This window comes from Brienomyrus brachyistius, chromosome 10, assembly GCF_023856365.1.
Source record: "Brienomyrus brachyistius isolate T26 chromosome 10, BBRACH_0.4, whole genome shotgun sequence".
Lineage (NCBI taxonomy): Eukaryota > Metazoa > Chordata > Actinopteri > Osteoglossiformes > Mormyridae > Brienomyrus > Brienomyrus brachyistius.
Window position 1 is genome coordinate 24,906,101 of NC_064542.1, and position 72,089 is coordinate 24,978,189.

General features: G+C 40.0%; 1 long non-coding RNA gene across 3 annotated transcripts; it reads right to left on the bottom strand.

Moving 5' to 3' along the window:
• Positions 1-12,668: 12,668 nt before the first annotated feature.
• On the bottom strand, positions 12,669-48,347 carry LOC125751242 (uncharacterized). 3 transcript variants are annotated; one of them, XR_007400563.1, is made up of 4 exons: positions 46,848-48,347; positions 46,615-46,683; positions 35,414-35,587; positions 12,669-14,158 (listed from the first exon to the last, which is right to left on the bottom strand). It is a non-coding gene; the product is annotated as an uncharacterized LOC125751242 (long non-coding RNA). The 3 variants fall into 3 exon arrangements; XR_007400565.1 differs by lacking the exon at positions 12,669-14,158 and adding an exon at positions 24,360-24,539; XR_007400564.1 differs by lacking the exons at positions 12,669-14,158; positions 35,414-35,587 and adding an exon at positions 45,007-45,982.
• Positions 48,348-72,089: the final 23,742 nt, after the last annotated feature.

The following is a 72,089-nucleotide window of genomic DNA, read 5'->3' on the forward strand; positions in this document are numbered from 1 at the left end:
AGAGACGGCCTGTTAGTATGGACCTCTGAACCTGCTGTGGAATATGGGGTATTGGGGCTGCTACTGAATACTATGGGCTCCCTGTATTAATGCAGTTGTGACCACATTCTTATGTTGGGTTTTAGCTTCCATTGAAGATGCATTTTATTCCACTCATGTTCCTGTTCCTTTTCCCGATTTTCAAGAGGGAACACAAGATTTCCGGAAGGATGAGTTTGGTTCTTGCAGTTTTGCGGGAACTGGGGAGGTTTATGGTGGTAATGTAGGAGTTGTGAGATACAGTAAGACTCATGGTTTACTGATCAACCGATGTCATGATATTCACCTGTGATCATGAGTTGTGGGTTATGACCATGTGAACAAGGTCACAAGTACAAAACACCAAAATGAGGCCTCTCTGCACGGTTCCTGAACCCACTCTCCATGACATTGTGAGAAATTCAGTGATCCAAGGAACCGTGAAATAGATCTGGTGCTCCTTCTGATCAAGGTGAGCTTAGGTTGTTTGGGAACCTGTATGGCTCCTAAGGGAGTTGTTATGAGCATATCCTACTGTGTGGAAGCCCTGGGGCAAACCCACTACATGTTGGAGGGATTATGTCTCTCAGCTGACTTGGGAACATTCAAGTAATACCCCAGAACGAGGTAGAATATGTGCTTACGGAGAAAGATGCTGGGCCTGACCTGCTCGGGAGGCAGCCACAACAACTCTCACCAGGAGAAGCAGGGAGAAGGTAACACAGCATTGTTATATTAGCCTAACAGAGTCCTGTTTTGGTATGTTAAGGTAAATCGACAGATCACGCAATATGCATTTATTATTGTATTGCAATATAGTTATATTAACATATTGTTTACAACAATGCATTCACTACCAAGTATTTCATAACATCAGACATTGTGTATACTGGCATCAAAATTTTCTTATAATACAAAAATTATAATATTAAATATCAGAATCCCTTACAGTTCTTTCAATAGTGATGATTGCCAAGAAATCACCAAAGGCTTCCTTTCCTAAAAACTCCAAACTTTGACATTGTACCGTGTCCTTTGCCTTTTACCAAGGTCGAACTTACACAAACTAGGCATCACATACCATTTCTGAATTCCTACAAGTAAAACATTGTGTTTTATAAGATAAAAGCAGCAGAGGCTGCCAAAAGGTGGATCCATATTCCCAAAGGTATCTTGAAGGTAGGATTAATGTTTTGCAAATGGGATTAATTAGTTATATGGAGGAAAAAAAACATGGTATTTAGTGCATGTAATTATTTTAAAATTATTTCCGTTACAAAAAAGCATGGACACAAGGTTTAATTGAATTAATCGAATACTGCATGGTGTGTCTGTTCAGAAGAGATTTCAGGTTGAAAAAATATTAAATGTGTGCCATTTATTATCCACTTTTGGGATTCGCAGTGAAGCTTTTCAGGTATTTTTAAAGTATTTGTCATTATGACAATGGCAAAGAGGCTTATGCTTTGGGAGCAGACGGTGCAAACTATCTATGAAAGTCACCTTTAGTTTGTAGATGTAATCCAGCATATCAAAAGGTAATAAAGAGATTAATAATTAAAAATTCTTTGAAACAGCTTTTGTTTTTAATTTGATTACACACATTATCTAGAAGGCAAATGTGCAAGGCATTTTCAGATTTGGGAAGTGAAAAATGTATGAAAAAAGCAAAAATATCTGGTTTGCATAAATTTGCAAAGATTATGCAAAGGAGGAAGCTGAAACTAGTACATAAAGCAGCGCTTTACATCTACTGCAAGTATCTCATCTTGAGGGAAGCATTAAAACTGTGGTGGAAATATGGATGGATCACAACCATATAATATTTTTTCCTCAAAGACAACAGCAGCAATAGCATAAAAGTAAAAAGCATAGATAAGATGTTTGCTTGTGTTTTTCTTAAGAAATCATACCTCAGAATCATTTTGTGTTACATTTAAATCGCTTACCATCTGAACAGTATCAGATCGTGGGGATGGTGATTTTTGATCATTATTATTATTTTTATGTATTTATTTATCAGTTCATCACCCAAGAAGTAATTATTCCAGACAGCGTTTCTTTTGGGCCAAATTCATTCATTCTTTGGAATGGAATTAAATGATCGTTTTATTGTATTTTCATGTCTTATAAAAGACTGTATAAGAGAATGTAGTGTTTACATCTACCTATATATATATATATATATATATATACACACACACACACAGACACACACACACATTCCTGCATATGTACAACAATAACTTACAAAGGTAAGTTTAAAGTGACTATAGTTCCAAAACTACAGGAACAGAGAGTTCAGGGCGGGGGATGGGGGTGCAAAGTATTCAGTGTTTCAGCATTAACAACACTGGGGGAGGCACAACATAAAGGGCTGTGAGGGATGAAAAAACAATGGTAAAAGAAGAGTGGACTACAAGAAATACAGTGATGCGACAAGGGAAGAGGACAGCACTGGGAACAGGGAGCAGGCAGTGGAACAGAGAAACAGGCAGTTACTGGACACAGTGACTGGCTAACAAATTGAGTGAGGGCAGGCACTTAAGTACACACTGAGAATCAGGGCAAACTGGTGTAAATCATAATCAAATTAACCAATCAAAAGGACTCGGTGAAGAAGGAACGGGAAGGCTGGATTACAATTAATATGCACTGGAACTGAGAAACATTAACAAACACTAAAGTCTCAGGCCTTTAAGGGCTACAAAATGGAGGTGGGAACAGGATGGTCAGCACCACCTGCTGGGCAAACAGGACAAAACACACAGGACAGGGACAGACAGGCGCCGAACCAAAGAAAATGCCTTTAAAGCTTAGGCACAATATTTTAAACTAAAAGATGTGAGGTGTGATAAATTGTTTCTGAATATATCACTGGGCAGTACAGAAATTGTCTGAATTTGGGGCAGCTGATTGGAAGAAAAACTCCAGCATGAAGTTTACAAAACAGACTAAGTGGGGACACCAGGAACAGGAATAAGAAAACTGAAAAAGAGGATGAAGTATTAATGATACTGACAATCTCTCCAGTGACTAAAGTTAACAGTCAAGTAAATGACAGACTTACATATTCATGTTCACTCTATAGCCTTTAGCTTGTTTTTGCTCTGGCTGGAGTGCTGGCAGTCTGTGACTCTGAGATCGGTTCTCTGTGGCAGTAATTGAAAGTTTGCCAGTTCAAATCCTGTGGCTGGCAGAGTGATGCCAATGTTTGACTCTTGAACAAGGCCCTTTACCTTAACTTCTCCAAGGGGACTGGACGCTGGCCAGTCCTGTGCTGTGACCCTCAAGCTTCCTCTAACCTGTATCTGTGTCTGTGTTGAAAGCAAGATGAAATAGGTGAAAATACAATTTTCCCTCAGGAATGAATAAGGTATCATTATTATATTGTGCTATTCACAAATGCATCTTCCAAAGGTTGCCAAGATAACAAAATAGAACATCCTGGAATACAGTGTTCATAACTGTTGCAGTATTTCAGGGCTAAATCCCTATATAATCAACTACAGAGATTTTTCTGAATAGGGGATAGTGAGCGAGTGAATGACTATTAAATTTGTGATACGGCCAAGAAGACTAAGAAGCTAAGAATTTACTCCAGCAGCCCGACACCACAGCTGCGGAATTCTGGCCAACAAAGACTACAGACGAAGAAACAAGGTGACAATAATCAGAATCAGAGAGATGGAGACGAGTTGCAGGCATCCAGGACCACCAAGTTGAAGGCATGATGCCAGCAAAACGAAAAACAAACAAACAAATAAATAAAATGTACAGAGGTGAGCGGGTTAATAACAGCCTTCAGACCCAGAAACAAAACTCCAAAATGAACCGAGTTCTTTGCTGCTGGTGCAATCATGGCCGGAAGGCTGTCCAATACAGAGGGTTAGAGGTGGGATCCATTCTGCTTTAAGATGATGCCACGCTTCATTCAACTGGGACCTCCTACATTTACCGTTACGTATGTGATGCAGCTGGAATGAGTATCAGCGCTTTCAAATTTGAGGCGGAGTTGGAAGGGTCCGTTCTTAAAGGATAAGTTTAAATACATCAGGTTCAAGAGTGACGGTAAAAAGACTTACAGACGCTCCCTGTAGATTAGAGAGCAAAAACAGGTCTATGGTAATTAAATGGGAGCTCTGTCATTAGATAAAACTTGTGGTTCACAAGTCAATGCATGTCCCTATCCTTAACTATAGCCATAAACTGTGGGTAGTGAGCGAAAGAACAATTTGCATGTACAAGCAGTCAGAATACAGGTTTCCTGTAGCGTTGTTGGGCTTACTCTTTGCAACGTGGTGATGATTTCGGAGACCTCAAAAGCGGGCTGCCCTTCCTTTGGATTGAGAAGAACCAACTGAGGTTTAGGCATCTTATAAGGCTACCATCTGGTCAGGTCCCAAAGGAGCTTTTCTAGGCATGTCCCACTGGACAGAGGCGCCAGGGTAGATCCAGGATGTACTGGAGGACCTGCAACTTAGTAAAGTCTGGACATTCCCCAGAACAAGCTGAAGTCTGAGGCCTTGGTAGGAGAAGTGTGATCTGATTGAAGTCTGATTTAGCACACTGCCATTGTAACCGTCGACAGGGAAAGCAGTGCTCAAAGAGTTAAAGACAGACGAGTTATCCATCCATCCATCCATTTTCCAAACCGCTTATCCTACTGGGTCGCGGGGTCCGGAGCCTATCCCGGAAGCAATGGGCACGAGGCAGGGACAACCCAGGATGGGGGGCCAGCCCATCACAGGGCACACTCACACACCATTCACTCACACATGCACACCTACGGGCAATTTAGCAACTCCAATTAGCCTCAGCATGTTTTCTGACTGTGGGGGGAAACCGGAGTACCCGGAGGAAACCCCACGACGACATGGGGAGAACATGCAAACTCCACACACATGTGACCCAGGCGGAGACTCGAACCCGGGTCCCAGAGGTGTGAGGTAACAGTGCTAACCACTGCACCACCATGCCGCCCCTACAGACGAGTTATTTAATTAATAATTAGTTCTATTGTTGAAATCAAAGAAAATGGGAAAACTACAAGATTATATCACCACAATTGAGTTATTATTGAATTTACCTTTATCTGAGATTTACTGACTCCTACAACAATACTCACCACAAGACAGTCGTTTTCATGAGATACACATAACTGTGGTAATACCATCAAATTATAAAATATAGACAAAGAAATTATAGGGTGGCGCAGTGCATAGCACTGTTGCATCACACCCCCGGTTCACTGTGAGACCTCTGTCAAATTTTTCTATATGCTTAGCAGAGTTGCGTTGATAGCATGCTGTCAGCTGTTTAATGAGCATGGATGGTCATTTCAAAATGAATACATTAATATATTATTATTATTTGTATTATTGTTGTTGTCATTGATACTGCCGTTGTTGTTACAGATAGTGTTTATTCCTATGCATTTTCAGGACTACGGCTGTTACGAAGACAGTGACCAGTGCTGAAGGAGAAGACCCTTCCTCATTTTGCTGTAGGGAAGAGAGCCCAGCTGACATGGCGCTGGATTCAGAGTGGCAGCTCTGACAGAATAAAAATAATAACCCACTCAGCAGGAGCCTCAGATCTGACAAACATTTAAATGCTATCACACAGTAACAGGGATAACTGGAGTGCAACTGGGATTGGGCCAAACCCATCAGCGGCAGCGATGGCCTGACATCTCATCTCATTGGACAGCAGCTCCGCATATCAAGTCTGACTCTGAGATTTAAGTAATTGATAAAAGGTAAAGCTAAGAAATTTGAGTAACATACCAGGCTTACCAGAGATCGCTCTGAAGCATTGGTGTTTAACTTCTTAAAGTTCAATATTATGGGGGACAATATACAGCGACATACTGTGCATACCTGTTATTTTCTTCTTATTATTTTATTATTATTATTATTATTATTATTATTATTATTATTATTATTATTATTGTTGTTGTTGCTGTTGCTATCAATTAACTAATAGTTCTACATTTATTTCAATAACAGTAAATTTGAAATGAGCTTTAAAAAAAAAAATCAAAAGTTCGTAAAGAATTGCCAGTGTTTACCCCATATTCCATCTCACACAATGACTGTTAACTTTGGTTATATTTAACTTTGTCAGCTCCAGTTTCTGAGATAACGTCCAGAGTACTATTCTCCCTTCATTCACATTCAAAGAGAGATTTCCCCTGTTTGTCAACACAGAGATTACCAGTGAGCAGAGGAAAACTAAAGGCTCTGAACCTTATTGAGGAGAAGGTGATCTCACTCTCTTGGTTGAAGATGATGTTAGGAGGCAGAGTTTTCCATATAGACACTAATTGTGGGACATCAATTTAGTACCTCAAACTAAACTCTGGTTTCTCATTATACACTGGCCATGAACAATCATAAAAACACGCTTTGATGTCTCAAAAGCCCTAACCTTTCTAACCCTAACCTTTCTAAGCCTAACCCTAACCCTAACCCTAACCTTTCTAACCATAACCCTAACCCTAACCCTAGTTACAGTTGGGCAAACCTAATTTGTGGACTTAGGGTGACGGATCAGAAATAATGAAATATGCTATGCTACAAAAAGTGCTAAAATATGCAAAAAATTTTGTGCATGACAGCCAAATTACTGTGGGGTGGAAAAACCGCAGGTTAGCTAATGTGTGATATTTTTAGAGGTTAACCTCAGAGGGTTAAAACGCTGCTGAGCATTTTGAAGCAACCATTTAGTTAAGGCTTCTCATCCTGCTTTGTTTAGTCACTTATCGCACTCCAAGGGCCCTCCTAACTGTCAGAGTTAGTTGGAAACCACCTTCTTACAGTTTTTAAACAAGGTGAAATGATTACCTTATAGAGATTGCATCCGTTTCCCTTTATACACTCATATATATTTAGATCACCCTATGATACTGGAACAGAGGAATGGTACGTAAACCTGGTTCCTCTTCCGCATGAGAAAAACACAAAGGGTTCAAGCAATGTGGTCCAGGTGATATTTTTTGATACATTGCTTTTACAGATGGATATATGGAGCCAGATTAAAGACACTTATGCTATGTCTGATCTCGACATTTTAATGTATTGCATATAAAAATAAACCACTGTACACTATATACTGCACCCCAGAGGGGAGACCTGTAATAATATTTCAAGTTAAGTTGTAGCAATTCATCACAGTAATCTAATTTAATAATGCAAATATTCCTACTCTCCCTTTCACAGCTCAGACACATTTTTATTTAAAAGATTAGGAACAGAGGTGTGAAATCTGTTTTCTTTTTCAACAAGTTACTATAGTGTGGAAAATTAATGTGTTGTGTGACACTTAGTTTATGTTGATACTGCACAGGAGAATCATCCACCTCGACGTCCTTGTCTCCTTTGCTCTATTCTATTTTATACATGCAACAGGTTGACTCCCCATGCTGTATTAATTCATCATATATGACCGTAAATATATTAGAATGGTGACTGTTTTCCAAAAACGTGTGGTGTCTTCTAGAGGAAACATAGAGGAATCTAGGGAGAGATAGATAGTTTGGTTAGTGGTTCTCATAGAGTTTAATGACAATATGTTTAAGCCTTTACATGATACAAAAGCTTAAAAATTTTGATTGGATTTGAACAACTGATACAATATTCTACTCCAGCCTCTGAAATCTGTAATCATTAACATCTGGTCTGTCTTTCTTTATTGAACTCTTTTGGTCCTGTGAGACCCACTTATCCGACTTAACTCCCCTTCTGCTAAGTCAGCAGCGTGGACATGAGCAAAAAGAAGCTCCTCTTAAGCCCACTGAAAGGCCTTTCTTACATCCTGCCGTCATTGAATCGAGGACATGCAGAATTGTTGAATGTGGAAGTAAAGGATACATGGAATTAAAAAAAAAAAATAGGAAGAAACAATCTAAATCGATCTGTAGTGACAACGGAATTCATTTGATTCCTATTTGTATTGTTTTCATGTTTTGTATTTAATATATTTCTAATATATTGACAAAACGACTCAGGAAAAGCAAAATTAAAAAAAAACTTCATTAAGGAAAGAGAACTGAAAATACTGATCTTGCAGTAATGAGCCTTGAGTGTCATATCTGATTTGTATTTTTTAATGCATTAATTATTGCATTAATTGATTTTGTTTTTAATTTATGATTAAAATATTACCTGCCAGCTGCTCCCATATATCTCATCTAAAATGTCAGCTTGATATCACCTTGAACTGAACTTAAACGTCCTCTTTAAATACCTTTTACCAGGAAAGTTTTACTACTTTTAATTACTATAAATCCCCCAATATTCCAAGGTATGGTCATTTTAATTGGTGAAAATCTACCATAATTCATTATCTCTTGTTTGATATTGTTTGTAATTTATTTATTTACAAACGGGTGCTGTGATTTTGGTGCACTATTTTAATGTAGTGAGCTTGTAACTGAGTAATATCGTAATGGAGTAATATTATTTCTGATGCTTAAAGTAATACATCTGTATTTCAATTGGAGTAATGTGGCCACTTGCTCAATATATGATTCTATTAACACACGTTACTCGCTATTTAACGCACTTAGTAGTTGCACTGACCTAAAAGTTGCTTTGGTGAAAACCATGAAATAAATACATATAAATCCAAATATATTTGTGCTGCTCAAGTAATGCAAATGAACTCTGCATAATATGACTATATTAACCTACTCTAACCTGTTAATGTGAAAATTTAGAGTAAAATTTTCGCTATAAGATATTTGGATAAACTTAAGTGTATATTTAGTTCCAGAAGACGTTGTGTCCACTGTGGAGGATTTGGGTGACAGCATTGATACTGACATATGATGTCATCCTCTTGGTCTAATCTGACGAAGGCCTTTTGTGTCCACACAATTAACCTGCTAAATGAGTAAATATTTGAGGCTGAGTGTGAAGCAACTAAGAATGGAATTAGTGTTCTACATAGAAGGCCACTGTTTTCTACTGAAAGAAATGGGGTACTCACTTGTAATGGGGGAATGGGGGGGAATGGGGGGGGGGACTTATCTACCTTTAAGAGTTTAAGTATGTTGGGGTTTCATTCGAATATTGGGGAAGGATTTCATCAACAGTGACAACTCTGTGGGTTCTGTACTTGTCTGGTTATGCTGAACCTAAATTTGTGGATGAAGGTGCTGGTTTATCCGTAAATCTACATCCTTAATCTCCTCTATGGTAATGAGCTTTGTGTAGTGACAGAAAGGACAAGGTCACAGATGCGAGTGCTTGAGATGAGGTTTCTCTGGAGGATTTTTCGGTTAGGGTAAGGAGTTCAGGGATCTTAGGCAGGACTGATGTAGAACTGCTACTCCTCAACATCTAGACGAGATGGTTGAGGTGACCCGGGCATTTTTATAAGAATGTCTCCTTGTCGGGCTCGACTGGATTTGTGCCAGACATGTCCCGTTGGGAGGATATCCCCTGGGCAGACTAAGGACACACTATAAGGATTTCATTTGGCAGCTGCCCTGGAAAAGCCTGGGTTTGTGCACGAAGGACCTGGGATACGTTGCTGGGATAAAGGAAGTCTGGGCTGACGTCCTCAGCCTGCTGACATCATGAATCTCACCATATAAAATCAAGTGAAAATGAAGGGATGATTATGATTAAGACTTTACAAAAAATAAACCATGGCAATAGTTTGTACCCCCAGAATGTACTGTAGCACCCTCTCCAGTAAATAGACCTTTGATTTTTAAATTAAATAAGTGCTCTCTTCCTCCCCTGCCCCCATATCAAACTTCCTCCGATGCCTTTGGCTTTCATTAGTGATATCCGATGGTATGTGTGAACGTTAATGCAGTTAAATATGATATGTGGTGTTGAAACAAACGTGATTACTGATATTATTATGTGGAACAAGGAAAGCATGACTATTAATTATCACATTCATAAATAAAAGGACACATGCATTTACCTACAACAGTTATGACAAACCATCAGCTAATTTAAAAGGCAGATATAACAAAGTTAAAAGTAAAGAAAATATAAACAGAGATCTAAATCCAAGTCCAAAAACACAATTCTTTGCATATGTTTCATGTTGTGCACCATGCCATAAAATAAACAGGGGGGTGGGGGGTGTGAAGGGATGGATACTAATGGAAAGAGGAAAATAACACATAATATGGGGGCCATATTGTGCCAATGAACCATGAAAAAAATGAAGTGAAGAAAAAAAGTCAACATTTCAGTGCTGCTCCATCCTCTCTCATTTGCTGCAGCTATCATGCATGTCTGATTAGGACAAAAATCCCATATATACTGTACACCTGGCTTCATTCAGTATGCATACTGTCTACTGGTACGTATACTGCTGTACGCTAAGTAAGCATGTTTGTGATAAATGCTCAAGAGTGAGCATATCTATGTTTTAGGAAGTTTTGCTTGTTACAATTCACATCTGATTTTGGCCTTTCCTGTGTGTATAACATCACGTTTCATCCCTCAGCAGTGGGAATGCTGTTTTATAAGATTTCCACAGCATAAATGCTTTTCCTCTTGTAGTCCTACATTTTCTATAGTGTGTCAATGTGGTTGCGCTCCCTGCAGTTGACCATGATCCCATCCAGGATGTTCCCTTGCAGTTGTAGGCTTCCTGTAAACTGGACTTGATAACATAAACAAACATTTTAAATATAGAATACACATATTCTATGCAAATACCCATAATGACTGGACACCAGGTAGTCACTTGCAGGTGAGAGATTCAAAGAGGACGGTGCTGATTTATGTGCTCACCATGCCGTCATCTTGCCATTTCCCTCTTTGTTCTCTCAGATGTTGAATTTTAATAAGTATCTTATTTTTAGCCACTGTTTATTGGTGGCACGCCTCCCTTCAGGATATCAGAAGGTATTCTGTCTCAAGAAATGAGCCTGAATTGCCTGTGCATAAACAATAAATTGAGTTTCCTCAAGCCTGAGAATGTACTTTCGAATTATCAGTGCCCAAATTGCATAGCCTTTAATTAAGATATTAACACGTACAATTCTCCAAACATGTCCCAGAACAAAATGTCATTTAACCAAAATGGGTTCTTTTCCATTGATAGTCATACCTCTAAATTGAATATCAGAGCTTGGTTTTAAAATTAATGTAGCAATTATTCAATTTATTTAGATGGTTTTCAGCTTTACAGTGACTTTTCTTGTTACTATATGAGTGCTTTAGCAGCTCAGAAGATTTACAGAAGAAGGTTATTTAAAAAATTACCCTTGAATAATCTTTTGGTTTTTTGGGTTTGTGGTATATTTATTCCCTGCACCCTGAATAGGAGAAGCGGTTGCAGAAAATCGATGGATGGATATATTTATTACTTTTATCTTAGTAGCAAAGTGGCAAACAATGTTTATGAATGAATCTCTCATGCATTGTGTATATCTGATAGTGTGCTACCACTCCACAAGGTGCCACAAAGTGTATTCGCATGTTGTTTTCGGAAGTTAAAATATCTCCCAAAGTAGCTGTCAGCAAAGCAAATTAAGGGCAACTAACGTTTATGGGCGACGTTCAAATTCATCTTGCTATTCTGATGCCAGAAAAAAAACAGACTCTGCACCAGTACAAGGCACAAAAGTTTGTCCTAATATCTCTCATAATTATTTAGAGGCGTGTTTTGGCCATAACAAGCAATCACCCAATCAGAATTGCACGTCAGCTCACTTTTAAAAGGCTATGGAGGATTACTATTACAATGGCGTGTTTGCCTGGCAAGTCAGACCGCTTTTCGCCCGAGGAGATGGACGTGCACCTTCCTAAAGCATTCGTGTGTACATAAGCTAACATTCTATTTACGAAATGCTTAGAAGTTTTAAACTAATGTTACGTTCACCAAATGGTGAGAATTTTCCATATGTTTTAATTGCACTGGCACCAATTATGGCTGTAGTTTATTCCATACACTGCAGGCAATTTACCTACATCAATGATGTCTTCAATCAGGAATTTTAACTGGGCAAGTGGGTGCATTAATAATGGATCTAGAGACATTATAATGTAGTGTTTTTGCAAAGTCACTGTCGAGAATTGCGATTTGTTGCAATTTCAGCAATGTACGCTACCTTTCCTTCGAGAAACAACGCTAACCCCGCTGAAGCCCAGCCTTAGCTTTCCTGCCTTTGGCCAACTAGTGCACAGTGTCCTAGAATTTTTGGTAGAAACCCCTTGAGGTTTTCCTGGAGATTCCATGGCCCTTGAGCTCTGCAGCCAGTACTACTTGACTTTCATTGCCTCCATCTTTCTGTTGATTGGCAACATTCGTGGTACCTAACAAATCAGATGGTCTGGTGGGCGGGGCATTACTCTAGACCACAAAGTGGCAAGTACAGGAAGTGGGAGGTGCATTACAGACAAAGCTGCGCTTTTAAAAAAAACATTTATCGGTAAAAAAAATGACCAATACCAATAACCATAAAAATGCTAAATATCGGCGCCGATAATCGGCCAAGCTGATAATCGATGGACCCTTAAGCAAAACTACTTTGCGTCCATCATGCTTTGTACTGGTGGAAAATGGGGCCCTGAGAGTTTTTTTTTCTTATGACATGACAACAGTGCTCCATTTGTAAATATGTAAATATATAAATATATATATATACAGTAATGTCCTCACTCTTATGCCGGAACTCTTCTATAAACAGGCTATTCAGTGTGTTTCATCTTGCTGCAAGCCAGAGGTGCTTGGCTCAGTGAGCTTCACTATGCATGGCTCAGTGCTCGGTCATCAAGGCTCACTGAGGCTATGGCTCAGCACTTGCTTTGGAGCCCAGCTTCTGATTTTGTGGGGGTTAGTTTGTTTGCATTTCATCTTCCGGTGCATCATCATCACATGTGTGGTTCTGGTTGCCAGGATCTTTTTACAGCTTTGGTTTACTGGCATCTTATTTTCATGGTCATGGTTAGCTAGAATTCCTCAGCTGGTGTGCAGTGCGGCTTGCATCTCGTTTAAATTTTGCTGTAGGGGTGAGCAAGCACAGGAGTATCTGTACTGTATCTGTGTCTGTTCAACTAACAAAATGACCTGAATCCATATCCATAATGAATGGGGCTTAATACTGGATGTGGGTGTAGTTTAAATGGGAAATTTACAATTTTGTGAATATTCTCATATAAAAACATCTTGTAAGAATGCATGTGACCCTTATTTGTTTTGTACTGACCATCTATATTGAGTATGTTGCATGAAGAATGCATATACAATCCATGTTTGGCCATATATAAATGTGACCACCAGTATCATGTAAGATCATGTATCATACATATATAATCTATATATAAAAGAGGCCGAAATGGTACATCCTACACAGTACCCATAATACAAATACCATTGAAATACCATATTATACTGCAGTATAATGTCGTAACATTATAAATAAATACTGCCCAAGCATACAGGTATGTGCATCTAAATGTGCATTTATGTTTAGTTTATGAATGCAATATCCATTCATCCATCCATTCATCCATACATTTTCTGTAACCAAATTGTCCTATTAAGGAGCCTATCCTGGGGACTACAGGAGGAAGGCAGATCTGTGCAACAAACCAAGAGATTTTAAAATTGATAAAATAAGACACACAAGAGAATTTACATATGCAATTGGGTGTTTCTGTATGTAATTTAGATAAATCACAAAATGATCACACAGGGATTTTGGAGCCCTCAGACATACACTGGTATCTGGAAAGGAGAACTTTGTGTAGTTAATGTTTATGTAGGAGGGGCAGTAAACAGTCCAATGAGCATTATGGCTTCCCTGCAAACAGAAGGAAACAGCACAGATAATGTCAGTAATGATCTGATGGCAATTGGCTTCTGAAAGATCAAATTATATGTGCCGGATACTTGTTTCAACCAGATATTAAGCTCACCTTTAGTCCTTTTTGTATTGTTCCCAGGTTGAAGTGCCAGTTCCTGCTTTTCCAGTGTTCTGCACTCGAGTCAACCTCCTATACAAGTCATCCTAAAGTCAAGCAGCCATTCAGCATCCCAAAGCCCCTTTGATTACCTGTTTCCTGCAATATGCTGCCCAGTAGTCTCAGGAACCAGCAGGCAGAAATCCTGGCTTGCGGGATGGACAGCCAGGTTCTAGGCTCTCTGTCTGGGGTCTCTGTCGGTTGTGAAAGTTGATAAGCATGTTTTAACTGAGTGCTCTGGGTCTTGGCTGTCACATTTCATTTTAACCTTGGTGTTTGTACAGTAACGTGTTGAATTTTTGCAGGGTCTAATGAAAAATGATAAAAGAATATTCTCATATTCCATTGCAAGGACTACACAGGTATTAGATAGATAATCAAAGAAAGAAAGAACAATATAGATTCAAAATCTCTGCTACCTGGAGCAGAATAAGTGATTGGAGGATGGATGAATTGATGAATGGATGGATGGATATCTGATAAGAATAAGCTTTTGGAAGGTATATTAAATTCAAGATAAGGTAAGGTAAACTCCATCCATCCTTCCATACATTTTCCTAACCGCTTATCCTACAGGGTCGCGGGGGGTCCGGAGCCTATTTTGGAAGCAATGGGCATGAGGTAGGGAACAACCCAGGATGGGGGGCCAGCCCATCGCAGGGCACACTCACACACCATTCACTCACACATGCACACCTACGGGCAATTTAGTAACTCCAAATAGCCTCAGCATGTTTTTGGATGCATGCACATGCAAACTCCACACACATGTGACCCAGGCGGAGACTCGAACCTGGGTGCCAGAGGTGTGAGGCAACAGTGCTAACCACTGCACCACCATGCCGCCCCTACGGGGAGCTCTGTACTACTATTATTCAATTGTTATTTCTTAATTATTATTATGTCTTCATATATATTCTTTTTACTGTATTTGAGTTTCTGATGCATCACTGTTTGTAAAATATAGATTTAAAGGAAACCTTATGCTTCCAGGCAGATCCTGAACCCTGTGCATGTACTTCATGATTTGAATTATATTCAGCTTTGTATATGATATCCCCATGAATGTGTCATAGAAAACGACAGAACATTAAAATAAATAGAAAAACTGATTTGGAAAGCACAGCACGGCATTTTCATCTCTTGGAAATAAGTGTGAAATCCATAATTTTATCACATCGGGCTGTTTTATGAAAGCATGCTCCAGTTGTTCTTCTGCCTTATGCAGGACTCCAAGCTAATCTTATTTTGGATTAACATCATCAAGACATACATGAGCCACTCTTACAGCTTTCACTAATGCATTTGTCTCAGACTCCCTGAGCACCAGATGTTAGCTGAGGAATGAAACTGGTTGTGTCAACTGGATGCCTGTTATCTACAGATTAATTTACCTAAGATGACAGGTATGCGATCAGGCATTTTAATGATGGCTTTCATTTTGCAAATACATTTTCACCATCTTGAGGTATAACTGCAAAGGAAGATTTCTGAGCAAGCAACCATCGAAACATGTGCATAAACAATACTAAGATGTTAAACTCACTGACGATATAAAGTTCTGTACAAGTAAACAAATGTAAGTTGCTTTAGTTTGATCTTTTGTAAAGGCATTACCGTTTATTTTTTTCATTACTTTGCAACCAGTTAACAATGGGCGTTATACATGTGTAGCAGCTTTCAACATATTTTCATGTTAGTATATGATTTGGTAACATTTGAATGACAGTGACTGTCAGCAGGATAGCGGACAATTATATGTGAAACCATAAGTGTAATACAATTCTTAAATTAAAAAAAAATATGCAAGAGCAGATGGTGTGCAGTATCAAGAAACACTCCATAGGAGAGCCAAATATATTATTAAGGCTGGCTGAACAACTGTTTGCACGGATTCTGTGGGATTACTTCTTTTATTACTCCAAACTGTGCTAATCTACTCTCTGACTTCCCTGTCATATTCAGCAGCTGGAACCCAGTCAAACCAGATGCAGCCTGCGCTACCTTTATGCTTCAGTAATAATGGTGGAAATCACTAAGCCCCATATCAATGCAGAGATAAGCAACACACCATCTTTTGTTCTGTAGCGGTTGCCAGGTACCCGGATTGTTTATTGAGTTCTCTTTGTTCCTGATTCTTAGTTTTGAAATATTAGACATACGAAAATACAAAAAAGGTACAAAGGAATCTGCACCTTAAGTTGCTCTTTCAAATGGATTGAAGTATTTTAATAGCGCTGGTAAAAAGGTAAGGAACAGAAAATTCTAACAATATTCATCTTAAAAAGACCTAAGATACAAATTCATTAAATGTTGTCTGTATTACAATGTGAGCAGTCTTATATTAAAGAGGTTATTCAGATCATTTAAAAATGATTATGGCTACAACATATTGATAAATGAAGATCTTTGTGTTTTATGTCTGGAATGGTATCAAATAAAAGCAATAGGACACATATAGCTTAGAGCAAAGACGTGAATCTGTCTAGATGCGAACATCAGACACTAATAATACAAACCTACAGCCAATTTCTGTCAATGGCATAATGACAATATCTTGCACCACGCCGTGTATAATTTGAATGTGCAGTGCATGCACAGTGGGTGTGGTGTGTATTTTACCATCCTGTATGCATGTTTATGAATAAGTCTCTTACTTGGGAAAATCTTGTTGTTTGTGATGGTGAGCTTGGAGATTTGCAGAACGAACGATACCCAGCACCGGTGTTTCTAGCTATTGAAATAAATCAGGGACAAAGTCAAGTTTACATGGGGTTGGACTTTTGTTTGTTTTTTTTTAAAGGAAAATGGGCATTAGGGTTAAAATACTTGCTGCTATAGCCCTGAGTCATCGATGCCCATGCTTTCCTGCCATTAGCGTTATTTTTTATGTTCAGGGCCTGATTGTGGGCCAAACGAGCGATTGCTTGATGGAAAGACTGATTTATTGATTGGTTTGTCAATGTACTTATTCTTTTGTCTGTTCCTTTAGAACTTGCCTGTACCTTTGCAAGGTAAATTAATAAAAAGCTGGATATTTTTAGTGGCGTAATTCTGGTTGGCATCCCTGTTGGCGGTTGTAACAGCAGAGCTTAACCCTGAGATTTGCACTGGATTGCTGAGCTTTCCTTCTGTCCTTTCGCCATCGTTTCTTCATATGCATATTTAGAAAATATTTTTGTTCACTAATATCCAACACTGATATGCCCCCTCTTTCCTTAATGATTGACATCGGATGATAATATATCAAGAGAAGTGCCAGTTTTGTGTTTTGAGGAAATGTGTTTTTTATACGAGAGGAAGAGTATGGTAGACTGTGACGGAGACAAGCACATGAGAAAAAAGATGTAGGTAAATTATACTTGTTGCATGTGAATTTAAGCTGAAATTCTCTTGAGGGGGTAGGTAGATCATGGATGTTTGGACAGAGAAATTCCACATGTCCAGCTAGGTAGGTTTTGGATGCCTTTGGCAGCTGACCAGTAATAGCTCTGTAAGAGGTGCTGGTGAAGGTAACTGGCAGCACTGGTAATCTGGAGGAAGAGCAACACACTTTGGCAAAATGCCACACGTTCACACTGCCGTCATCTAAGGTTAATGGGGAGGATGTTCCAAAGATAGCAAGCAGTGGATAAATTGGAGCGTTACAGATACAGCTGCTGATAATACATCATCCATCAATCCCCACTTCATATGTGCTTCACTTCAAGGTTTTCAACTTAAGTGCTTTCGATAAATCTGTAGAGTGTGATGAGGCCCAGGAGCGCGACGCAACACACACTCACATTCCTGCCAGTATTTCTTTACTCATGTATACTCAGCTCACTACGTGTTCTAGTAACATGTCGTAATAATAATAATAATAATAATAATCAATCCTTTATTGTCCCTGTGGGGAAATTCTTTTTACGCCTCCCTCAACTTGCTCTTTGTGAAGTAAGCTGTCCGTGAAGGGCAGCCACCTGTTGGGGCGCCCAGGGAGCTGGGGGTTAAGGGCCTCGCTCAAAGACCCGCAGACATACTGAGGCTGGGTTTGAACCGGCAACCTTCTGATTACCAGTACACAGGCTTAGCCCACTGAGCCACATGATTAAAAAATAATAATAATAAAGACTAAGCTCTGTTTGCCAATAAAGAGATGGTCCACTGCAAGTTAACAGACTAAGGTCTCCGTGTTTCATCTGCCATCTCCACTGCACCACTTAGTACCAGCCAGGGAGTTCAAACCTGGGTTTTCCAGATGCGTTAGCCATCTGACGACAATGCGTACATAAAAGCCATTACAATGTCATTGTGTATGTTGTCATAAATATACCATAAAAATCCTGACTGTATGCATTTAATAGGATTTGATGAGACATGTGCTAATGATGTTAATAAAATTGTACTGAGCAGCGTGTACTTATACTTACAGAATGACTGAAGTACTGGCAGTTTCAAGTGTTTTCATTATGTTTCAGCCTTATCCATCCATTTTTCTAATCACTTATCCTTCTGAATCATGGGGGGTCCGGAGCCTATCCCAGAAGCAATGGGCACGGGGCAGAGAACAACCCAGGATGGGGGGCCAGCCCATCGCAGGGCACACTCATACACCATTCACTCACACACGCACACCTACGGGCAATTTAGAAACTCAAATTAGCCTCAGCATGTCTTTGGACTGTGGGGGGAAACCGGAGTACCCGGAGGAAACCCCATGACGACATGGGGAGAACATGCAAACTCCGCACACATGTGACCCAGGCGGAGACTCGAACCTGGGTCCCAGAGGTGTGAGGCAACAGTGCTAACCACTGCACCACCATGCCACCTCAATGAACAGCTTTAAATATAACAATTGTTTCACAAATATGGGCAGAAGCTGTTTAGTGGCAGGGTAATGAGGCAGCTCAGTGGGTGGCGCTGTTGTCCTCCCCTCCCAGATTGAGGGTTCAATCCCAACTCTGCTTTGTGGGGGGGTTGCATGTTCTCCCCATATCAAGTGGGCTTGCTCTGGGTGCTCCAGTTTCCTCCTGTAGTCCAGAGACATGCAGCAAAGCTAATTAGTATTTCTAAATTTGTCACAGTGTGTGTACCCACCCAGGGTGCGCCCCGATCTTAGGCTGTGTGGAAGAGGGTGCAGGTCTCCCTGATCAGGATAAGGACTTGGAATCTGCATAGAGTTATTCAGTACTGCAACAGATATTTCTGACTTGGAGAGTCTTCCTATATTGGCACTAAAAAGAATTGATGACTCATTTCTAGACATAATTAGCAAGCCAATGTTGCTGGTTCTTAAATGAAATATTGTTATAATCACAGCTTTGTGTTACTGGACTAAACATACAAAACTATGAAGTTTGTGAGATGCAAGATATGACATTAACCGTTTTATATTCGGATCAGACGTGGAATACAATAGCAAAAGAGACCCTTGGAGTTTTCTTCACTTTAAAGTATTAGTAATGATTTGGAATAATATTTCAACTGGAAAGAAGGTGCCCAGCTTAGCACGCCAGTGTCAGCAGCTTTTTCTGAAACTGCAAACAATTCTAAAATTTACAGAGACTTGAAAGGCCTGGAAGTGGTCAGGGTGAGTGTAGGGGTGGAGTGCTGAGCTCCATATAGCAGAAATTTACCACCATCCTCATTAAATCCGTTGAAATCTGTATCCCTACAGCTCTCTAAACTTTCACCTGCTGGGAGCTGTCAAAAGCACTTAGACTGCCAGGCTTCACACTTCACAGAGAATTAAACATGGAGTTCCCATCAAAGAATGCAGGCAGACCTAACACTTCCCTGTTAAACATTTGTAGACATTAAAACTATAGAATATTTTACTATCTTGCCTACTGGGGAAACAAGTGTGCTATGGAAGAAAATGAAACGATGAAAATAAATAAACAATAGGTCACCATTTCTGCAAATGGGGAAAACACTGTGAATGCAGTGATGGCCTGAGTATCTCCTAACTCCAGTGTTACTACAATAACCATTTTTAAATTTTCGCCTTGCTCTTTGCTTTTTAACTCTGCTGGGAAGGAGCGTGTTGCTGATACCTGGTCACCCCTGTTTCTGAGTGTAATCTGTGGGGGGGGAAATCATATATTGATGAATGTTAGTAGTTAGCACACTTATAAAATGTAAATGAAATGGGGTTAGGTGTCTAGTCTACAATCTTGCTGGATTTTTAGTCGAGAAATTACAAAACAGAACAAGAAAGCATTTAAGTTTTTGATACACTTAATATACCAACTGTACATTTGGCCATTGTTATTAATTGTGCTTTTAAAGTGACCGAATAGTCAAATCAGTTGTCAACTGTCTGTGTAGTGTGTTCCAATTACATACATCTGCTTTTTGAGTTGTGCAGACAGTCTGTATTTATAGACTTAGAGTAACATTTTGATGATCATTGTGTCATTGTGTTAATAATTAGATTTTTATGGCATCACTAAAACCTAATATAAGCTTCTCCTCATGTGATAAAATGCTCGTTATTAAATGTTTTTAAAAGATTTCTAGCTAATAATATGGTATTAAGCAGCAATTCTTATCTCATTCCGCTACTTTTTTTGAATTCTCAAGTAATGTCCAGTAGCATTTTCAGAATGCCGGTACCACTGGACATGCAGTAGATGCAGTGTAGCATATAAGATACCGCTGGAGTCTTCAGTGTAATGCATACATGTTCTGTGGGGGAAAAGAAATCCTGGAGATTGTTCCAAAACCACAACAATCTAGCAAGACTCAGCATGGGGATATTCAGCGGTGGTTAATCCTTTGGCCTTGGCGATTTTCACATTTGCATTTGTTTACTTAACTTTTGTCACAAACAATGTGCAAATGACGCAGATAATGCTTCACAAGTGTGAAGTACAAGCGCAGTAGAAGTACAAGTACAAGCGCAGTAGAAGTACAAGTACAAACGCAGTAGAAGTACAAGTACAAATGCAGTAGAAGTACAAGTACAAGCGCAGTAGAAGTACAAGTACAAGCGCAGTAGAAGTACAAGTAAAAGCGCAGTAGAAGTACAAGTACAAATGCAATAGAAGTACAAGTAAAAGCGCAGTAGAAGTACAAGTACAAATGCAGTAGAAGTACAAGTAAAAGCGCAGTAGAAGTACAAGTACAAACGCAGCTGTTTTCCTATAAATCCCACGATACATTTATGGTTCGTAATAAACACCCAAACATACACACATATTTTCTAGTCATTTATACATGTAAATGTTTGCCCTGTGTGGTTCATAATTTGTGGATTGTAAAATCATATGCCTTAGAGAGCAAACCTTATTAATGATTTGTAAATGTGCTCAATATAAATGTGCTTATTGTGTGAAACCTATAATTTTTAAGCTGTGAATACAGCAATCTCTCGCTCCCATCCAATTCATATACTGCACTGACAGCTGTCTGAATTACAGTTTCAATATAAACTGATGAAAGGAATCCACATGCACTCACATACTATTTAGTATAATGATTTACAAAGCTTACAATCTGGCACTGTAACCCTTTGCACAGATGAATATTTACTGAAGAGGTCAGAGTTCACTGCCACATTAACCATAATTATAAGGGTAGATTAACACCTGGGAGTTGAACCTGCGTGTTTCCTGCATAAAGTCCAGCTCCTTAGTCAATATACAGCTAAATTCATGACAGTCAGGAAGGACAAGTGTCAGTAGGCGGCATGGCCACTTGAAAGATTTGATAATGTATGTCAATTGCTATGCCACCCCATGACATCCTTCGTATTTTCATAAAATCCCTTTAATTGGGGGATTAATTGGCCTAAGGGCCAATTAGGATAAGGATGGTGTGTGTGTGTATGTTTGTATATGCCATATATATATATATATATATATATATATATATATATATATATATATATATATACAGATTTTTAGATTTATATGCAGTACTGTGCAAAAGTGTACAAAAGTGACTTAGAACAAAACACACTATTTAACATTAGAACATGTGCAAATTAAGAGTAACACAACAAAATCTAGTAATAATTTCTTCTGTTTTCTAAAAGGTTACTGATATCTAGTTGGATGGCTAGATGAACACCGCTTCAGTTCCTTCTGTCCTTTCGCCATCGCTTCTCCTCAGGGGCACCTCAGCCGTTCCATGATTTTGTTAAATTTCACCAACAGCTCATTCAAATAATTAAATATATTGTTTGAAAAAGTCAGTGACAGATTGACTAGCTGTGTGAGATGTGCTAGTGGCCAAGTCAAAAAATACATGGCTGCACTGGACGGTCGCTGCAAATACTAGGATGATTTTAGCAGAGGTTCTGAAATGGCTAAGCTGACACACTTTGACAGGCATAATATCATAGTTTTACACCAACACAAGGCTAATCTAAGCATCATTTTCTTTGCCTGCCTAAGACTTTTGCACAGTACTGTGTATATATCCATCCATCCATCCATTATCCAAACCGCTTATCCTATTGGGTCGCGGGGGGTCCGGAGCCTATCCCGGAATCAATGGGCACGAGGCAGGGAACAACCCAGGATGGGGGGCCAGCCCATCGCAGGGCACACTCACACACCATTCACTCACACATGCACACCTACGGGCAATTCAGCAACTCCAATTAGCCTCAGCATGTTTTTGGACTGTGGGGGGAAACCGGAGTACCCGGAGGAAACCCCACGACGACACGGGGAGAACATGCAAACTCCGCACACATGTGACCCAGGCGGAGACTCGAACCCGGGTCCCAGAGGTGTGAGGCGACAGTGCTAACCACTGCACCACCATGCCGCCCCTCTGTGTGTGTGTATGTATATATATATATATATATATATATATATATATATATATATATATATATATATATATATATATATATATATATATATATACTGTATATGAGAGAGAGATTTTCGAAAGGCAGAAGTTGATGCTTGTGTATACAACTGCTTGTGTATGCTGTTTAAAATTATGTAAATAAGATGGATGGAAATTCATTATAAATGGTCTGTTTACAGCCAATAATCTGACAGCAAAATGTAAGGTTTAGAATCAAAGATGTAATGTTTAGAATCAGCCCACATTTATATGTTAGAATCAATGATGTAAACATATATGACTAATGGTCTAGATCACAGATATGACACATTGAGCAGAGGAGGACATGTGTATCTCAGAAGACAAAACTTCCACATGAAGACTTATGGTAGCAAGATATTTATAGATTGCTTGCATTTGTTCAAAAGTTCAAAAGTACAGCCTAAGTTTGAGGATAAGGAGCAGCAGAGTGACTGTCTGACTAAACATGCAAAAGATGGGTGAATGAGAAAAGTTGCCCCTACTGAACATCCCCATGGAGGAATATCTTGCGTCTGATCAACAGATAATCAACCACACGCCCTCATCACAACGGGGCATCTTCATGTTACATACAATCACTGTACATTGCAAAACAGTCACAGTGAATAAAAAGATTAATAGCCTTAAAATTATTAAAGATCTTTAAACCAAAGATATCCAAGACATGCTCAGGGACTATGCCAGAACTTCCATGCCGGAGCTTCCAGAGGACCGGTGGTACCAAGACATGCTATTATGGTGGGTCATGAGAGAAAAGACACCCCACATTGAAAGACACCCCACATTGAAAGACACCCCACATTAAAAGACACCCCACATTGAAAGACACCCCACATTGAAAGACACCCCACATTGAAAGACACCCCACATTGTGGTTCTCAGGCAAAAGGCTTCTTTTTTAAATTTAGCAAATCAAACACAAAAGAGAAACCAAAAAAGGAGCAGCAACTCAGACCACACAGAAATACCAAGACAGCAATATGGGAATGTAATGCCGCAATGCAGGAATCAAACACAAAGAATGGCTGGGGAATAGAGTAAGGGTAGGCGCTTATAAACACTTATAAATGTTAAGGAGAGAATTATCAGAAGACAGATCTGGGCTATAACTAATCTGCCACAAAACAAACAACTAGGGGCAACAAGGAACAGGTGAGAGTAATTACAATCAAACACTAGGGACTAGGGCAACACAGGAGATACAGGGAACATAGGTAAAATACCAAAACTAGGTACACACAATGATAACCAGAAACAGATACAAACAGAGGGATCAAAAGAGAAGCAACATGAATCGAAGAACTAGCAATGGAGAAAAGCAAAACTCAACCATCGACCATGATGGATTGAAGGCAACTTTAAAAAAAGGTAACCCAGACAAGGTTTGTATGGCATCCAACGCCTCACCACCTACACAAGTGAGAACCCTCCCTCCCCAAGCAGTAATATTCAACTTGCAAATGACCATAGCACCTTCTGTGGATTTTTTGACAGTAGGTCCTGAGAGCCCCCACCCTCACCCCCACTGTCTGGAAAGAACTCAGCTCTTGCTTGTAGTCTCACAATGTAATAGCACTTTTCCACTGCCACCAAGAACCGCATATCAGAGACATACCACAAGCTGACTTTCCTTTTCCGTACCTCAGCCATACTCACACTGACATGGCTGAGAGCGTGATCAGTCTCAGCTGGTTGCCTCACGGCCATCTGATTGATTCTGTGTCTTTATGCATGGATTATCTAGGGATAAAAGGACATGTTCTATATATTATTTACCATTAGTAGCATCACACTTTGTGATATATTGATGCGTTCCCCATAATACGGAACTTAAAAATTTCCAGCCACCTACTTAAAAAAGTGCTATAGAACAGCTGAATGGAATGGATTCATAATGCAAATTTACACAAGTGAATGCTAATCCGACTAGCATTTAACCCTAACGCTAAACGCTGTTTCTCACAGACTTCCAAGCAGAAATTATGATGTACACTGTGTGAACAGTAAATACGTGTCTGTTCGGATTTATGTCACTGTTGCTCTGTACAGAACCTGGCAGCATCTTTACCCAGCCGACCCTTCTGCAGAAGAATACTCAATCGAGCCATAGCTGCACTGTAACTAGTTTCTTTTCATGGTACAGCTAGTGGAAAAGAGCCGCAAGATACATGTTTCGGGTTTAACCTTACTGTCGTGTTGGGGTCGGCACCGACCCACTTGTAAGTTTACATAAAAGCACCACATAAATTCATGTACTGCATCAAGCATCAAGGCGTTTTGACTTTGTCAGGAGTCTTTATTTAAACAAAATATATTAAAACAAAATCAAGACAAGGTAAGACTAATTCTGTTTATTTATATAATTCTCTTGAGGTTTATTTTGCCATTATTTATTTGTTGAAAACGAGAGGTATGCTGTCAAAGAAAGGTCCAGAAAGCCTCACCAAATATATTAAAACCAATCGAATCATGGATAAGGAAGCCTAACAAGGTAACCAAGAGGTAAGAAACAAATTGGATGATAAGTATCTTATGACTGATTTAAGACACGGGTCAGCACCTGTACCTTTCCTGTAAGGAAAGTTCTGGACCTGACATGAGATCTCGGGGACTGGGCAGACCAACAACAGCAGTATTCAAATTGATCTTCAACCTCTCCCTATGACTGAGAATTGTACCCTCATCTCCTATCTGTCATTATCATTCCAGTGCCCAAACACCCAACTGCCATTGAAGTGAAAGACTTCTGACCAGGTGACCTCACTCCCATTATTACCAAATGCTTGGAGAGGCTGATAGTCTCACACATCATATCCAAAGCTCCAAACGCCCAGGACAAGCGCCAATATGCCTACAGACTTAACGCATCCACCATCATTCTACATGCGGCTCTCACCCACCATAAACACCCAGGGTCAAACAACAAGTTAGTTGGGTTGGGTCTTAGCCAACTCATACTGTATGTGCATGGGTGTCTGATTTCCTATCCGACCTCCCCCCAGACAATGAAACTGGGCCTCCATCATTCATCCAGCCTTACGCTCAGCACCAGTGCACCCTCGGGCTCTGCCCTCAGCCCACCCTATTGTACCCTCTACACCCACCACTATGTTCCATTACAATGCATCACACCCTAGACATCATTTGTTTACACTGCTGCCATCCGATAGAAGGTGCAAGGCAGTAAAAGCCCAAACTACCAGACTTACAGTATAAACAGTGTTTACCCCAGTTTGGTTACCATGGTGAACCAGGCACTATAGGACTCACACAAAGCACCGACACCCTACACCCCCACCAGTTGTCGTATACTACCTATCCATCGTACTTTGCACATTGTCATTGATTTGCACATATTTCCTGACTATTCCGTATTTTGTACATGTTGTTAAATTCCATATGTCTTGTCCTGCCTTGTGTTTTGTTTGTCCCACTCAGGAGCTGCAATCCCAAAATCATTGTACTGTCATGCATAACAACAATAAAGAATTGAATCTTGAATCTCGAAAATCAAGTTTGGATTTCTGTACGAAATTTACAAACCATTAAGAAAGCTTTAAGAAATTTTAGACTGAAAAAGTGAATCAACTGACTTATTTGCATCAGAAATTCACTAGAGATGTGCTGGTGAAGAGCTATGTGAAGCAGATTATGTCTCAAATGACAAGATATAATGCTGACTCCAAGGAGCAATATCCCATTCCTTCTCTTAAAGGATTTATTGGTGGGGAATGTAGAAATTTACTACAAGCTCTTGCTGTGATTCCATTTCACAGAACTTTAAAGTCTACAATGTGGTACCGTCAATCCTACCATAGTGCTGATATCTCTCTACACTTGAAGCTTATATTCATGCACATGCTATTTTGGGAGCCCTGAAAACTTAAATCCCTTCATAATCATATGTATTTATAAGTGCTCATTGGTGTATTGGAAGGCTTTCAAAGTAAATACAATTCCTGTCAAAATAAATGGTCTACAGACATTAATTGCAAAGCCATTTAAGTAAACGGGCTCTTCAGAAATGAACACCCCCTGGTGGTTCTGTCCACATCGATGCCGCATTTTCTTCTTTATTTGACATCTTCTCAGAGACCTGTGTGTCTCGTGTGTCCAAGAAATCTAACGACAGCAAAAAACATAATTGCAAACCCAGTGGTGTTAGATATTTTTGGAAGCTCTTTTATTTTCTAGGGAGATAATTCGATATTTGGCCAGTGCCTTTAAATGATAAGTTAAAATCAAATGGATAAATAAACAGAATATGTGACAAATGTTTATTTTAAAATATATGCTGCTTAAGACAAATCCGTATAATTATTTATTATTGAAAAGAAATACAATGTCTCAAGAATGTATAATTTAACAGACTGGGGCTCCTTCAGGGACGTGTCCTCTCCGAAATGCATCGATACCAAATCTCACCTACTTAATGGTCTTTAATGAATTCCTCCCTAGAGGCACTCATGCTTTTCAGGTCATAGGTCAGGAAGAAACCCCGAGGATATAAAAAGAACAAAGATAGGAATCCGCATTACAAAAAAAAGCAAAGTATAAGATGGATGGATACAGGAATACAACAGACTTTCAAATAGACTGTTATTTCACAAACCGTAGGGTTGCAACCAAAACCCAACAAAAACAACAACAAACAACAAGGACAATAATAATAATAATAATAATAATAATAATAATAATAATAATAGTGATTCATCTTCTTCTTATAATTATTATATTAATAATAATTATTATTATTATAGTTTTCCAAGGTCTCTCTGACTTTAAATCACTTACAGTACTACTACCTCTTGCCTTAATTCCTGTCTTGGAGGACCACTGATTCAGTAATTGAACTCATCTATAGCATCTACATTGCGTGTCCTGTCTTCACCATGCTCATTTTCATTCAAATGTCTCTAATTCACAACTCACTAGTCCTTATCTTTCCATTTGTAAAATCTTAAATGTATAGACCTCTGTTCTCTTTACCTCTCCATTAAAGCTCAATTTTCATCTTTTCCCTTTTCTTGATGTATTGACCCTAGCAGTACGAATTCAATCAGAACCATCTTTATGACGCATTAGTAATGATAGGTAGACAATAATATGGAAATAAATCACATTTGAAACTTGATCAGTGCAGAGTGCGTGCCCATACCACCTTGAGTCAATTACTCATTACACAAAGCTATTGACCTTTCTTCTCACAGGAAATGCAATGACTTCCTTTACAAGGATTGTAATTGACAAGATGTCACTTTTAATAGAAAAATGCCTGCATTTAATCAGGGGGTTATTATAAATTCAATGGTTAAATATGCTGTCTCTGGAAAAGGTTAGCTGTGAAAGAACATTTGTCCAGGTCTGGGTTGGACATACAGCAAATCTGTATTTATCCCTAATAAACGCTTCAGTGACCTGCCCCCATCCTGTCCCATAAGTTATATAAGAAACCTTGAAGCATCCTTGGAAAAATCAGTATTGCCAGTGTACTAAATAAAGCAGACAGTTACATATTACAAGCAAATTAATACAGAAATTAAAATTGTCACGACTCCATTTCATAGCTCCGCATTACATTGCTTTAGGAGAAACTACAATCAAAATTATTCTACAGAGTGCATATGGTAACTGTATCTTACACACAGATATGTTTCATATCTGTTCCATTTTCATGCAAATGATTAGGCCCCTAACACAGGATGTTTCTGGAGATGACAGAACATTTGTCATGGTAATGAACACATGACAAGCCCCTCTGCATGCATGCACGCTGGGGCCCCTTCCCCCGTCACACCCCTCCTTTAACTGCATAAGTGAAGGCATGATAAACCGGCACCCCCCTTGCTTGTCCCCTTCACCTGCCCTCCTTCATCCTCCCCAGCTTGATGTGATTTACATTCCAATCCTGAAGCAGTGGATTAACTTTCGGCTCCTGACCCAAGGGCCTGCCTGTGTTATACCCTTAGCTTTGCGTGTCCTATTTTACTTAATTACCTTTCCTTATGGCTTTTATATCCCTTTCTTGACTATCTATCTATCTGTCTGCCTGTCATTTTGTCTGTCTGTCTGCACTATATGGACAAAAGTACTGGGGCACCTGGCCATTACACTTACAGGAGTTTTCCTGAGATCCTGCTCACGTCCTCCGTATGGAATTGATTCCCGCTTTGCAGCTGCAGCTATAACAGCTGCCACTCTTCTAGGGAGGTTTTTGAATGTATCTGTAGGAATTCTATTCATCCAGAAGAGCATTTGTGAGGTCAGGCACAGTTGTTGGATGTGAAGACCTGACTCATGATCTCCGTTCTAGTTCATCCCAAAGGTGTTCGATGGGGTTGAGGTCAGGGCTCTGTGTGAACCAGGCAGGTTCTTCCACACCAAAGTCACCCAACCATGTCTTTATGGACCTTGCTTTGTAGACTGGGACACAGTCATGCTGGAACAGAACAGGACCTTCCTTCCCCAAACTGTTCCCAACAAGTTGGAAGCATACAATTGTCCCAGAATGTTGTGCTATGCTGAAGCATAGCGTTCCCTTCACTGGACCCAAAGCCCTGAAAAACAACCCCATACCATTATCCCTCCTCCACTACACTTTACAGTTGACACAATGCAGTCAGTCAGATAATGTTCTCCCCGCATCTGACAAACCCAGACTCATCCACCAGACTGCCAGACAGAGAAGTGTGATTGAGAACATGTTTCCTGTACTGTAAAGGCCAGTGGCGGGTGCTTCTCACCACTCCATCCGACGATTGCCATTGCGCTTGGCGATGAGAGGCTTGCATGCAGCTGTCCGGCCATGGAAGCCCATTCCATAAAGCTCCTGGGACACAGTTTTTGTGCTGGGGTTGATGCCAGAGAAAGTTTGGATCGCCGCAGTTATTGAGTCAACAGAGCGTTGGCCACATTTCTGCACTCAGCCCCTTTTCCTTACTTTATGAAGTCCTGCCACTTTCAGTTTCTGTTCCCATGCTTCCACTTTGCAGTACTACCAAAGGACCGTCAAACATCCAGCTGGGAAGACATTTCACAAACTGACTTACTACGAAGGTGGCATCCTATGACAGTAACACACTTGAATTCACTGAGCTCTTCAGAGCGACCCATTTTGTCATAAATGTTTGTAAACCTCACCACATGGCTAGGTGCTTGATTTTATACACTTGTGGCAATGGATCTAAATGAAAGACCTGAATTTAATAAGAGGTCTGTTCCAATACATTTGCCCATATAGTCTGTCTTTCTGTCTGCCAGTCATAGATATATCTACAGTACCTGTTACTGCTCGCACAGTTCAGAGGGAGCAGTCATCTAGGTAGTGGTCAACCCATAGTGGTTTGGGAGCGGTCAACCCATAGTGCTTTGGGAGTTGTCAACCCATAGTGCTTAGGGAGCGGTCAACCCATAGTGCTTTGGGAGCGGTCAACCCATAGTACTTAGGGAGTGGTCAACCCATAGTGCTTTGGGAGTTGTCAACCCATAGTGCTTTGGGAGTTGTCAACCCATAGTGCTTAGGGAGCGGTCAACCCATAGTGCTTTGGGAGCGGTCAACCCATAGTACTTATGGAGTGGTCAACCCATAGTGCTTTGGGAGTTGTCAACCCATAGTGCTTAGGGAGCGGTCAACCCATAGTGCTTTGGGAGCGGTCAACCCATAGTGCTTAGGGAGTGGTCAACCCATAGTGCTTTGGGAGTTGTCAACCCATAGTGCTTAGGGAGCGGTCAACCCATAGTGCTTTGGGAGCGGTCAACCCATAGTGCTTTGGGAGTTGTCAACCCATAGTGCTTAGGGAGCGGTCAACCCATAGTGCTTTGGGAGTTGTCAACCCATAGTGCTTAGGGAGCGGTCAACCCATAGTGCTTTGGGAGCAGTCAACCCATAGTGCTTAGGGAGCGGTCAACCCATAGTGCTTTGGGAGCGGTCAACCCATAGTGCTTTGGGAGTTGTCAACCCATAGTGCTTAGGGAGCGGTCAACCCATAGTGGTTTGGGAGCGGTCAACCCATAGTGCTTTGGGAGTTGTCAACCCATAGTGCTTAGGGAGCGGTCAACCCATAGTGCTTTGGGAGTTGTCAACCCATAGTGCTTAGGGAGCGGTCAACCCATAGTGCTTTGGGAGCAGTCAACCCATAGTGCTTAGGGAGCGGTCAACCCATAGTGCTTTGGGAGCGGTCAACCCATAGTGCTTTGGAAGCGGTCAACCCATAGTGCTTTGGGAGCGGTCAACCCATAGTGCTTTGGGAGCGGTCAACCCATAGTGCTTTGGAAGCGGTCAACCCATAGTGCTTTGGGAGCGATCAACCTATAGTGCTCAGTGCTCAGTCTTTCTAACCATCATGGATCACCAAATTTTGGCATTTGCTTCAGTTGAGAGTTTGCAAGTGAACCTTTGACAATTTTCCCTGTTCCTGTTTCCATGTGTCTGTCTTTACTTTTTCCTCATGTGTAATTTTCTTGCTTTGGTTCTCTTAGGTCCCTTTTGTGGATTTTTGACCCACCATATGTGACACACCCACATCTTTTGGGTTTAAGTTTGTAACTCATACTTTCAGATTTTAATGTCCAGCCTGCAGCTCAAGAAAAACTCCCCATGTAAGTGTCTTGTCGATGAATGTCACACGGGCAGAGTCAGGTCTCTTAGTAAAGTTTTCAGTATTCGATAAGCAAGCCAGAAGTTTCTGTGATTTTATAAATGCAGTGTGGACTGTTATGTAAGCATTTCATAAACCTTGTGTACTGATAATATTAAGTCTTACAATATAGAGACACCTCAAGGCCAGTTACTTAAAGTATATAGGAATATTCTTCTTTAGCTGGTGAAAAAATGAAGACCTATTATTCTATTATTCTGCGGTTATTTCCTTGCACTGAAAGTCCAATTTATTTGATTGTTTTGACAATTTGTAAAATCCCCTTATTCCTTGCATTGCCCAGGTGCAAATGTAAAATGGCCAATTGGTAGCACAGGGTCACAAACCATTTTCTGTAAAAGTAACAGAGTGGAGAATTCATGTAAAAATAACATAATGAATTTTATGATTTAGGTCTAATATGAGCTTCCCCTGCTGCAATAAAAACCTGTTTTTTTACATTGTGGGGACCATTTTTCAGGTCACTCAAAGATCGTTGAATGCAATAAAAAAACGAAAAAATACTAAAGATCTCGTATTTTGTTTGCGTACTTATGGTTAAGGTTAGGGCTGGGTGGGGGTTAAGGTCATCATGCTGGGATTAGAGTTTCCCCCATTGGGAGGAATGAAGAGCCACACAAAGATATAATTAGAAACCTGTGTGTGTGTGTGTGGGGGGGTGGTTTGCATAGGATAACCTCACTTTTATAAAAATCTGTGGATGCAATCAAAAAATAAAAAATGGTAAAAGCCTTGCATTTGCTTATGGTTAAGATTAGGGATGGGTAGGGTTAGGGTTAGGGTTAGGGTTAAGGTTAGGGATGGGTAGAGGTTAAGGGTGTCATGATTGAGATTAGGGTTTTTCCCATAGAAATGAATGGCCAGTCCCCATTTAGATAGGTGCACCAACATGAGTGTGTGTGTGTGTGTGTGTGTGTGTGTGTGTGTGTGTGTGTGTGCGAGTGGGTATACCTATCCTTATGCAGACACAATGTCCCGATAACGCGATAAATATCCATTTTTTTCCCTTATGGTCCCCATAAGGGAAAACTCTATTTTATAAAAATCAGTGACTGCTATGAAAAAACTAAAAATAATAACTCTTGTATTTTGCTTGCTTACTTATGGTTATGGTTAGGGCAGGGTGGGGGGTTAAGGTTGTCATAGTTAGCGTTAGCATTTTTCCCATAGAAGTGAATGAGCGGGCCCCATAAGGATAGGTTTACCCTACATGTGTGTGTGTGTGTGTGTGTGTGTGTGTGTGTGTGTGTGTGTGTGTGTGTAAAAGAAGCTCTCACCACAACCTAGCACGTCAAATAGAAAATGACTGGCATATGCAAAACATTTTCTCTGATTAAAGGCGTCAGATTTCTCTGATGGAAGTTGTGAAAGTTTGACGTTATGTGAATAGTCATGGGTTAGCAAACTGCATTCAGGTGAACGTCTATTTATACCAAAGCCAACTGCAACAATTTGCAGTAATCTTTCTTGTCAGTATAGATATCAATTAAAATGGGAAGTCGGACATGGAGTAAATCACCAGGAACATTGCTTAAGCTGGATGCCAGATGCCTCTATCAAAGTACAGCTTGATGGGAAATCTGGTGAACGCTATTAAATGCAACAAAATCGCCTCTTATCCATCTGTAGGAAGTTATAAAACACTGAGGCACAATTATGATCTTCATTTTCTGTTTACCCTTTTTGGTCCGTTAGATAAATTCTAATGTTACATTTTCTAATCTGAAGAGAGAATGTTCCACACATTGCATTATAAATCAATTTTCACTGAAACATAAAAAAAAAATGTTATCTATAATTTGATAGGGAAAGCTGTCTGCCTAAGTGGTGTTAACATCAGGATAAACGCAAAGGCAAAGGCAGGCTGACCAAATTAACACTACATTAACATGAAACGAAGACTGGGATATGTGTGTCATGGCCCCATTCCCGGTCTCTATTTCTACACCATTTCTTTCTCTTAATTCCATTTAGAATGGCTGCAATTTACTGTTGAGCTGAAACTTACTTCATTCCTGTGGCCTGACTAGAGACAAGGAACAAGGAGATGAGAAGGTTCACTGACCAAGATATGAGAGGAACCACTCCTTCTTATACATATAGGTAAATAGGCAATGTAGGGTTTTATCATTTATTTAGAGTCTGGTTTTGCTTTCATTTAGTACAGGTTTCTGTTTGTTGTATTGACTTTAGCCACCTCCAACTATCGGCTGCTTCCATCTGGCAATAAACCCTTTATTGTGGTAAACTTGAATGATATTGTGCTTAGTGAGGCTGAGATCTTTGGGGGAAAAGTGCTCCCACCATATGCCACATCCCATAAGCCAAGGGACATGCATTTCATAAACACCCCACAATTTCCTTTTTCTATTCTTTGTAAAATTACTCTTGGATATAACATTTGAGTTCATGCTGCATGTGGAACAAAGATACTCCAACATCTGAGCAAGTGTAAGTGGTCAAACTGGCAACTGAAATGCATTTTAAAAGCAACTCTTTTGTGCTTTGCCATCGGTATTATAATTCTCTGAATTCTACTACCAATTCTATTACTACTTTTCTTTCTCAAGAACTACCATCATGTTGTGCTGATTGTGATGGAAAATACTGGCCTCAATTTTACTATAAGTGTCTAATCAAGATGGGGCGGCATGGTGGTGCAGTGGTTCGCACTGTTGCTGCACACCTCTGGGACCCGGGTTCGAGTCTCCGCCTGGGTCACATGTGTGTGGAGTTTGCATGTTCATCCCATGTCGTCATGGGGTTTCCTCCGGGTACTCCGGTTTCCCCTCACAGTCCAAAAACATGCTGAGGCTAAAGGGACTTGCTAAATTGCCCATAGGTGTGCATGTGTGAGTGAATGTTGTGTGAGTGTGCCCTGCGATGGGTTGGCCATCCATCCTGGCTTGTTCCCTGCCTTGTGCCCATTGCTTCCAGGATAGGCTCCGGACCCCCCGCGACCCAGTAGGATAAGCAGTTTGGAAAATGGATGGATGGATGTCTAATCGAGTTGAGATGTAGTGACTAAGACGACTGTGGTACAGTTTTATTGCTCCTCAAATCATCCCATGACGACTTTGAATTTACCTGCTTAGGTAATTATCTGATTTAGGGTTACCTGTTCATTTTGGTCGAACAAATGTATTGATATTTGAGTTATGGAGAAAGCAGTTTTGTCAATAATAGTTCTTAGTGTATAGATATCTATACATGTAAGATGGAATATCCATCCATCCATTTTCTTAACCGCTTATCCTACTGGGTAACTCCAATCAGCCTCAGCATGTGTTTGGACTGTGGGGGAAAACCAGAGTACCAGGAGGAAACCCCATGACGACATGGGGAGAACATGCAAACTCCACACACATGTGACCCAGGCGGAGATTCGAACCCGGGTCCCAGAGGTGTGAGGCAACAGTGCTAACCACTGCACCACCATGCCACCCCTGTAAGATGGAATATTAACAACTTAAATAACTTCGCAACCACACATATGTGGAACTTTTTGATTTTATACATTTTATATCTGGCGTTTATTAAATACATTTTCCCCTGACCTTACTGACATCACTCTGCCAGCGAGTACGCTTCTGCTCATGGCTGCAGGGGCCAAACACACGGAGTGAAATACCACCTACCAAGGAACAGTATCAGACAATACAGACAAAGTAACAGTAAGTAATATAGTCATATGACACAATAAGTGGCACATAAACAAATACTGTAACAATTAAAGTTGAACATTACAAAATCATATAAAGCATATAGCTGGTGGTGTGAGATTTTGAGTGACTTATTGACTTAACTGCATGTGTCAAATCCTGCCCGCGATGTCTGTCTGACCCCCCTGCTTCCTCTCTCACATGGACCACATCTAATGTTTGCTGCTCCTTTTGAGTTTATGTATAAAAGCACCAATTTTTCAAGTCTTCGTTAGTTGGGTCATCGGCATCATACCTTCTTGTCACCTGTGTGTCCTTCCTTGTTCACCCTTTGATCCCTCGCGATCTCACTTATTTCCAGCCTTTTTTTTCTTGCAATTCAAAGGACTTGCTTTGTGTTTCTCCACGGCCACTGAGTCCTTCATCCCGTTGTATCTCTTGTATACCTTGTGCCATACGAAGCCTGCATCTTTATAAAAACAGTATAAGAATTCTATTACATTGTAGTTTGATATGTAGTGATTTATCTAAAATAAAAAAAAATGTCTAAAATACTGTTATTTATTTGCTGATTTTTATGGAGAAATAAAATACATTTAAACCTGATACATGGAAACTCTGATTTGGAAACGAGAGGATAAAAACTACACATCAATGTATATCTTAAATAGTACCTGACTACATATTAACTAAGCTAGACCCCCCCCCCCTTTCTATTATAAATCCAATAAAAGTTGTTTATGAAAAATGGGCTCAGTCATATAATTTTATATGGGCCCCACATAACCTCAACAAGATCATTTTTGGTCAAGATTTAGAGCTGCTGGTAAGAACATTTGAAGCTTAATTTGCGTGGTATTTGTATGTGGAAAACGTGGTTATAAATATTACGACTGCAAATCTCTACCTTAATTTTAGAATTTTAATATTATATTTAACAAAAATAATAGTAGCTTATTTCATTTTAATTCTATCATCTATCATCTTTTGCAAGTTGTTTTGGTACCTAATGTGATTATACAGGGAAAATATGCTGAAATGCTTTGACGGTTAATGAAAAGGAATCAGTCCTGTACTGGACTGATACAAGCTTTAGTTTCTGTTGGCTTTTGTCTCTTTCTTGCAACCACTGTTCTTATATATATTTTTTCTGATCACTGGCTTGCATTACATACTGGGGTCACATTTACTGACCTGTAATATCATATTTAGTATTATATAGAATCAGACCTTCAATGGTATGATTAGTTATTTTAATAGTGCATTGAATATGTCTCGGCAGATCAATTAAGCAAGGGCACCGCTAAAGATTTTGGGCCCCATGAATGTATGTCATACTGGGCCCCCAGCCCAGACTAATCCAATTATGGTCCAAGGGCTCCTGCCACTCAGGGGCCCTTGGAATTGTCCTGACCCTCCCTTAAAGCATCCCTGCAATTAAGTATCCCGAGAGTAAAGCCTCTTGTCCTGCAATTCCTAATTCTACATCCGAGCTAAATCTACCAGTTGTGTTTCATTTAACTGTAAGGTGACTTGTCAGGATCTGTTGTGGGGCGTAGAAGCCTGACATCGTCTCTGTTAGTAAGTCCACAGGTAGAACAAAATTGCTGCATGAGATGGAGTTCCACAGATGAACCAATGTAATATACTTTGATTGAAAATAATCTCTTTGCTCTTGTTATAAAGCTATCATTTTACCCTTCAGAATAATGCCTGCCTGTTTGCATCCCTCTTTATTTGTTTACTGCAGATTTAATGATAAAAGGACATATTTATTAACAGTTTCAAGTATGCTTAAAAATGAAAATGGTTAAATAGGTCTCTATTTGGCTGTGTATAATTTTACTCATCTACTCTTCTACTTTTAACATATAACCTATTTTAAGACAAAAAGGCGTGATGTGTCATTAGTACAGAGCATTTGTACGAGTTGTAAATTATACCGTCATTGCTAGTCATGGGCATCAAATGAAGGTTATAATTTTGGCTACAGTAGAATGTAGAGCTACTGTTTTATTTATTCTTTGCTTTAGTCCATCAAAGTCTGTCTCAGTGCTCTTTTCCTCACTTTGTCCTGTCTGACCAGTAATGGAACATGACAGTCTATAGCTGTTGTGAATATAAAATCACATAACCCTGCCTCCTGGCCTTTAATAGCAGGGAGATATATCACTTATTTCAACACCGCAGATACCACATGCTTTTCACAAAAGAACACAGTGTAAACAGAGAAAACATCCCTCTCTCTAATACTTCACATACAACTTAAACTTAGCAACTGAATGAGAAAGCAAAAATAGAGAGATGTATTGCTGAAATCAAGATGCAAATGAATAATGGCATCGGGTAAGTTGTGCTTCAAACCAGCGGTATATAAATGTGTGCTGTTGGAGTGGCTGCTATTATTATGTGTGTGGATCTGCGGACATCTAGATCACTGTCATTGCTATAAAAACCCCTGAAAGGGTAAAACATAATTTCTTCCCATTTTAGTCATTAAGCAGGTGTATGTTTTGTCAGGATTCGTACTGAATAGCTGGCCCACAGATTCTCTGCCTTTTGCTCTTTCCATTCAGTTGAGAGCAGTACTGCTTACAGTGAGTAGAGTTAACCTACATTGTTTTGTAAAAGGTACATTTTGTACATTTACAAACACGTGGGGAAAACCTGCACAAAAAGGACCAAGCATTTGGAATGTTCCTTTTCACGGCCACATAGGACTAACAACAACCAACAAACAGTAATATAAAGGCCAAATGTATTTGTGTCAAAAAATAGAACACTTATGTACATTCAAGCATGGCAACAAAGCTGAACAAATACTGTAAGGTTCATCTGATTCTCCTGCTCTGGAAGAACAGTCCAGCCCAGCTTTTACAATAACAAAGCAGTTATACAGAAAGTGTTCTCTGAAAACATTTTCATGTTACAGACTCTGTTTTTCCTTTTTGGTTCCTGTATCCTTTGTTTGAATACATTTAGTAATCATTAGTTTTTGAGTGTAGGTGCTAAGACCCAGCAAAGCTGGAAACTGAAAAACAATTCGTGCGCCTGCTGATTTGTTAAAGACAATGTCACAGGTATTACTGTAAGAGGACTCTGGGGAAAACTGATTGAATGAAATCGCAGTTTGTTTCCAAAAAGCGTGCAGCATTCAGTGAGTGTGACTACTCAGATATACAATCCTCTAATGTTTAAGAAAATAACAGGTATGACAGTGAAGTCAGCTTTTCATTGAGAAACATGACAGGAAAGGCTGCTTTTCAACAATCCTGTGCCCTACTTTAATAACATGAATAAAGCAAGCGCCGCTAAGCTTTCATTCTATAATCACAAATTCCAGTACTCAGCAATCACACAATCACCCACTCTCTTCTCCCTTATAACAAGTGCTTTGGTACTTAAATTTGGCTATTCCATTGTGCAAGAATGCTTTTCTGTGGTTTGTATCACTCCTGTCAGTTTTGGACTAATGATTATCTCCTCTTTATAGAACATCAAACATAAGGAAAGGTGATAGAGAGGAAGAAAAATGACACGTGCATTATGGGATCTGTGAATTTTATTGTGTTCTTTACTGCTATGACTTTGAGGATGAAATACTTTTTTTTCTGGTACCTCTGTCATAAATGTCATATTTTCAGTGCCTCTGTTCCACACATGATAGAATCAATTAAAATATAATGCAGTGCTGTGCAGACCGAGGCATCGTGGAGGCGGCAAATGATGGGGAGAGACGCTTTCTCAAATAGTTGCTCTTTACTAACAGCCCTTAAAAAGCACACAAGCAACACCAAAAGTCCAATACTACATGGCACGGAAACACAGGGAGATCCCATAATGGACATGAGGGCTCATGCACGGTGGGTCATTACAAAATGGCCGAAGACTCGTGGGTATCAGGCATGGGCCGAGTAGCAACACAGGTATGGGCAGAGGTGTAAATGTCAGGTACAGAAAGTAAATCTAAAACAGGTTTTTATTTCACCCAAACAGTTGAGTTCTCTGTGCCATTGTACTCAAATGGTTGGTTGAAACAAGATCCTGGACTGTATTTATGCTTTATGGACATTTCTGTACCCCTTGGTAAGGCCACGTGCAACAGTCAGATACACAGCACAACAAGTATCTACACTAACAAATACACACGGGGGCTATTTACACAGGGCTATATGCAACCACTCGTGAGGCATGATGGGATATGCAGATTGTTCCTCTACTAGGAACCATCTCATCAGTGCTACAATAGTTATTACTTGCAACTTGGACAACAACAATACATTGAAAACAACAAATACGAGAATGACATAAAAGACATGCCAATAATAGTGCTCATGTGTATAATGGATTTCTTTGCTTATCTACCGTCATTGTCAAGTCATGTTCCTAAGCAGCAGTATCACAAAAACATATTATTCCTCACCCATGTTTTGGAGCCTGGGCCTCTCGCCAATTTTTATAAGCAAATGCACAACGGTTGATTGTTTTAACTCTGCTTCCCACAACATAATTAATGGTTATAGAAAGATGCTCTGTAGTTATTTTTTTTTATTGTACTTTTAACAATACAGTCTCCCATAAGCAAGTTCATCCAATCTGCTGGAGACACTTTGCATTGCATTCAATGCGCAGGGGTTTTTAAAGTAGAAACAGAGCGACGTCTTAACTTTCCTCTGTACATGATGTATGATTTTACTCTTTATGGTGCATAAGTACATAAAGTCAGCTACTAGCCAGTTACTGTGTTAACCTAGAGTGAGTCATGGGCAGATAGAATAACTCAACCAGCTTCATTAGACCAGCAGACATCACCATGTTATTGTTTGGAACACAACCAGAGATTTCTCCTTACTGAGAACGAAAAAATATGGTATCGCTCAGGATTGTTATATAAAAGTCTGGATATTCCAAGGCACAGAAGATAAAATATATATCAATGCACAGATTAGTTTGGAAGCAATAAGAAGCAGAGAACGGTCCACAGGTGTCCAGACGCTCGCCATCATTGTAAAAAATGTTGTGTTGGCGATTACTAAAATAGTATAGTGTTTGTTTTATATTCACTATTCCACTGAAATCGACAAATCAAATTTGCAGCAGGCTTGCTTCAAGAACACAACTGGGCTGTTTACAAGAGAAACGAGAAATGGTCTGTTGCTGCTAATGTAAAGAAAGGAGCTTTTCATAGAGAGTATTTGCTTATTTATGTTCAATGTTCATTAAAGTATGAAAAGCTAATGAAGCATTGCTATTAATCTTGTTTTTGCTCTGTGTCGTCTCTCATTCTCTATATATCTCTCGGGGGATGTTTCGGAAACCTTCTGACACTTTGTTTCCTGTTCATTAACTAACCAGCTGTTCATCCTAATGAGCCTAAAGACAATTGTTCATTCTGATGGCTTATTGCTCCGACCCCGATATAACCTGTAACACTGTGGATTCCCACAGAAGATGAAGCCGATAAGAATGAAAATGACAAACAAAAGCACATACAGTACAGTACATGCGTGCATATATTGCATTCAATGCACAGAGCCCTTAGGAAGTAATAGTAAAATATATATTTTTGTATAGCTGACAAAGATTGAATTAATAAGGTATATAATATTTGTTCATTATCGGCCATCATTGAACATCTAGAACTCAGCACTGAAGATCACACAAAACAATGGAGACTGGAGGTGGGGAGTGAGTTACGTGCCTTACAGTATCAGTCATTTGTCAGTATATGCTGGTTGTTTCAGACTTCGGAGGGAAAAAGTCAAAAGCAACCTGGGATACCCTTTGCCCTTTATTGCCTCATAACTGGGGTTTTCCTTACCTTTCAAACTTTGCACAGGGGACATTTTTACATTTGTGGAACGGGCACACACACATTTAAAGGATCTTTCTGTCATAAAACTGAAGTCATATCTTACCAGTTTTTGTGTGACATATACTTAGTAATTGGGGTAAGTTATTTTAGAACATTGATAGTGTTTTGAAATGCCTGGGGGCTACATCTGTAGTTCTGAAACGTTGTAACATCTATACATCCTAGAAGTGCACCAATTCCAGAATGGTGCCTTAAGGAGATGTGTTTTAACTTTGGGAAACAAGTCATACTATTTTGCCTTTCAGATCAAAAGATTATCCTCCAAACGCCTGAGGATTATAGATTCTGCATTGCATTTGCAACTTCTTCCACTTGCAGCCCTGAGGACAGATGCTGTTCCATTACAGCAACACCTACAGCAAGCACAGCAATGACTGAGATATCAGAGAGCTCTTCTGCTGTGATACACCATCTAAATTATATAAGCACATACACAGAAATGCACTTACATAGTTAATGATTTATTTCTTCATGATTTGTCTTTGCTATGGAAATGACAATAGAGTTTTTCTATTTTTTACTTCACTAGTTTCATAAGTCATATTACATTGGAATTAAACTAATACAGCCCCTTCCTCATATCTGTAATCAATCTTAAACATTATCATGTTCTTTGTATTCTGATGACATAATCAGCTTATTCAGCTACAACTGAATATGACATAGTTCAGACAAACTGATACAAATACTGTTATAGAGATAGACTGGCAGATTTGCATTGTGAAATTATTCAAGGAAACCATGTAGGATAGAAGTAGAATACATTTATAAAAAATAATTATGCACAAAAGTTACCGCAAAAATATACTTTAATATTAGTACCTATTGCTATTATAAAGTAAAAAACTGACTGGAGTTAATAGATAAGCTAAAGTAGAGTAGAGAATTTTTTTTTAGTTTTGAGATATGACAGTTGATATTTCTTTACAGCTCATAGGAAGAAAGTGCATGTTATTACTATCCATCCATTCATCCATCCATCCATGCATATTCTGTAATCACTTGTCCGATTCAGATTTGCCAGGGCTCCAGAGCCTATAAGTACAAGGCGGGGAACAACCCAGGATGGGGCACCAACCCATCGCAGGAAACGAGGCAGGGAACAACCCAGGATGGGGCACCAACCCATCACAGGGCACGAGGCAGGGAACAACCCAGGATGGGGCACCAACCCATCACAGGGCACAAGGCAGGGAACAAACCAGGATGGGGCACCAACCCATCACAGGGCACAAGGCAGGGAACAAACCACGATGGGGCACCAACCCATCACAGGGCACAAGGCAGGGAACAACCCAGGATGGGGCACCAACCCATCACAGGGCACAAGGCAGGGAACAACCCAGGATGGGGCACCAACCCATCACAGGGCACAAGGCAGGGAACAACCCAGGATGGGGCACCAACCCATCACAGGGCACAAGGCAGGGAACAACCCAGGATGGGGCACCAACCCATCACAGGGCATATGCTTACTTATGGACAGTTTGGTCACTCCAATTACACTCAGCATGTTTTTGGACTGTGGGAGGGGGCTGCAGAGTATCCAAAGGAAACTCCCTAATGACACAGGGAGAACATGCAAGCTCCACACAGATGAAGCCAAGGTTGAGACTCAAACCAATTTTATATATATATATATATATATATATATATATATATATATATATATTCGTGCAAATCTCAGCATGATGAATGACCAGCTAATCCATGGGTACATGAAAGACACCCACCGCGTATCCAAGTAGGTTCACAGTGGTCCTGAGCTCGATCTATGGAAGCACATGTCTAAGCTAAGGTGACACAGGACTGCCATCTCTCCAAGCCGGTGTTTCTTTCTGCCGTTAATAAAAGGCCATCCCATTGGACAAGAGCTCCGTAATTTTTTTTTTTTTATCTCTCAGGCTCACTAACATCCATTGCCATTTAATGAGTATAATAAATAGTATTATCAGGTTAGACAGAGCCAACTAATATAATGAAACAAAATGGTAAGGTTAGTATGCATATTTCCAATGTGTGTTTGTGGAATGTCCTTCATTGACTTTTAGAAAGAGCCGTCATTAATCATATTTATTCCAAACATGTGAACCATTAAAAAGGGTTAATGGACATATCCATGTATGCAGTGCCCTTTGCAAATGCTTTTATTAAGCTGATGAGTCACAAACCTAATTAGACCAAACAAGAAAGGGCCCCACAGTTTGACCTCACTATTAATGATAATTTGATGCTTGTATGGGATAGTGCTCATGGGGAACAGTAAATTTGGATTCATTCCTTCAGCTGAATGAAGCTGAACTAAAATCATGTCTTTTAGGGATTTTCTATGCTGCTTGTCTTATGCAGGGTCATGGGGCTCCGGAGCTCACAACGGCACAAAGCAGGGAACAACTCAGGATGGGGCGCCAACCCATCACAGGGAACAAGGCAGGGAACAACCCAGGATGGGGCGCCAACCCATCACAGGGCACAAGGCAGGGAACAACCCAGGATGGGGCGCCAACCCATCACAGGGCACAAGGCAGGGAACAACCTAGGATGGGGGGCCAACCCATCACAGGGCACAAGGCAGGGAACAACCCAGGATGGGGCGCCAACCCATCACAGGGCACAAGGCAGGGAACAACCCAGGATGGGGCACCAACCCATCACAGGGTACAAAGCAGGGAACAACCCAGGATGGGGCGCCAACCCATCACAGGGCACAAGGCAGGGAACAACCCAGGATGGGGCGCCAACCCATCACAGGGCACAAGGCAGGGAACAACCCAGGATGGGGCGCCAACCCATCACAGGGCACAAGGCAGGGAACAACCCAGGATGGGGCGCCAACCCATCACAGGGCACAAGGCAGGGAACAACCCAGGATGGGGCACCAACCCATCACAGGGCACAAGGCAGGGAACAACCCAGGATGGGGCGCCAACCCATCACAGGGCACAAGGCAGGGAACAACCCAGGATGGGGCGCCAACCCATCACAGGGCACAAGGCAGGGAACAACCCAGGATGGGGCGCCAACCCATCACAGGGCACAAGGCAGGGAACAACCCAGGATGGGGTGCCAACCCATCACAGGGCACAAGACAGGAAACAACCCAGGATGGGGCACCAACCCATCGCAAGGCCACACAGGCAATGCTTATAAAGATTCACAATCCCCGCAAAGATTGTTCGGGGGAAACCGGTGAACCACGGGGTGATCTCCACAGACAAAGAGCTGTAAACTCCACAGACATAGAGCTGTAAACTCCACAGACACTGGGAAGTTGTACTTTTGTCGCTTGCAATCAGTATTTAATCTTTAATATAATTTGTTACTATCATTATTTTTATTTTAAAACAATAGTTTAAACACTCTATTTTTCCTCAAATAGCAATGGTTGTGAGTCAGCTGGCTGATTACCTTAGCTTGTCTAATAGCAGTGCACATTCCAAAAAGGTTACGATGAATATGTTTATGCAGTGATGAGACATACTGATGTAAAAGTATTTTATTTAGAGAAACCATATATGTCTGCAGTTTTCGCTGCAACTCCCTAATTAGATTGCTAATTAGAGGACTGATTGACTGAAGAGTCCTCACACCTGCGTTTGTACAGCTGAGCTACAGGTTACCCCAAAAACCTGCATACGCACCGGCCCTTTCCAGATAAAATTGCCCAGCCCTGGTCTAAAATAAAAATCGTTTGCACTGGAAGAGTAAAAAAATTATTATCCTATGTTCAATACACTCTCATAGAGTAACAACATCATTCTTGTGCCCGTTACTATGACAATAAACAAAACAGCAGTAATAATATATTTGGGTGTGCTGTGGTCTGCCGTGTAGAAATGCTGAGAGGATGTGTTACCAGGTGTTACATTCCTGTCAACTGATTTTTTTGGCAGCTAAGAATTTTGTAAAGCTTAAAGGCCACAAATCAATAGATGTCTGTAATTCCGTGGAACATGTGATAAGTTAATAATAATAATAATAATAAGTTTTATTTATATAGCGACTTTCTCACACTCAAGGACTCTTTACAATGCAAATATACAGAAAACGATGCAAAGGCAGCAGGAACAATAACAACAGAACAACAACCGGAGTGTTACGCAGTAGCAGTTACATTACAACAATCGTGGAATAAATGAGTCTTCAGCTGAAGCTTGAAAATGGTAAGAGGCTGTATCTCTCTTAAGAGACTGTATCTCTCTTAAGTGACTGTATCTCTCTTAAGTGACTGTATCTCTCTTAAGTGACTGTATCTCTCGCAGACTGTGAGGGAGGGTGTTCATAGTGTAGGTGCTGTCACACAGAACGTCCTGCCACCCACAGAGGATAATCTGAATTTAGGTGTGAAGGAGGTGTGTAAGCTGGGGTGTATGGAAGAAGAAGGTCAGGCAGATATTGAGGGGCAAGTCCATGGAGAACTTTGTAGGTGATTAGTAAAAGTTTATATTTGATTCTGTAAGTGACATGTTTTTGTGAAACATATCGATCTGTTCTGGGTGACTTAGCTATAGACGGCATCATTGCTGCAGTTTTTTTTCTATGTTATACATTCAAATTATCACACAGCAGAGTGAAAAACACATGCAATAATTTGCACTGAGTGGCACCAAGAAAAGCACATAAATAAGAAAGGTCAGGAAAAGTCAGGTTGGGGAGCAGGCACTGGTACTGTACAGCGCACTGCCGCACCCACCACGTGACAAAACACCTCGGGATCCCGATTGGCGGCCCCCCTCCAGGCTGACGTGCGGTCCAGTCCCACCCTCCGGAAATGGCAGTCTATCTAGTGCAGTCAGGGGTTACGTGAGTGAGTGTCCCCTTGGCCTGGTCCAGCCACTTGGGTCCTCGGCAGTGAGGATTCTGTGAGCCGGATCATCCTCAGGGAATCGCGCCACATGGCCTCAGAATGCAGGTAATGTGCCTCATTCCGGTCTCCCTGAGGAACCGCTCATTCAACACAAAGTCAGACCAGCGGTATCCAAGGACTCTCTGAAGACACACAGTGCTACTAATAAAGAAAAGCCTTAAATACAAAGAAAAACTACATTGAGCTGTAAAGGATTTCAGTTTTTTTCTTCCTTTGACATAGAGGGAACTGAACGATTTAAAGCTTCATGAGTTGCTTTGCATGCAACACTAACCAAGATAAGCAGTTATGTAATGTTGATTTGCAAACAAATTTATAACCATTTACAAAATGCAAGTTCAGCTGGTATCTCTTCTTCTTTCTCTTCAAGTTTTATATTTATGCAGGGGAGTGGCATGCATTTAAGTGTGCAGTGGTATGCTGGATTTCTGGGAATTCTGGGTAAACAGTGAGGTAGCCTAAATGGCACTTTATTCAGTTATGAGTGTGATGAATGCAGTTCGTTACTGCTCATGAAAGTGATGCATACATGTATATTTTTCATTCAACTAATTGTCTGCCTTTAATTGGTCCTGAATGCCACACTTGTCAGCCATGTGCTATTTGTGAATTTTGGATGTAACCTCAATTTGCGCCTTGCAACAGGATAGATAATGAAAAGCCATGGATATAAGAAGCCAAGACGCAGTGATAGTGGGACCTGGAACACGCATGCATGTTTAAATAGCACTGCAACACTCTCATTATACTTCACCTGCATGCATATATCTTTTATAAGCAGATGGAGAAGTGGTGTTTCCCATCAAATGCAAGCAGAGCCTTCCTGGAGGTTAAGATTTAAAGTCATTAAAATTTGTATATTAAAGATTTTACACATTTTGTCACTTACAACCTGCTATGAAAACAGTAAATAATGAATGAATTGTTATATAAGTGTAATATTTCTTCTGTAATTAACAAATATATTTTGTGCAATTAATGGTTTACCTTTTTATTTCCTTTTTGGATTTCGTTCCTTTATTCTGCCCTGAAATATTCTTCACAGCCGGACAGCTCAGTGGGTCGCTACGCTGCTCCCAAATGCAATTTTAAACCTGGACTCAACTCTGTCCAGAGTTTCATTATTCTCATCATTTGTTATTTCACTACCTTTCCTTCCTTTATTCACTGATTTATTCTATTTTATTTTTATTTGACATTTTCTGGTGAACAAAATGCAAATATTTAAGTTCCATGCTGGGTAACATACAGACTTTGCAGTATTCAACCAGGTGAAATATGCACTGGCTACAAGCAGTCCCAAGGTTAAAAAAATCCATCTTATGAACAACTCGTATTTACAAATGGACTATAACAAAATGCAAAGTCTATAATATTAAAAATTCAGGGTAAATAGAATCGTTTATAATAATGGACATGCACAGTACTTTGTGAGAGACATGAAAACATTTCGTCGGCTCTGGGTCCAGTACAGAACCACATGTAGATACATTCATTATTATTGCTACTATGTATTATTACGTGTTACTCATTTGCTGACTTACCTACAAATTCCATCTAAAGACAGACTTAGAGAACAGATGTCATTCCTATTTACCCCAGATTAAATCTTTGCTTTGCATTGCAAGGAATGTTCCAATTCACATTTTAGTTGATTAGAAAAATTCACAATTATAAACCTAGCTACAACATTCTCACAAACCTTATCACCTTATCTTTCAAATCCTTAGTTGCAAAGAAAGACACAATCTACAGAACACAGTATCCTTACAAGACTAAACTATATTCTCTTTCCACTGTTGAACTGCATTCTTCCACACAGTCTAATAAGATCTGACCTTGTGTTTCAATGTACGTCGGTAGGTGTTACAGATTTTGCAACGCATGAAGATGTTACCTTCCATGTCATCACCCCCGACCCGTCACTCCATCATACTCAACACCAGCTGCAACCTTCACTCTCGTACTGTAAGTGAGCCCCAGAACTGCCATTCAGGTAGAATTAATTTCAACTTACAGTGAACTCAGTTACCAGTACTTAGCGGATCTGCTAACATAGCTGAGTAACTCCACAACCCCAGAAACTGTCACTGCATGCCCAACTGAGCTGTTTGTTCTCTGTCTTGCGTCAGGTCCCTTGTCCTATTTCCTTGATAAGCCAGACTTTTTTTCTGACGTCTTTCGCAGCATATGGCACAGCAGTGATCCTACTTAGGGATTTCTACTTCTCACTTCATAAACCGCTCCCACTTTACTGGCCTCCATCTACTGCTAATCTTATTTCACCACCTCCTGGCTTAGTTACCTCCTTCTCATAAGACTGACAAGCTGCTCAGTCATGAGTTCACCAGAAACCGCAACACTTCTGGGCTAATAGTTATTTTATTTCACTTCTTTGATCCTGCATAGGTCTCACTTCACATCCAGCCATCACAATCCGCTGCCCGCCTCTGCTCTCGTACAAATTTCACTTTCTCTTGCCTGCTGCGTCCTTCTCCATGGCTCACTGCTTGTGTCTGCCGTTAACAGTCAATCCCAAAAGTCCGCATAGCCATCAGCCTCTGCCTTGTAACTAATCTCCTTCTGGCACTAGAAGTCATCAGGTGAAGATGAAACCTCGGAACAACATAATTACTGCCACTCAATATGCATTATATGATTGCTATATATATATATATATGTATTATATACACACACATACAGATGAGTGTGTGTGTGTGTGTGTTGGGGGGGGGGTTAGGTGTATATTACATGGTGGGGATCAAATGTGATAAAAACCTGTTATTTTGACATCGTGGAAACATTTCTCTGGTCCCCACAACAGAAAACTTCATTTTATAAAAATCTGTGAATTCAATCAAAAAACTAAAAATGTCAAAGGCCTCATATTTTGTTTGGTTACTTGTGGTTAGGGTTACATTTGGGTGGGGGTTAGGGTTAGGGTTACAGCTGGGTGGGGGTTAGGGTTACGGTTACAGCTGGGTGGGGGTTAGGGTTAGGGTTTCAGCTGGGTGGGGGTTAGGGTTTCAGCTGGGTGGGGGTTAAGACACACACACAGGTTTGTGTGATCTTATCTTTGTGGGGACTCAAAATAACAGGTCAAAATTACAGGTTTTTATTATATTCTGAGGAACTTTTTATCCCCACAATGTTATGCAAACAGACACATACACACAAATCTCCTGATTTACTAAATTAAATTTTGAATAACTGTAACTTCGTTAATTATTCTGTTGAATTATTCTATTGCGTTTTTCTGATGATACACTTCAAGCTGAAATATATTCTTTGTGATGTTTAAGAGCTTCATTTTCTCTTGGTGTTAGTTTAGAATTTTGCATGGATATAAATAAGTATTAGAAACACAATACATGTTCATCAGTTATTCCTTATTCTCTCTATAGACAATAATTTGGATTACATTCCGACGCATGGTTCAAGGTCAGCAAAAATTGCTTTGTAGCTGATGAATTGTTTCACAAAATAAATAAGCAAAGCAGTTTTTGGAATTTGTTTTAAAATGTATAATGCATTCTTTTGGAGTGTGTGCATGTAATTAAGCCCTGGCCCCTATTCCCCCAACCCCCACTGCGTTTAAAATGTGGCTGTTTATTTTATTTCTGGCTCCAACATACATCTCCTTCAGTATTATCTGTTGTAAACATAATTAAAAAAATATATACTTATGGTTTCATTACAGGATTTGCATAAATGTGATGACCCTAAAATGTCCCTTATTTATATTTATGGGGATTAGCAAAATTACAATATTTGATATGGTGGTCCTTAAATTGTAGATCTGACACTAGCCTCTTCCTAAGTTACCTAAGTCCTTTAAATGCTTGAATTACTTATTTCCTAAAAAGCAGCTCTGGTTCTACCACATATTGTAATAAAAATCTTTATGCAACCTAACGTAATAGTAAATTCGATAAGGATAATGATGTTATCATGCTTCAGCGGCAAAGAAATGAATAATTATACTGTAATACAGATATATTAGCTTTGAATTCACAGAAATCTGAAAAAATGGCTTAAAATCAGTGCAGTGAATTATTATCACATGGATGCACAGAAAAAACTGCTTGTATTATCCATGATTAGGAGTGAAATAGAAAACTCTCATTACAGGAGGAGCAAAACAAGACTAAAATAAGGAAAAAGACAACGAAACAAACCTAGGTATGACAGGAGTACTTCTAGGGACGGTGCCAGAGCTGCTAGGCTTTGGAATTCCGCTTACAGTATAAGCAACTAGGTGTTAGCTGGTTAAAAAGTACATATGGGGTTGGTTGTCTTCTTTTGTATCTGACTGAGAAATCTTTGCCTTGGGTGTGGCAATATTTTTTTAAAACTGAATTGACAGATTCAGTATGATTTCCAGTGAATAAGGTTACATGGTGTGTGGGCATGGAGGTACAGAAGACATGAATGTGGAAAGAAATTACCCCCGGAGGGGCAAGGATTATTACAAAAGAGAGAGAGAGGAAGAGGGAGAGAGAAAGTGAGAGAAATATCAAAAAAAGATCTTTGGGGGACACTCAGGGGGAGGGCATCAGGGTGGGGTTTGCATGTCTTGCTGGCTTGGCCTCTTGTCTTCCTCTTTATTCACCAGAAGATCTCTGGCTTGTCTTCTTCTTCCATACTTGCTTATTCCTAGCAATTGGCTTTTAGCCTTGTGTGAGAAGTGAGTCCTGCCCTCTAGGCGGGAAATTCCCAGCCACCAGCCTTGTCCTGTTGCCGCTCCTTGGGCCTGTCGGCATGGTGCTGATCGGCCCCCTGTTGGTGCACGGCGGATTCCCAACAGGTCGTCAGTCACATATCAGTCATACAAAACCCTTAATTATGAGCATGCAAATCCCTTCAAACACCACTTGCTCTCTAACTAGATTAATGATAACAGAATATCAAATACATATTTAAATTATACATTATTAAAAAGATTCAATATTCATATTCAACTGTAGAGCTGCAACGATCAGAAATATATGTTAATTGAAACAAAGAGAATGTACAATGTGGACCTGATCTATATGTATTTATAGTGTAGCTGTACTTCATTCTTGCAGATTTTGGAAAGTCGGTCCCATGAAAATTGTGACCTGCAGCCTAACTAGAGAAACTTGACTGGCATTCTTGATGACAATTGTCTAATAATGCTTGCAGGACTTTGTTTTGCCCGTGCTAAGGAAACTCGTCCAGTCTGTTCAGAAAAACAAGCCAAAATGTGGATTTCTGCAACACATACTAAAAAAAACTGAGCGCATGAAATGTGATTCGATAAAAATGGTGAATGACACTCATGCCATTTCTTCATTCAATGCTGGCAATTCGGAGATGCCAATTAGCCCAACTGCACATGTTATGACTGTAGAGGAAAACACACGTGACACTAGGAGAACATGAACTCCATATACACACACAGCGATGCTAAAAGTCAAATACCCAACCCTGCAAGTGTGAGGCAACTGTGCTATCCAGTGAGCCACCATGCTCTCCCAAAACACTGTTTCAGCCAGCTCAAAACAAAACCACCTTATTGACACGGTTTTGTCCCAAATGTACATGAAAGAATACTGAATGTTTGCGATTAATAAAGCAAAAAGGGATATGAAATTGGCACGAACACAGTAAGAATAAACAAATTCCCTAAACTAGCTATTGAGTTCCTATGTTTCCCTGTATTAGTCATTCAATTGCTACTTTTATGTTCTTTTGAATGAGAGAAAAATTAGTATGTGTTGTGTAGAATGTTACATTGTGAAACAAGTAAAAGTAATAATGTATTGTTTTATTCAACGAGATTTGAAATCTTCTTTGAAATCTTTGAAAAGTTATGATTTTCGAAGTTTATGCAAGCATACAACATAAATTTGTCGTTATAGCAACAGATATATATATATATATATATATATATACACACACACACACACACACACACACACACACTTTGCTGCTTTTTCAGTTCATCCACCTTTAATCATTCACGTTCTACTGAGGTATTATACACAAATAGATCAATATCGTATCCGTGCCTGACCAAAAGTTTACGGCCTTTATTTTCAGCTCCTGCCAGGACAAGAAGCAGGTGTTGCCGGCTACACGAGTACAAACACCGCTAAGCTGTTAAGCTGATGATTGGTGCGGCAAACCAGTATGGGAGCAAATGACTCTGAGAAAAAGAAAAAGGTGGAGGAGAGGTGTTCTGATTCCTCAATTACATTTGCTCCACCACTTCACGGGGGGAAAAAAGACTAAATAGGATCTTTGGCAGGTCACAGGACTGGGGGGGGGGCATGTCATTGGAGGCATTAGGGGTCAAGAAGAATGCATTGTAATGATACCTAGTAACTATATATAAAGTTCCCAGTGCTACTGAATGCAGTATTGCAGGTGGGGGGCAAAATAAACATTAAAGTGAAACTCCCAGCGATAACAATACAAGAGAAAGAAGGGATATGGAAGGAGAAGAAAAAAAAAACGAGTTTGCTGACGGAAGTATGGAGAAAATTATATTGAGATCTGCACATAGTATTATAAAGATCATTTCTAGGAGGAATAAAGTCCAAACTAAATATGTTTAGCTGAGAAGAAAAGCAAGATGCTAAAGATAAGCTGGGAAGAGCTGAAATAGCTCATCAAACAGAAACTCAGTGATCCTAAAAAGAGTGTCCCACTCTGCTCAATGTATGTTCCACATCTCAGCTAATAGTCCAATTCAAAACCGCGGCCCACAAGCTGAGCAAGCTCAAGTAGATCATAGAAAAATCCCATCATCCAGATCCCTGGCCCCAAGTGGCATGTCATGCAAAATGTATAAGGCTTCTTTATATAGAATGATTTGAAACCTGATGGAAGTTACCTGAATGAGTTTAACCAGTATAGAGAGCAGCAGTGACCATCATTCCCGCCAAACGGAAAGACATCAGTCCCCTATCAGCTCATCAGTTTTGGTGTCGTTTTCATCTACAGCTCGTGGGAGTTTTACTTACACAAAAGTGTTCGGAGGGAAGAACAAAAAACTATTGGTTCAGAGAGATAACCAATTAGACTGTAAATGAGGTGGATCCAAGCAACTACAGAAGGCTGGACCAAGATCCTGCCTCCTCTATTTCTGATTGGTCATCTCTCTGAATCAATCATTTTTTTCATTCTGTCCTCAGAACATTTTTGTGTAAGTAAAACTCCCATGAGCTCATCGGCATACTTTAAAATGACAATCGGACACTGTTACTTTCAGGATGTGAATTTTTCCCCTTGAACACAGGAGTATATAACTTCCTGGCAAAAGCCAGAAAAGGGGAAATCAAATGGAATGTTTGATTTTTCCCAACCTTTTGAGAACTGCCTTTACACTTATCATGTCACAAGCAAAGCAGATAGTCTGTGGAGTTGGAACATGAGTGGGACAGAGGCTACTGGTCTCGCAGAGCTACATGGATGATGCCACAAGAATCCGTCAGATAGCAGCATGCACTGCCTTTCAGTCCAGGAACGAATTACAAATGAATGGACTAACATCTGTGTAGAGAGCAACAGAATCCTTCTGCTGGCAGGATAGCCAATCCAAAACCAAGAAAGCCAATATATAGAAGGTTTCCATTCAAACACATGAAGTTATGAAACAGCTCTACAAAGTATTTGGTGAAAAAAATAGATAAAAGACTCCCAGGCAAGTTCAAAATGTGATGTTACCAGTTCATGCTGTATCAACGGCTCCTGTGACTTTTGAACGTGTGTGAAATCGCTGCCTTCAAAGTAGCAAAGAAGGATTCAAAGGCCAGTAAGTCTATCTAAGAATGGCTGGGCCAACTTCAATGCCTATCCAAAGCAGGTCTGTTTGGCAGAAATTCACTGTACCAGCCACTGAAGTTAATCACTTTGGCTAACAAGCAGGACAGGGCCAGGATGATGTTGGAGCTACAGGAGTCAACCGACCGGTCGGTGCAGCAATCCCCAGGTCCCGGCGGGTTGTAAGTGGAATGCAGAGGAAGCTGTCAACATGGCCGTTTCTAGAATTAAACACAAACAGTTGGAAGGACCCAATCAGAAACAGCTGGCAAAGGATGGAGAGGTCAGAAAGTTTGTCTCAGAAGTGGTCAGGATGGAAGAAGAAGAGTACAAAATCAAATCAATCAGGCAGCAAAATTAATCAAAAGAGTAATACACTGGGCTGTATTAATAAAATGCTAAAAGCATGAGTCACCCTACAGTACTTTTCTAAATCCCAGGAAACCGTGACAGTGGTATGGCTAAGAAAAATACCTCGACGAGCCCAGTGCTGGTCTTCAGCGCGTCCTGTTGGGCTGCCAGGCCACACTGTCCCTAGATCAGTATACAGTAGGTGACGGCACATTCAAGGCCAATATAAGTTAATGGAGGTCCTGGAGAGATGCAAAATGAAAGCAAATAAAGATTGCCCTCTCCCCTGAAGATGGATAATCCGCTTTATCAGCTAAGGCACATCATAAAAAGCACTTTTTATTACAGTAAAGTTGCTGCTACAAAATAATGTACATAATTAGTATATCTTGCAAGCTAAATCTAAAAATATGACAGCTGAGCTGTGAAACACTGGGTAAAGAAGCATGTAAACTATACAGAAGTAATTTGTTTATCTGAATTTCAGAAGTTGGGAAATGCTATGAAAATGTCAAGATTTTAAACAAATTACATTTCTGAGAATGATACTTTTTCCGTCTTTTTCATGCCTGATTTCATTAGACCATTTATTTTCCATAAGTATTCTCATGTTACACATTGGTAATAATGTGAGTTACCATTTTTTAGGGTTTGTGCGAGAAAATGTTCACATTCACTAACATGCAACTCAGCAGTAGAATGATAATATTAACATTCAAGCCGTATGTGGATACTATAATGCCTCTTTCACTTGGGGATATAGTAGATGTTGTTAAATACTTAATGACACATTCCATATCTTCAAAGGACACCTGTCTTGTGGTTTCATGAATGAACATGGGAGACGAGGGTTAGCTGGTGGGTAGATGTTCATTTTTAGATAAATAATATACTGTGTCAGATTTGGCTGGATAAAATGACAACATGCCAACAATTATAACTGTATTACTGTCAGATAGTCTATAGAGCTGATGAACTGAATAGTTGTCTCCATTTCAGAAAGGATGATGTAGCCTGACAATTAACATTCAGCACAATGCATTGCATTCATATAATAGTGATTAACAAATAATCAAACAAAAACAGGCTGTAGTCATGATCATGCTTGTCTGAAACTCAACCATAGCAATTTAATCAAATAAGTCCCTTAATGTCCTAGAGGGTGCTCTTAGTAATGAGCTGTGTATACATTTACACAGCATCGGCAATTAATAAAGTGCTTGAAGTTTCAAGCGTTATTCTTAGTCTTAGTCTTGATATAATGTTGCGGGTCTCATAATTAATGACAGCTGACTGCACCTCAGCCATTTTAGGATTTTGTCAGGAACCAAAAAGAGCTGAAAAGCAAAACTGAAAGTTTTGGGCCAAGATCCCCAGCTAATTACTTAATCAGATAATCTACTTTGCCCTGGTTTCCTTTTGAGTATGATTTAGATTCAGAAGTGTTTTTGATATGTTTTTTAATAATACATCTGGTTTTAGATTCTGGGTGTTGGCAACAGTGTATTAGAGGAACTAGATAAGAACTAATTGTAACTTGTAAGGTCAACGAACATACCCGCCCGCCCCCCAAAATTGACATCAGCAAAGAGTCACATCAACAGATGGTGGCACTGGAGTATAGCAACAGATAAGTAAAGGTAAACTGCACCTGTGACGCTCCATACTCTACATTATACTCAAAAAAGTTCAAATATTGCTGCAGATCTACATCTAAGTACAGCTTCAGATCAGTAAAGGAAGGTTATTTGTGCTCTTTCTAGAGTTTCTGTATCTACGTAATGACTGGACAGAGAGAGGACCCAAGTGCAACAGCCACATGTTTTAATTCCAGACTTTATTACAAGGACATGGCATCATTCAGAAAACCAGATGGAAGTGAACAAAAGTAAACAAATCCAAAATGTGATGCAAATTAGGAGTCCAAAGGCAGGAGGAAGGTAATACCGGGAAAAAGAACTACATTGATGGAAAAAGAACTAAATTGAGAGGAAAAATAAACTGAGAACCAGAAAACCATGGAACTGGCCAGGAGTTTAACACAGGAAGAAGATCATGACACATACACTTGATATGGTGGAACGCTCAATACTTCACAAGGAGCTAAGTGAACTTTTAATCTATGCTGATTGATCAGGTTTGAAGAGTTACAGCTGACTCTAGATTTCAGGGGATGCAGAGCAGGAAGTGACTGGGTCAGATGGGTGCAGGTGTTGGTGCTGGTGTGAAAATCTATAACACCTCCCCGGGGGCAGCTTATAACCCTGCGTAGGGACATACTGCAAATGAAATTCTCCATTCTCACCTTCAGTGACTTACAGAACAAATACGTATTCTCAGGTTCTACAGTGCCCGCTGAGAGTGTTTCATGTTTACGAGAAGATTTCCTGTTTCAGTAATAAATTACTATATATATATATATATATATTTTTTTTTTGGAATGGAGTAAACACATGCACAAAGACAGTAAACACAAACTAAACATATATGTGAATCAGTTTAACTAAAGAAAAAACTCCGCTAAACTGGTACTCACATTGCATTTTGGATGACTTGGTCACAGCAAAAGTGAATGTTCCCAGTGCATTTCAAAAACCACTAAAAATCAACACGGACTTACTTATACCCCATCCTTCCCCTATTCAAAGTCCAGTGACCTTGTATCACTGCTGGGGTACCTTGTGATAATCTTACTGGGTAAATATTTCGGTCAGAATATCTCACTTGAAATCTGACTTTAATGTTTTTCATTTCCTCATTTCCAAATCAGTAGCCAGGTAGTTGGAGCTGTCCATCACAGGCACATTTATTATAAAAGTCCACTCAGTGACAATGTTTTTAGCCCCAATTGAGGTCATAGTAATAAAGTATGGAGTAAGGACTGAGATTCCTACAGCAAAATCAGTCTCCAGTAAAATAACTTCTGACTTGCAACAAGTCATTGAAAGGTGATTCAGAAGTTTTACAGTAGTAATTTTCAAATTAGAATTATCATGATTTTAACAGTGATCACTGATTATTTGCTTCTTCATATAGGTAGAAAAACATATTGCATATAGCCATCCATCCATTTTCCAAACCGCTTATCCTACTGGGTCGCCCGGAGCCTATCCTGGAAGCAATGGGCATGAGGCAGGGAACAACCCAGGATGGGGGACCAGCCCATCACAGGGCACACTCACACACCATTCACACCTATGGACAATTTAGCAACTCCAATTAGCTTCAGCATGTTTTTGGGCTGTGGGGGCAAACCAGAGTACCCGGAGGAAACCCCGTGATGACATGGGGAGAACATGCAAACTCCACACACATGTGACCCAGGCGGAGACTCGAACCCGGGTCCCAGAGGTGTGAGGCAACAGTGCTAACCACTGCACCACCATGCCGCCCCGTATTGCATATGCAGTATGAAATATAGATAAAGATAACAAACATTTATGTTAATATTTAATCCTTATACAGATTTTGTATTAATTTATTCAACGTTATTAAACATTAAATGTTTTTTTATTTTTTCAAGAGTACTACAGTATATGAAGCCATGCTTGACAAGAGTGACAGTTGCTGTTACATTAAAAGCTGTTGAATGACGAACCTGAATAGGCTTAAGATTTTTTGTAATAGGCTGAATTTGTTATTAGCTTGATGGAACTAAACAGTAGAATTCAACACTCAATGTACAATATTTAGAATTAAATAATCACAACTGGCATACTGTCCAGGGTGTACCTCAAGATTGCATCGGGGGCTCTCTGGGAAGGATCCAGGCCCCCTCATCCTGATAAGGATGGGCACTTCAAAAGGAGGCGGATGGATTGAAATAAATGGATGCCGGTTTCACATTTAAATGACACAATGCCGAAATTACCATTAAAATAAAGATTTTCCTATTGTTGTTCAAGGGCAATCAGGGCATTTTTGAAATGCCAATACAAGTGGTCATGCCATTTCTCTGTGTCTTAATCATATAACATGTACAGATAGAATTAACTACATCAAATTTTAGGAATATCAATACAGTATGTACATTGTATTTAGCATCCCTTAACATGGAAATACTATTTTTGAAAAATACCTTTCCAAATAAATGTCATTGATTTAAGTTATAAAACTCTCCAGCAATGAGTATGTGACAGATTTTTTATTATACTAAAAAAGACATGCATTACAAAACAAAAAAAGTACTATGAGAAGTCTCTGATTTAAAGTCTAGTGCATTCTCTTTAGGTGTATGCATGTAACAGGAAATACATAAAGCCCTTTACTGCAAAGTTATACTAGGTTTGGTAACTGCATACACTCCTACAGATTCCCAGATTATTTCAACACTTTTTAGTCATCTGCACTTAATTAGCACTTAAAATTGTGCATTGGTGAACATTAAAGCACTGCCACAGTCTCGTATGCATTCACTCTCTCTCTTCCACTAGGGTTCACAAAATAATTAGCCCTGGTCATAAAACCGTTCACCATGGCAAGGCACAATTAACACTTCAGTTGGTCAGAGACCTATGGAGGAACTTTAAACCTGGGTGGCAAAGTTGACGCACTATTTAATTAACACCTCATTATGCTTTAAAGCATTAAAGGCTCAGACAGCAACAGGGCCGCCTACTGTCCGTATGGCAAACCGTGCTGGCACGGGTGCTGTGAGGGCAGGGCAAAAAGAGCAGTACTACTGAGACTTAAAAGTATGGCGTTACACATAAGGGACTTGCTGTTGGATGCACAGATGAAGCCACACAGCAAAGGAAGCATGTGTTCACTTCTGCTGTAACACAGCTCTCTGGAGATCAGTCTGAATAATAAATAAATAAAAGTACAATAGAGATCCACTCTTCGTCTCTTCAAAATGGGAAAAAAAAAATCATCTGTGATTACCCTTAAATTAAAGTTAGCTCGCATAAACAGCCTCTCAAAATAGATCATCTGAACAAGTGTAATGGATACGTATTCTGCTAATGTTAGGGTGCAACGATCCTATTAGAAAATTTGATTGGTACGATATCAGGTTGCTAAACAGAAATGAAAAAACGTATTTGATAGCTTTACTATTTCTGATGGTTGTCATTTGTTTTTCCTTGCAAGCAGAAAGAGGGTGAATTATTTACATGTAGTAGTGCAGTGACCACACACCTCCAACTTTAGGCATTGAAATTTAATATGTTCTCCTTCTGGACTTCAAATTACATAATTTATCTATAAATGCCTATAGTGCATAAACGCATTTGTGCATTTGTTTGTGAGTTTGTCCTGCAACGGACTGGAATACTGTCCGCGGAATACTCTGGCCTTGCACATTCTGCGATTGAAACCGGTCCCCCCTGTTTATTAGTTCAGATTGTCAGATTATTGCATGATCTTCTCTGTTTCTGAGAAAACATTTATTCCCTGCTTCCGCTTCCTGATGGTTTGTTGCTTTGTTTAGTTCTTTCTGTTCCTTCCCCCTGAGTTTGCCTTGCCCCTTTTTAAATTGCCTATTTGCTAATTGCTTGACCTTCGCCTGTTTACTGACCCAGATTGCGCCCGACAATTTGGATATTGCTTTTCCTGGTCAGGTTTTGATCTGGACTGTCAGACCATGACTATTGCTTGCTATAATAAACCTTTGTTCCTTGGATTTGATCCGCATTTGGGTTCTTTTTTGCTCACCGTCACAGGTACTGTGGTAGGATGCCACCTTTACAATAAGACAGTTAGTCAAATTTCTTCCCCTGTAAGTGGTATTACTGCAAAGTGGCAGGTCATGTAAAGTAACAGGAGGGTCGCCGAATGCTGAGCTGCATGGTGCGTACAAGTCGCCAACGCTCTGTTGACTCAGTAACTGCAGAGATCCAAGCTTCCTCTAGTATTAACCCCAACATAAAAACTGTGCTGTGGGAGCTTCATGGAGTGGACTTCCATGGCTGAGCAGCTGCATGCAAGCCTCACATCAATAAGCGCAATGCCAAGCGTCGGATGGAGTGGTGTGAAGTGCCCCTCTAGTGGAGTCTGGAGCAGTGGAGATGTGTTCTGTGGAGTGACGAGTCTCTCTGTCTGGCAGTCTGATGGATGAGTCTGGGTTTGGCAGATGCCAGGAGAACATTACCTGCCTGACTGCATTGTGCCAACTATGAAGTTTGGTGAGGGATGGATAATGGTATGGGGTTGTTTGTCAGAGTTTGGACTGGGCCCCTTCGTTCCAGTGAAGGGAACTCGTAATGCTTCAGCATACCACAACATTTTTGACAATTCCATGCTTCCAATTTTGAGGGAACAGTTTTGGGAAGGAAGGCCCTGTTCTGTTCCAGCATGGCTGTGCCTCACTGAACTATGCAAGGTACATAAAGACATGGTTGGTGTGGAAGAACTTGTCTGGCCCGCAAATAGCTCTGACCTTGACCCCATCGAACACCTTTGGGATGAATTAGATCGGAGATTGTGAGCCAGGCCTTCATGTCCAGCATCAGTGCCTGACCTCACAAATGTTCTTCTGGATGAATGGACAATAATTCCCAGAGTCACACTCCAAAATCTTGTGGAAAACCTTCCCAGGAAGACCTGCAGCTTTCATAGCTGCAATGGAGGGACTAACTGCATACTGATGCCATAAGAATGTGAAATGTGATGTCATAGGAGTTTATGCAGGTGTAATGACCACGTGTCCCAATACTTTTGTCCATATAGTTTATGTAATGCTGGGACTGCAATGATCATGAGTATGTCTGCTGCTCTCAGAGTCCTCTTAATTCCACCCAGCTGGCCCTATTTATTCTGAATACTGTAATTAGTCCAGTAAGGGCATTCCTAATTAGGGTTATCTCTTGGCATGGGGTTGGTAATTGATTCTCATAGTTACATAAATTCACAGAACACCAGCTCAGTGGAATTGTGCCCAAATAATATCACAGACTGTTTTATTCACTGTCCCAGATGTGGTTTATATTTGTTAACAAGGATACAAATTATTGGATTAAGCTGTTTATTAACTATTGTGCTTGATGACTGAGAGGTGACTATGGTAATAAATGTTGCCAGCAAAACACAATTCTTGGAGCAAAATGAATGTGCCTGCTGAACCCTGACAAAGTTGTGCTGCACAGTTGCAGAGCTTTATCTCGCAGGAGCTGTGAGGCGTCTTCAGAAATATACTCTGAATCACTAAAAACTCACTCAGGCTAATATTTTCAAGCATATACCACACATCATTGCATTCTGAAAAGTCAATTACACAATCAATAAAAAGAAGATTTGCTTAACAGGACTTTAAAAGAGATAAGAGTTTGTCAATATCACTACTGACAATTTGAGCCGCACCCTTAAGGAATATATATGGCAAACATGTATGGCATCGCATCAATCTGATCACTATGCCAGGCAGATTTACCGCTTGTTAAAATGAACTCTTTATAGTGATAAAATGCAGTTTTCTCTCACAGCCACAATCATTATCTGTGTTAAAATAAAGTGAAACGCCATTTGCTTTATTAGTTGACGTTGTTCTTTTAAATCACAAGATAAACTACATAGTTAGAAGATTTAAGTTTTAAAAATTTGCAGAGTAAATGAAAATGTATTGGTAGCTGCAGTCTAATAGCTCCTTTAATTATTATAGACGAATCTCTACCATTTATAAATACTGGTGCAGCTGTCCATGTCGTCTTTTTATATATTTGTCACAGTACTATTTGGTGATCAACCTTATATCTGTTTTATTCTCTTCTAAGCCCCCCCCCCCACACCCACCCTCATGCCTACATTAAGCAGAGTGTGCGAGTTCAGCTGCCTGGGGCCAATCTCCGAATACAGATGTAGTACAGTAACTGCTAACCCCAAAGTGGATCGTGAGTCGACCTTCTGGAAGAAGCTGATCAAAGGAATTTAGCATGTGGGATAAAAAGAAAATCTATTTTTCTATTATTGTTATTTTCCTCCTAAAACTGGCGGTTTTAACAAGGAAGAAGTTCATGCTGTTTCATGTATATTCACAAACATTTATTATATATATATATATATATATATATATATGCAGTAAAATCCTATTATGATGGACTCATTTATAACGGAGTATCGTCTATAACGGACGAGGTCCGCTGGTCCCGGCCATGTGCCTTTATGAACATGCAGGAATAGCATCGGATACAGCGGACTCGCACATAACGGAATTTCGATTATAACAGACAAACAATTTGGTCCCCAGGGCCGCTTATAGCTTCAGTTTTGTTCGCTATAATGGACATGCAGGCTCCGCCCACAAGGCGTGTGGCGTGCCGGTGATATCCAGCGCAGAGTTGAGATTATTAATGGTCACGCATCTGATCAGGTGAAGTTGGATTACTACATGCACAATATAGTAATCTATCTATATATATATATATATATATATATATATATATATATATATATATATATATATATATATATATATATGTATATATATGTATATATATATATATATATACACACACACACACACACATATATATATATATATATATATATATATATATATATATATATATATATATATATATATATATATATATATATATATATATAGAGAGAGAGAGAGAGAGAGAGAGAGCTAATTGAAATCAATGTTACCTAATGAGTGAACCACCTTTGCTTGGTGTTAACACTAAGGTTTGGAATATTCATGGAGCAGCAGCTTAATTGGCCCAATAGGAGCAGAAAATAAATATCTATCAGGATGTGTCACAATGCCATGACTCTAATCACAGGTCAGGGCTCAAGGGGAGTCCTCACAGACAAATAGAGAGTGTGCAGTGATTGTTTTAAGAGGATTGCCGTATAGGAGATATGGAAACTTGTTAGGAGCCGGGAGACAGAGCGAGAGAGAAGCAGAGAGCAGCCCACACAGGGGCAGAGCACCTCAGGCTGGGGCCTCATCTGGGTTACAAGATAATGATGGAAGCCAATTAGGGGACCTGGGGGCTGGGAGTTAACAAGTTTCCAGGGTTCATGGAAGTGATTCTAGCCTCAGTGCTGTACACTCAGGAGGATAGATTGTGACGTGTTTGTGTGTGTGTGGGTCTGGGTGAGAACAAGCCAGAGATAGAGAGAAAAAGAGAGAGAGAGAATCTCAGGACCTGGAAGGAATCTATTCCCACCAGCTGGCTGAAGAAAATTTTACTACCTTTAAAATTCTAAAGTAGCAGGCCCTGAGACAATAGCGTTTAAATAGTTAATCAATTTTTTTTAACTGCTTGCATTCCAGCCCCCCAGTACATCTTTGATAACTTATCTAATCCAGGGTCACAGTTTCTAAGGTTCAAGGAAGCACAGGGCACAAAGGATGGAGAACTGTCCATTGTAGGTCACACACACACACACACACACACACACACACACAGTTACATTCTCCAGACAATGCAGAAATATCAGTTTACTTTACTGCCTGTTTGTGAAATATTGGAGAAAAATGTAACAGCTGAAGGAAACCTGTACATTCACAGCAAGTCTTCGGGACCTGGGGTCCATGTCTGCTCCAGCTTGGGGTGTCTTGTCTTGGTTCCAGACCGGGTTTTAATGAACATGTGGCTGAGTTAGTTATTTGCTCACTTGCTTATTATTTTTGACTGCAGTTTCCTGTTTTTTGAATGTTGGTGAATAACTGCATTTATCCTTTTTTTATAGGATACATGACTCTGCAGTTTGTTTCATATTATTATTTCTAAACTCAAAACATCTTTAAAATAATTTTTGAAAAATGGCATCATCATTCATTTTATTACCCTGGAACAAAAATCATTCAATTTTATGTCACGCTAAGCGTCATTTAGGTTTGCATAGTCTTCTTCAGTGCATCCCTCTTCATATCGTCTTTCATTAAATTGGGAATGGGGAAATTTGCCTTTCACAATTGGAAATCCATTATTCATTGCTTTTCCATGGCTGCGAGGTTGCGACCCCGGATGAATACGCCTGGAAAAGCTGATCTTTGCATCCACAGATGGCAGCATTTTATCGCTGCTTTTTTCTCAGCCCAGCAACATTTCTGAGCACTTTACTGACTTGAAACTTGTTGAATGTTGTTTTGCAAAATTTGAACGTGAATTTCTTCATTTCTTTTAATCAAGCTTACATTTCATCTTACTTTTCTATTAATCGTTCAAGGATTCAAAACTTTATTTGCCATTTGCTCAGGTACAGATGTAAAACACATTGGAATTCCTGCACAGATCTCTCAGTCAATGTGAATACACTAGTAACATAGCAAATACTCAAAGTTAATACACATAAATCCATCCATCCATTCATTTTCCAAACCGCTTATCCTACTGGGTCGCGGGGGGTCCGGAGCCTATCCCGTAAGCAATGGGCACGAGGCAGGGAACAACCCAGGATGGGGGGCCAGCCTAATACACATAAATATACATGGTAATAAATATAACAAAATGTAAGTACACTCTCAACCAATGTATGCATAAGTTTATACCCTTTTAATAAATATAGTATATGTAGATAGGCTGCACCAGTGTTTGTTTGTGCATATGGTGAAGATTCTAAGATTTTAACAGCATTCAACTATTACAGTATGACATACTGTACATTATCAGTAACCAGATTTGCGCACCACAGGTCTCAGCAGTGCAGAAATATGCAAATGATTAAAATTAAAAGATGACAATGCGGAAAATGAAATGTGTACATTATGATATTTTGAAGAAATATATATTTGCAGTCAAAGGTTTCTGGACACACTGAGAAGCTATGGAGGCAAGGCAGGGAATAAGCCAGGATGGAGCGCCAAATCACTGCAGGCCAGGGAATAAGCCAGGATGGAGCGCCAAACCACTGCAGGCCAGGGAATAAGCCAGGATGGAGCACCAAACCACTGCAGGGCAGGGAATAAGCCAGGATGGAGCGCCAAACCACTGCAGGGCAGGGAATAAGCCAGGATGGAGCGCCAAACCACTGCAGGGCAGGGAATAAGCCAGGATGGAGCGCCAAACCACTGCAGGGCAGGGAATAACCCAGGATGGAGCGCCAAACCACTGCAGGGCAGGGAATAACCCAGGATGGAGCGCCAAACCACTGCAGGGCAGGGAATAACCCAGGATGGAGCGCCAAACCACTGCAGGGCAGGGAATAACCCAGGATGGAGCGCCAAACCACTGCAGGGCAGGGAATAACCCAGGATGGAGCGCCAAACCACGCTAACTATGACAACCTTAACCCCCACCCAGCCGTAACCATCACCATAAGTAACCAAGCAAAATACATGAGTTTTCGTTTTTAGTTTTTTCATTGCAGTCACGGATTTTTATTAAACTGAGTTTTCCCTTATGGGGACCAGGAAACAATTTTGGTTTCTCACACCAAGACATTAGCAGCAGATCCTTAAAGTTTTGTAAGCTGTGAGGTGAGCCTTCCTGGATCTGATTTGTTTGTCCAGCACATCCTACAGATGCTTAGTTGGACTGACACTCGAAATCTTTTTTTTTATGTTCCTCAAACTATTCCTGAGCGATTTTTGTAGTGTTTCCAGTTGAAAGAGGCCACTGCCATTGGGGAATACAGTTGCTGTTTAAAGGGTGTACTTGGTTTGCAACAATGTTCAGGGAGGTGGTACATGTCACGTCCACAAGAAAGTCCGGACCCAAGTTTACCCAGCAGAACATGCCTAGAGTGTCACACAGCCTCCACCAGCTTACATTCTTCCCAGTGTGAATCCTGGTACCATCACTTCTCCAGGTAGATGAGACACATGCACACACACACACACACACACATACACACACACACACACACACACAGAGCCAAGCACAAGATTTAACACAAAATGTGGCTGATCAAACTTATTCCATTACTCAATGGTCCAGTTCTGACGACCACTTTTGCTAAGTACTGACCACTGCATACCAGGACCAGCCCACAATGCCTGTCGTTTTGGATCCATTGGTCTAGGCATCACCATCTGGCCCCTGTCAAAGTTACTTAGATCCTTACACTGGCCCATTTTTCCTGCTTCTTCTTCAACTACTGACTGTTCACTTGCCTAAAATATGATGGTGCCCTTGACAGGTAATTGAAGTTCACTTCATCTTGTTAGTGCTTTTAATGCTATGGCTGATCGATATACAGTATGTGTCTGTGTGTGTGTGTGTGTGTGTGTGTGTGTGTGCGTGTGCGTTTGTGCGTGCATACGTGTGTAATATATATGAATATATATGAATGTTGCAATTCTAACTCTTCATAGTTTTGGGTGTAATTGTGTAAAAACATTGTTGTGGATTAGGAAATGGGGAATATCTATCTATCTATCTATCTATCTATCTATCTATCTATCTATCTATCTATCTATCTGATCAATTTCGACTCATTTTCTTGCCAGCTCATCTACATTTATACTGTTTTTTCATGCACAACTAAATACTCTTCCAAGTTTCCTGTTTTCACATACAGTGCCAGTAACAGTAATAGTTATACGCCAATACACAGGCATATACCAAACAGCAAGGGCAGCAGTATATCAGTGCAGTGTGCCCACTGGGGAAGGCATGGCCAATCATCATGCAGATTGTTTCGGTCTCTGTAACACAACAGAGGCCATGGATTTCTGGGTATGGGGCGAAGTGTGGTGGCAGGGCCCCCTCACTCCAGCAGCCACTTCTATATGTGATATAACATTTGTGTTTCATCTCCCTGGGGGCAAAGGACAAAATGGGTCTTATTACCTCCCCCCAAGCCCCAAAGTCATCTTTCTGCAGCTGCCTCATCCTTGTCTTCATCCATTTTCGCCACTTTGTGTTGTAAAACCAATTTCCTCAAATAAAGGTCTCGTTCCATCCCTCGCCCTCTGCCTCACACGGATCTGTTTACTGTCTCTGCTGAGGAAAATCTCCCACACTCCCACTGCTACGGCAGCCCTGGCATGCAAAGCACAACATAAAACGAAAATACACAACCAGAAAAATTGGAAAAACAATTATCTTTTTATATATATATATATATATATATATATTTAAATTTTCGTAACGTTTGTGAGATTTTGTGGGATTTACATTCTGCTTTTATCCCTCCTTTTTTTACACATCGGGGTCAGCTGCATTTTTCTAATCAGCAATGCTCCAGGCCATGGAAGCGAGTTCACATTGGCGGCATTCCTGTAGTTTACTATGCGATGCCAATTCTCTATGTCAGTTACACTTAGTGAGAGAAAAAGACTATGATGAGTCAAACAAATACAGGAAAAACAAACAAACAAAAACAAACCCGCAAATCTAGCTGGGTGACTGGCGTCCTCCGTGGGCTGTGAAGCGCGGAGAACTTGACTGAAGCTCGGTACAGTCTAATAAACAAGATTATCTTTACTGAGAACTCAAACTGCTGATGACATGGTCCTTAGTTAGGCTATCCGGCATTTTTATGATGTGCAAATAGAATTTGCTTAATGATTGGTAATGGCAAACAAATGAATAAAATAGTTGCAGTCACCTCAGACACTCTAAAATGACCCTTTTGTATGAATGATGTCACAGAAGGACATCCCACTGGAACGGGCTTCAAAAGGAATATCCTCAATGTATAGTTCCTGTTGAATTTTGGCTCTTGCGCAGTTAAATAAAATATCCAAATTTTTCAAAAAGTAAAACCTGAAGTGGTATTTGCTAAGGATTTGCAAGATATGGTGTATATTCATGCATGAAATTGCATTTTTCTGTATCTGAAAACTATACATTTCTTGTTTTTTCACTACTACTCAAGACATAAGACCGATCCCCATGTATCTTGAATTTGCTGCAATATATATTCAGTGCAGAAGCTCCACTGAAAGGGCGTCTTTGCATCGTAGGTTCTGCTATGAATGGAGTTTGGGTTAGTCTATGAGGATCAATACACTATGCCTCATAAAACTGACATAGCCTGCTTAAGAGATGCAATGGACAGCGAGACTAGGAGAGAGATTCTGGGAGAAATGTCAGGAATACCGAAACCCAGGAGTTAAGGCAAGAGTGCAGGGCAAATGAGAAAAATAGCATTTCAATCGTTGCCTCTTTTTCATTAGTATATTTAATTTATTGAACTTTCAAATAAGAAGCGAACACACACAGCCTTATACTGCGTAGCTGCTATATAATATATAAATATGTGTATTTTTTTTCCTTTTGATGACCTTTTAATTCTTAATCTCAATTTTTAATGTGCTGTATCACCAGACCAATTTCCAGTGTAGCTGTGCACTTGGCAAATAAACTGATTCTGATTAACTAAACGATATTGCAAAATGAATAACAGAAATATTGCATCTCTTCTACTAACAAAAGAGACCCATTCCTCTTAAAAAATGGTAAGCTGATTCCTATCATTTCGCATTATAAGCTAATGCCCCAATTTAAAAAACAAATGAACAACTGAAGATCATATTCATATGTCCTGGAGGATTGCTGGGATGGGAAATTGTACACTGAAGTTTGTCATGACGGTCATTGCTGGGAATTATATCTGACAAGTAAGTGGGGGACAGCAAGGTCAGGACCGGCAAATGCCTATGGCACAATAAGCAACAGCAGCTCTATAATTTGGTTATTATTTTTATCAGTCAATTCTAATGTTCATGTTTTACCATTTAACACATAAAGAGCCAAACTCCATTAAATCAGTTGATCGTCTTATTGAGAACTGAGGCTGCCATTCTTTCAAGCCCATCAAATAGCGTTACACTTGCATATCTAGAGCCTAAAAGCCTTTACAATTTGATGGTGCCATTTTACTTGGGTATTGATTTTATAATCATGACAATGTACAGTGACGGCAGTGTCACAGTAGTATAATTGGATTTATATCTGTATCTCCAATAATAATTAAGAAGATAAAAATTGCTTATAACCCAGATGGCATCTCAAATACAACAGAACATTTCTGGAGAAAGGGATCATGTGTTTTAAATTTGCATGTCAAATTATGATGCTTATAGTATGTTACTGCATACTCCATCAGAGCAGTTACATCTAAGGTAGGTTGGACATTTCGACTTTAGATTACTAAAGCAGCTATAAATAAACTGATGGTGATGATGATGGTGATGATGGTGATGATGATTGTGTTGATGACGATGATGATGGTGATGATGGTGATGATGGTGATGATGATGGTGATGATGGTGATGATGATGGTGATGATGGTGATGATGACGATGATGATGGTGATGATGGTGATGATGATTGTGTTGATGACGATGATGATGGTGATGATGGTGATGATGGTGATGATGATGGTGATGTTGATGGTGATGTTGATGGTGATGATGGTGATGATGATGGTGCTGATGATGATGATGACTGACTCATGTAACACCTTTTATCAAAGTATCTCTAAACAAAGAGAGTAAAGGAATTTTTCACGCATTATACAACAGTGCATATTTAGTAATTTATTTTACAAGCTTAGTGAAAATGTCAGTAAATTATGAATAAGTGGAAAATCACTGTAAATGCTTTTGGAAAAAAAATATTAGCATAGTTTCCAAGAGACACTCAGAAATCCTGGGTAAACAAGAACAGGCTGGGTCATTAGCTGCAGGCTATTTTTTGTACATTAAGTCCTCACCAATGGTTATGCCTTCAACATCTCCATTGTACATATAGCACAATAAATGATCTTACACTTTAGGTGCTGGAGATATAACAGTCAAGGTGTTTTCTGTTTATATGTGAAGGATGACAGAAATGCCACATCCGTCCTTCCATCTTTCAGGTTGATGATTCGGGGTATTTATTTATTCGCTTACCTGTTCTGGTTGTGTTTTTCTTTATTTATTGATATGCTTGATTTATTATGGAGGTACAGTAATAGATCGGACTGTGCTTCCACATCTCCTGGATGTTGAGCAGTACCTGTCAAGCCCCCCCTCCCCAAGTCCCCAACCCCAACCTGCACCTCCAACACCATTGTTTGGCTGTATGTTGTTGTAGCTGCGCAGGCATGGCAGACAGTACAAATACTTCCTAGGGCCTGAGGAGCGATAAGCCCCACTGGAGACAGTGAAATCAGATTCCATCCAGTTCGTGTTCTTTTGCTGTGGATTTCCTCTGGGTATCCCAACCTGCTGCTACAGTTAAAAAAAGAAAAACGAAACAAAACAGTTAACTAGATGAAATGGAATCTCTAAATCTTCTATATTGTGTGTTTGAGTATGCAACCTTCAATGCAACCTTTGTCCCCCCTGTAGGCTCCAGTCTTCCTAAAGACTAAAGGTATCACCCTGTGCTGAATAAGCAGTTATGGATATATTTGTTGGTAACAATCAATTACTCTCATGGAGATAAAGCCCAGAAAGCAGTTCTCACTCAATGAACCAAGAGGAAGGGTCAGTTACAAATCCAATTACCCTTAACATGGCTAGCATGTTTAACTGAGACACAGCAATCATTATATCGACAGAGCAAATAATTTTTTTTAATTGCTTAAAAATCGGTCATCTGAGTTACAGAAACTGCAAACTGCTTTCATTTATTTTAGTTAGCTGCACATGAAAGAGAGGGTCACAGTCGCTAATCCTCACAGTAATTCAGGTACTATTTTTTATGAAGCAGTGGGAAAGCTTGTTCTTTTTCAACAACTTTATTATGGATTATCAATAATTTCTTTTAATGCATCTGATTATGCAGCTAAACCCTACAATATATACAAGACGGTGAAGCTTCTGATTTGTTTAAATTGAGAAATACAGACATTTGATGATGAAAAACCAACTTTGGCAGCAGGCAATTCACTGGTGCAGGACTTGTAGCCTCCGGCAGCCCTGTCCGCACCCATTGTCAGGTCCCTCCAGTCCTCAGGCTTTAAGTAAAGTATTGAAAAAAGTTGTGTCTGCAGGCCTTGCGTTGTTTTAATGCCTCATACGTGATCTAGAGGGATGCATTCGTCTCTCAGAAGCTTTTTCAGGTATTGTCTGAAATTAATAATATATGCCTGTTGTGCACTTTGGTACAATGGTCCAAAGGGAGCCATTTGGATTCTTAAAGGGCTCTAAATCAGCAGATAAGGGCACAATGGCAAGATTTCATATCTTGACACTTCCTATGATCATTTTCCCAAATGACTAATATCATTTCCTGTTAACCTTTGGGGATTTTTTTGGGGCCCTAAATGTGATGAAACACCTGGAATAACATATCCCTACGACATTTAGTTCCCTGTAATTCTATAGCTTTTTCATCTGTAAGTAAGTCCCAGAACACCCTATCATTAGTCACTGCACAGTCCCGAAACAATAGGCGCCAGTCTATTCTGAGGACTAGATCAGTCATGTGACTAAAGGTATCATCCTATGAATGTTCAATACGAAAATCTCAAAAGGAGCCGGCATGACCAAGTGTTCTATAGAGACTTTGAAAGGTTCAGAGGTTTGCACAAATCCCCCCACGCTGGGAGCCCTTTTTCAGGAGAAACGATCATTTTCCGATTAATGTCTGATGAAGTACACTCCCCCCCTCCCCCCTAAAAAATGGTATTAAATACAAATTGCTGAAAAGTGAGATACATGCAGAACAAATCAATCGCAGTCAACTGTCTCCATCCTGAGAGAACCTGCAGCCTAATCTGAAACAACAGCACCATAAGTATTGATTTAAAAAAAAAAAAAACTACAATTTCATTTAACTCTTTCAAATGTTTTTTCCTCCTATTCTTCACAGCTTCACGATTTAGAGTATTGAAAACGTTTCAGAAATATTGCTGCATGGAGTTAGATAAGATGCGGTTATACTGCTTTTGCCCATAGTTTTGACATTCTTCACTGGACAGTATTTCATGGCAGATTCCATCCATACAGTATATCTTACACTTAATAACCAGAGAAGCGCAGGAAAGCTACTGTATCCCAGGCAGCACAGGACACAAGGCCGGGACAAACACCACAGGCTTCACAATCGACAATATAGAGATGCCTGGTAACATAAATACATGTCTTTGGAAGAAACCACTGCAAGACCAGGCCAACACGGAAAACAGATGATAACCTCCAACACCAGCTCTTTCCACTGAGACACATAAAATTCAGGATTCATGTTCTATCCATTAAGACTGTTCACATAAGAAGCACCATTATATATAAATTACATTTCATTAAATAGCATA